We start from the raw sequence: 72,089 nt of genomic DNA, 5'->3' as shown, positions 1-72,089 counted from the left end.
AGCTCCGCCAACCACAGATGACGCGTAGCCTACAAATTTCTTTGCAGACAGTTTTGTGTGTTTTTATCAAATCTCTGTATCCATGTCAGTGAGCTACCTTGTTTGCGAATCTGTCACTATTAAGTTTTCTAGTTCGAAAAGCTGCTGCCTTCCAGGCGTCACGGAGGGAATTAAAGTACCTTGGGCGTGTTTTCGGCCTTTCGTGGTATTTTTATTTATTTTTCCTCTGTTGGCAAAACTTTATTGTTCTTTAGTGAGAACAACAGATTTCAGAGGTTGGGAAAAATCCGCTCTGAAGAGCTCAGGCAATACTTTCATCCTTCAGGATTGAGAATGAATAAACCCAAGCTGGGAATCTTGAGTGAGGGCCCCGATTAGTACAGGCGCAGTACCTACATGTAACAGAAATGCAAAGCAGTCCCGGCTGACTTGTTCTGGAAGCCATCTTTAATTCGTTGAATCTATCAGTAAAGATACACTTAGCAACTGGTCATTGTCCTGTCCTCTGCTCGCTCATGTTTGCTGCAGTGATTGATTAATTGCATGCGGGTGCAGTGTAGGTGTAACTGTGTTGGCGTAGAGTAATTAATGCTGTAGTTGTAATTGTGTTTGTGCTGTGTCATTTATGCTGTAGTTGTAATTGTGTTGGTGCAGTGTAATTAATGCTGTAGTTGAAATTGTGCTGGTGCAGTGTCATTAATGCTGTAGTTGTAATTGTGTTTGTGCAGTGTAATTAATGCTGTAGTTGTAATTGTGTTGGTGCAGTGTAATTAATACTGTGGTTGTAATTGTGTTGGTGCAGTGTAATTAATGCTGTAGTTGAAATTGTGCTGGTGCAGTGTCATTAATGCTGTAGTTGTAATTGTGTTTGTGCAGTGTAATTAATGCTGTAGTTGTAATTGTGTTGGTGCAGTGTAATTAATACTGTGGTTGTAATTGTGTTGGTGCAGTGTAATTAATTGTGCAGTGTTCCTCATGGAACAGCCTCTGCAATCTGGGACATCAGGTCCCTTCCAGGCAACCTTGAGAAGCCGCATCAAGTGGTAATGAACTGGGACCCGGAAGGTTGTTGGTTCAAGCCCGGGTGTTGCCACAATAAGAATCGCTGTGAATCGGTTCAGCCTGCTGTCTCCCCGCTGGGGTCCGCTGGAGGGACACCCACAGGCTGTGTAAAAGGCCAAGTGTGAATTTGGGGGGCGGTAAATTTCACGCAGGTTGACGTTGCGTGCGAGTGGCGCGGGTTCCCCTCTCCGAACAGGAACTCTTGCGCTCACACTGACCGGCCTGAGAGTGTTGACATACTGCGCAGGATGTCCGCCTCCCCTCCCCCGCCTGCTTAAAATGAGGAGCGTCTTGCAGCCTCCGGCGTTCCTGCGAACTGCGGGAGATTTACGTCGCGGGTCACAGGGTGATGCAAACAGACCCTTATTTTTCCACTTTATTTTGCAGATTTTTGCAACCTTTTTGTCAGTCTCTGGTAGAGGGTTCCTGCAACTTGTTGCTCACCTATCTGACAACAGGCCTGAGTCCATCCTCCATCGACACTCCCTGACCACAAACATCCCCTACCCCAAACCCCTGCACCCTAATATAAGCCTTTAACTCTTTACTCACACACTGCTACACTTCTATTACTGTCTCTCAGGTTCTCTTCTGCCCCTTGTCAGGCAGGGGGTGCAGATGGAGGGTACCCACCCCCCCCCCCACACACACACACACACACGAACACACACATACACACTCACACACACTCACTCACATACATACACACACACACACACACACTCACATACATACACACTCACATACACACACACACACACACATACATACATACACACACACACATATATACACACACTCACTCACATACATACACACACACTCACATACATACATACACACACACACACACTCACATACACACTCGCATACATACACACACACTCACATGCATACACACACAGACATACACACTCGCATACATACACACACACATACACACAACGTTTATCTATTTTTCCTGTTTGCTTCAGTTCTTGCCGATGCCTCTTTATTTTTGGCTAAACCTCTCCTGTGGGTTGCAGTAACAGCAGTATCACATCTCTTCCACCCTTCAGGTTATTCTGCGCCCCTCGTAGATGTTTGCTTTGCTTGTGTTTGTATGCTTGAAGTTCTGTAAAAACAGTTTTTATTCTGTTATCTTAGTGGAATAAACTCTGTGCAGATTATTTTAATAACTGGGAGGTACAACTGGGCAGAGGACTGCCAGGTAAACAAATTCTTTCCCCGTGACTATGGAGATTCCCATGGAAGAAGTTACTGCCAAATGCTGAAATTTATGAGAGGGGGGTGTCTCTTTGATTCCCTAGAATAATAATTAAATCTTTCCCGGAATATGAGCTGCTGTGAATAGTGTGGGCATGCCAGCTGAATATTTAACCCCATTAAAAAGTGTGAGGTCACAAATATGTGATTTTGAATGTTACATCAGCATTAGAATGTTGAGTCACGAACAATCACAACTGATAATTGAAAGCAATGGGGTTCTAGAATTTGGGAAAAAAATGAACATTCTAAAAAACCTGCTCTTCAAAAGGTTTAGAGAAGGCCTCCGTTAAGTCCGGAACCTTCCAGGTCTTCGGCTTTGAAGGTGTGGGGGCTCCGATAGGGGAGAGAAAACAGACTGTTGGAGGTATGCTTATGTAAGAAAATCCATTATACTGCATGCTTGCACCTGTCCCTGGTGATTATGTGTGTGTGTGTGTGTGTGTGTGTGTATTTCTGCTTGTGTGTGTCTGTCCATGGTACATGTAGTTCCCCTGACAGCAGACTTTATGTAACAGGCTGGACAGGCATTTGCGCACCTACAGCCAGGTGAGACATGGATACAAACAAACTAAACCATGCAGCAGACACTGCTCTGAACACTGTGTGTGTGTGTTTGAGGCAGAACTCAATAAGGAGCGATGGGCTAAGTCTCGATTCCCCTCTACGGCAGCTGAGACAAGTGTGTTTCCTGTAGATTGGGCCTTTCACAGTGTGCTTCCCTGAGATAGCCCTAACGCTGCTGTCTCAGTCTCATTCAGAGGCAGGCTTTGAGCTATATAAAGTACTATGTGCGTGTGTCTGTCTGTCTGTGTGTGTGCGCATGTGTGTGCATTTGTGTGTGTGTGTCTCACTGAAAGAGGAAATGGTCTGAAGTTTGTTAGTGAGTTATTCAGCCGTTGGTGTTCCTGTTTTGGATGGCTGTCCATCCTTCCTCATCACTTCCAATCACATTTCTGCTTCTCGTCAGACTGCTGCTACTGTTCCTGCTGTTGTTGTACTACTGATTTTATTATTATTGTCTTATTGTATTGCATTCCTACATTTATTTTGGGCTGGATGTTAGAAAAGGCTTCTCGCAGTGCTTGTGATTTTGTGATGCTGTTATTTTGCACATGCCCAGAGAGGAGAGGTCAGGATTAGGTACAGCACTGCACACTCCCAGAGAGGAGAGGTCAGGATTAGGTACAGCACTGCACATGCCCAGAGAGGAGAGGTCAGGATTAGGTACAGCACTGCACATGCCCAGAGAGGAGAGGTCAGGATTAGGTACAGCACTGCACATGCCCAGAGAGGAGAGGTCAGGATTAGGTACAGCACTGCACACTCCCAGAGAGGAGAGGTCAGGATTAGGTACAGTACTGCACATGCTCAGAGTAGAGAGGTCAGGAATAGGTACAGTACTGCACATGCCTGGGGGGGGTTCTTGGATGCCATTGTTATGTCTGCGGGAGGGGGGGGGGGGCGGGGTTGAGTCACAAAATGGCCTCCAGCTCTTTCCTTCCTCTGGCCTCCAAATAGATCAATGCGGGGGGGGGGGGCAGGGCAGGCAGGCCCTTAGTGACTGTCTGTCTCTTATCGACTCATCGCCTCCTATGAAGTCTGATCGCAATCTCTCTGGGGAATTTTGGCTGTTTTTCTTTCTTACCTCTTCGGGAGTGTTTTTTTCTTTCTTCCGTTTTACCTCACCTGCCGGATTTTCAGCGGTTCAGACTTGCGTCAGATTTTATTCTGTGAAGCGCGTTTCCTGACTGTGTCTGCTACGCAAATGGAATGTAATTCATTTGAATTTTGGAGAGCTATTAGCTTTTTTCCTTACCTTTGAAAATGTAATTTATCAAAATTTCGCTGAAATAAAAATCTCCCTCAGTATTTAATGAGGGGTGGGATGTTTCATGGCGTGGAACGCACTGAGCTTACCCAGGGTTTCTTCACATTAGCTTGACAAAACCTAACCAAACATAAGTCAATTTCAACAAGGATTTTATATTTCTTTTACTTTTTTACTAAATTAGACCCAAAACATATGGGCAATGGGGTAAGGCAGTTTGACTCATTTCAAGATTTGCCGATGTTTTACGAAAATGTCACCTTTCAAGCAAACCATAACTTTAAGCTAATGTTCTCTACTTGGGCAAAAAAAAATTGGATCTTAAGTCTTATTACATGACATGTTTCCAGGAAAGCAGCAGTGTTTGCAACAATGACCCTAAAGTGGTGTAGCTTGGACCGTAGCCCACTTCAGCAGCGTATTGCTCTCCTGATACGGAGGGATATAATGGACGGATACAAAAAGAACGTAAAACAATCATAATGGCAAAAAGCAACACCGTTGCTACCAACAAAGCCAAAGCAGAGTATAAAAAAAAAAAAGCTAATCCTGTTCCTTAATGTACCACTCATAACAAATATACACTCTCCCCAATTTTTGTTTTTTCTCCTGTGACAACTGCACAGTCTACAGTTCATAAACTTGAAAAAAAAAAATATATATATATATATATACATGATATTCAAATTATAGCTTGGAGAAATCACAGGAAAGTTTATTCATAAACTCAGTAATTCTGTGACCCAGGCTGATTGCTCTGAGGGATAAGTAGATACGGGCACACAAAGCTTAAGAAGCTTGCATTTCTGCTGCATTTCCCACTGTTGAGAACTTCTATCGGTCGTATGGCGTATTCATGGAGAAAGCCAGCCAGGTTATTCAGTCTCATTTCCCCCTCTAAAGACTCCCAGCCTCTGGGGTCCTCCAGAATGGAGATGCTTTCTTCCGAGGAGATGGGTCGTGTGCTTTGTGGACGACCCAGATCCGGCCCCAGACTTCCTGACCACATTAGGGCCCCCTCCTTTGCCTACTGTCTCTGGCTCCAAGTTGCGCAACATGGTGGCACAAAAACTACTTTTGTAGCTTCAAAACACTTCTCGCAAAAAAAAGTCCACGGAAAGTCAGTGCGTAATGTTACTTTGTCCATATTTGTTTTTACAGTCTATGGTCAGTTGGTTTTGATCAATCTCAACTCGTGTTTTGGTCTTATAATAAAATGGACAAAAATGTTTTAGTCAATTTTGGGCTGGGTTTGGGAGTTTGTTTGCAGTGAAACATTATGCATATGGGCCGTCTGAAGACACGAATGATCGTATGCAGCCAGCGATGTCGAGATTAGTGGATTTGATTTGTGCCATCCTGGTTCTGGGAGTGGTGCATCTGATAGAATTGATTGCTGCAGGAAATATTTTTGCACAAGAAATTCCTAGCGGAAATTACAGGAAAATAACTTCTGAATCTTACCTGGGAACCAGGTGGGCTCCACTCTGGCTCCCTGCCGAGATTCCTGTGGTTTGTATCCGCCGTTCTGACTGAAAACAAAATTAAGAAATACACCCACATACAAAACTTCTGCAGTTCTCTGCAGTTTCATTCGGTTTTTGTTTTTTGTTTTTCTCACAAAAAATTGGTGTGAAGAAGTAAGTCATGTTTGTGATAAGGCTTTAAAGTAGTGAGTTAGATGTTTCCGGGTCAGAAAGAGGAAGTTGTAAAAGGCCAGAACAGCCTCTGTGGACTGCGGTGTGAGAATGTAGGAGAACAAAAGTAAACTCAGAGAAGCCTCTTTTTTTCAGGGTCCTAAAATGGCTGCTTTTCAGATCTGCTACCTGATTGACCAGTCTTATGAAAGAAGAAGGAGACCTCTTGCAACTGGACTTAATCAGGCCAATATACACTTACAGTCAGGTCCATAAATATTGGGACATCGACACAATTCTCCTCTTTTTGGCTCTATACACCACCACAATGGATTTGAAATGAAACGAACAAGATATGCTTTAACTGCAGCTTTAATTTGAGGGTATTTACATCCAAATCAGATGAATGGTGTAGGAATTACAACAGTTTCTATATGTGCCTCCCACTTTTTAAGGGACCAAAAGTAATGGGACAATTGGCTGCTCAGCTGTTCCATGGCCAGGTGTGTGTTATTCCATCATTATCTCATTTACAAGGAGCAGATAAAAGGTCTAGAGTTCATTTCAAGTGTGCTATTTGCATTTGGAATCTGTTGCTGTCAACTCTCAATATGAGATCCAAAGAGCTGTCACTATCAGTGAAGCCAAGCCATCATTAGGCTGAAAAATCAAAACAAACCCATCAGAGAGATAACAAAAACATTAGGTGTGGTCAAATCAACTGTTTGGAACATTCTTAAAACGAAAGAATGCACCGGTGAGCTCAGCAACACCAAAAGACCCGGAAGACCACGGAAAACAACTGTGGTGGATGACAGAAGAATTATTTCCCTGGTGAAGAAGAACCCCTTCACAACAGTTGGCCAGATCAAGAACACTCTCCAGGAGGTAGGTGTATGTGTGTCAAAGTCAACAATCAAGAGCAGACTTCACCAGAGTGAATACAGAGGGTTCACCACAAGATGTAAACCATTGGTGAGCCTCAAAAACAGGAAGACCAGATTAGAGTTTGCCAAACAAACTGAAGCAACAGTTCTAGGGTAAGGGCTTGGGTTCATCGACGCTGACACTGACACATTCCAAAAACATCTAAAAAAGCCTTTACAGTTCTGGAACAACATCCTATGGACAGATGAGACAAAGATCAACTTGTACCAGAATGATGGGAAGAGAAGAGTATGGAGAAGGAAAGGAACTGCTCATGATCCAAAACATACCACCTCTTCAGTGAAGCATGGTGGTGGTAGTGTCATGGCCTGGGCATGTATGGCTGCCAATGGAACTGGTTCCCTTGTATTTATTGATGATGTGACTGCTGACAAAAGCAGCAGGATGAATTCTGAAGTGTTTTGGGCAATATTATCTGCTCATATTCAGCCAAATGCTTCAGAACTCATTGGACGGCGCTTCACAGTGCAGATGGACAATGACCCGAAGCATACTGCGAAAGCAACCAAAGAGTTTTTTAAGGCAAAGAAGTGGAATGTTATGCGGGCGAGTCAATCACCTGACCTGAATCTGATTGGACATGCATTTCACTTGCTGAAGACAAAACTGAAGGGAAAATGCCCCAAGAACAAGCAGGAACTGAAGACAGTTGCAGTAGAGGCCTGGCAGAGCATCACCAGGGATGAAACCCAGTGTCTGGTGATGTCTATGCGTTCCAGACTTCAGGCTGTAATTGACTGCAAAGGATTTGCAACCAAGTATTAAAAAGTGAAAGTTTGATTTATGATTGTTAGTTTGCCCCATTACTTTTGGTCCCTTAAAAAGTGGGAGGCACATATACAAACTGTTGTAATTCCTACACCGTTCACCTGATTTGGATGTAAATGCCCTCAAATTAAAGCTGAAAGTCTGCAGTTAAAGCACATCTTATTCGTTTCATTTCAACCACATCCATTGTGGTGGTGTATAGAGCCAAAAAGATTAGAATTGTGTCGATGTCCAAATATTTATGGACCTGACTGTATTTTCGCATCCTTGCATACACACAGGACCGGAATTGGCCACCAACTGGCCTAAATGGTTTTTTGGTGTATTTAATATTAAGGGATGATCATGGATCGATGCTTTACATTGGCGTTCATGTAGCCCTCACCAGATCGAGTCAGATCCACCCTAAATGAACTGTATGACTTATCTCGGGGCTTCTCTCATTGGTTGTGGCCCGGGGCCCATCTTTTTCCAAGCCAAGCTCTGGCATTTGCTCCACCCTCAAACCGTGTTACCGTGGAAACCCCAAACCACAACACCATCCGTCATTCCGCTTCTCCCGAGGCAGCTTTCTGTCAGAATGCTCAGTATGGTAAAGCAACTTTTGTTTTATTAAAACTCCTGTGTTATAAAATAGGAGTGGAGTAAGCACTGCACCCCTAAAACCAGCACTGTGGTGTTAACTTGGCGTTCATTTCAGACAGTCTTATACATGGTGACTTAGTGACCGAAGTGTGTCCACAGGGCCAGGTTTCTGTAACACTGTTGTTACTTTGAGCATTGTTCTTTCCACTATGATGCACATTACAAAAATAAGCACAAAAAAACGGAATGTTAAGAGAATGACATCAGAGGCCATTCTGATTGGTGTAGAAAGAATCCCTTTGTTTGACAAACTGACCACAAAAAGTAAAATGTTACAACAAAAAAAACCCATGCTGCAACCTCATAACATGATGTTCAACTAGAGTGGCCAATTATTCTGAGGGAATTTCAGAACTTCCAGTATGGACATTAATGAGATAATAGCACACTGTATAAGTAGCAGATGGAATGTATTAGACATTCAAATTCGAGTTTTCCACCTGTGATGAGTTAATTCCACCAGGGGCAGTTCATTGTTTAAATAATGCAGGTGCTTGTTGTGAATGCATTAGGTAGACATCCTGTTATTTGAGGATACTTGAATCCAAACATTCAATCAAAGTTTCTGGGGCGGCCTGTAGCGTAGTGGTTAAGGTAAATGACTGGGACCCGCAAGGTTGGTGGTTTGATCCCCGGTGTAGCCACAATAAGAACTGCACAGCCGTTGGGCCCTTGAGCTAGGCCCTTAACCCTGCATTGCTCCAGGGGAGGATTGTCTCCTGCTTAGTCTAATCAACTGTACGTCTGAGTTTGAGTTCAAAAGAGTTCAGTACAATGTTTCATTATATTACATCACATTAGAAGCATTTGGCAGACACTATCCAGAGCGACATACAACAAAGTGCATACCCATGACCATGGACACGTGCGCTGAAAGACCATAGAGAGAGGCTGTGGTTCCCAACCCTGCACCTGGAGATCTACCGTCCTAAAGGTTTTCACTCCAGCCCTGAGCACAGTGAAGAAGGTAGTAGCTTTACCTTCAGAAGGTGCACAGATCTCTGCGCTCAACCGGTGGAAGACGGAAGGATACATGTGTGTTCACGGTGTGTGATAGTATAGTTCCAACCGTCCAACTTCTCCGAAAACAACGTCTCTATTTTTATTTATTTTTATTTATTTATTTATTTCAAGATCTAGTCATTTTTCTCCCGCTCATTGCATACACATGATAATACATTTCAAATACACATGATAGCTTGTGTAAATAAGACAGCTTTGCAGTTGCTGCAAGGTGTATATCTTCACTTTGAAGGAGGAAATGAAATCTCGTCTAAGTCTGGGTAAGTCAGAAAAAAGGTAATTTCCCAAAATACTGGTGGGATTCCTTTCAGCTGGTATTTTTTGGGGGAGGGTATATTTAATCAGGGGGCAGCATGTAGCTTTGTGGTTAAGGCACATGACTGGGACCTGGATAGTTGGTGGTTCAAGCCCTGGTGTAGCCACAATAAGATCCATGCAGCTATTAGGCCCTTGAGCAAGGCACTTAACTCCATGTTGCTCCAGGGTGGAATGTCCCCTGCTTTGTCTAATCAACTGTAAGTCACTTTTGATAAAACCATTAGCTAAATAACTAATGTAATGTAATCACAGGTGTAGTTAGCCATGGTTCAGGCAATGCCTCTGTTCTTGGCTCCAAATAAGCCCTCAATTACAGTTAATGTGCAATTTATCAGGCCAAATCAATGTAAGCAACCCAGATAAACTATTCAGTGTCTTCCTGTTTAGGGCAGTCAAGCGAATCTCCCGGAGACAGACTGTCCAAGCTGGGCTACAATGCTTTCTTGGAATCACCACAGGGAAGCAGCACTTTCTATCTGTCGCACTCTGTGTTTTTGTGGTTTTTCCTAAAAAGCTTAGTCAGTCAGTTATTCAGTTTCAGTTTTATCAGTTTGTTTTCTATTTTTTAATTTGTTTTTCAGTAGTTTCCACAGGTGCTCTGTCTGTGCTGAGATGTGTAAGTAAATCCATTGTGAATTTCCATCCTTATCTTCCACCTTTCATGGGCTTTTCTCAATAAACAAAATGGCTTCATCGCATGGAAAAGGAGGTCCTTTGAGTAAAATGAAAGCGGTAAATTCTAGGAAATTCCACAAAAGTTCCAGGGAATGGGGGGAAAGCCCTGTTTGGCACTTTAACTCAGTCTGGGAAAGGATGTTCATGTGTTTATGAAACCCTGGTAGTAATGCATTTTATTTTAATATTAAAATACACTCAGTGAGCACTTTTTTTAGGTGGCAATTTAGATCATTTCTGAGGCTGCATTCACGCACTCACACAGACACCACCACATGCACACAGAGAGTGAGAGGGCAACATGGTCTTTGTTCTTTGTAATATTTAATATTGAGAGAATACAAAATGGAAATACAATGAAAATCTAAATTTCAGGAGACAGAGGAAATCATATTATTAGCCACAAAACCTAGTTCCCCTCACGTGTCTGTCTGCCTGCTGTTCCTCAGAGTTCCCTTTTTGCAACAGTCCCAGTGACGACAGATGACCCAATGTTCTGCTGTATAGATGTGCTCATTCTGTTTCTCATGTAACAATCAGCACTGGTAACTGAAGCAACAGTTCTAGGGTAAGGGCTTGGGTTCATGGACGCTGACACTGACACATTCCAAAAAAAACCTATTCTTCAGAGGGTTAAAATGGATTTTGACCCTGCCCCCCTCCCCAAAATGTAACCCTCATCTGGAATCCCAATGTTATTAAAGCTCAGACCTGGGTCAAATTAAATAAAAAACACTTTAGATACTGCGAAGATTTGATAAACCTTCGGATTCCAGAGAATTTTCCTCACAAGCCATGCTACATAACATACTGTAGGGTCACATGGAAGCGTAATTAGATTCTGAATGCTGGTGAGAAGAGATGTCCCTTTTGAAATGGTCAGGAATCAACATGAGTTTTACTAGTGTCTGGAGTGTTGAAGTATCTCAAATATTCATTCAAACCAGGTCTGCAGCAGTTAAGTCTGCTGGTCATAGCATGTCAGAGAGGACATTTCCCAAAAAATGCCTGTATTTCACCAATATATTAACCTGATTTGGCACTTTCTCCGGCTCGTATAATATCAGCTGTATACAAGAGCATTATGATGGATTAGCAACGTGGCCAAATTAGCAACAAGGGCAAATTCCCTCCGATTGCATTGTGCTTTGTCCTGAGACAGAAAGAAAATGCTATTTTATTATTACTTTTTCTTGCTTTGTTCTAGAAGTTAAACTAGCTAATCCCTAACATAAACAGAAAATGGCTGGGATTCAGTCAATATTTGCTCTTAAAATGAACCAATGCTTAAAAAAATATTTTTTGATATATATTAACGATAACCGGCAATGTGGCAAGATTCATGAAGGCCCTGACCCAACAACAAAGGGTCAACCGAGAAGCAGCATACCGATGCTGTCAGATCAAACGAGCCAGTGTACAGCTGAAACGTGCATTTTAGCAGTGCTGTTAACGTGTCCGAGCACGATTTAGAACTTCCTGTTGGCTTGCTCTCCGGCGACCAGCGCTGGATTTCAGCATGACGGGTTTGACGTCTGAGCACGCAGGAGTTACTCTCGCAGGTAAACGCTTTTTGAAAACAAGGCGAAGGATTCCTTTGCGGTGCATTTTCCAATTAACTGAATGGTTTCACATTAAGACACAATAGTAGCGAAATGACTGTGAACCCTCTCCCCTTCCACACCCGCATAACTTTACTCACTTTGTTTTTGTGTTCATACGCGAAACGGATCACTTTTTCGGTTCTCTAAAACTGTACTTCATTCTTCTCGGAAAGACAATATGTTGTGCAATCGTACTTCCTAACGCCAAAAGTAGTCCTTCCCAGGGCGTAGTTTTCCTTGTTATTCACTGCTTGCTTATAATTGTAATTATGCATGTGGATAATACAAAACGATTTGTGCTGGTACGAACATCTTGTAATCCGTTCAGGAGTATACACCTGATAAACAATGTGTTCTCTGTTTGAAGGCCAGCTGAAATGAGTTCGTGTTTTACTGGGTGTTAGCCAAGAAAACAAAACAAAATGGAATAATACCCTGCTGAAAAAAACAGCTGAAGCCAGGTTCTGCTGGTAGCTGGTTGACCAGCTCAGATCAGCTCCTGGCTCAAAATGGTTTGACCAGCTATGTTTTGGAACAGCTGGTAGCTGGTAATTTTGAGCTGATAATAGATGGATTTATAGCAGGGTAGTATTGAATCTGACTTTTATTGTTTTTATATTACATTACATTTGGCTGACGCTTTTATCCAAAGCGACTTACAGTTGATTAGACTAAGCAGGAGACAATCTCCCCTGGAGCAATGCAGGGTTAAGGGCCTTGCTTAAGGGCCCAACGGCTGTGTGGATCTTATTGTGGCTACACCGGGGATCGAACCACCAACCTTGTCATGCATCTTAACCATTACGCTACAGGCCGCCCTACAGATGTGTGACCGAAATCTGACTATGTAATGTATTTATATGACATACAGTATTCAGTACCCATCCGGGATTGCATAAATAAACAAAAATGTATGATTATAGAAAATAAAACTAATCCATTTCGGGATTTCTAAACCCTTACAAAGTCATCGCTCTGTAAACAGACACGCGCTAAGAGCAATTTCCTGCATGATACAAGTTCCGTTCGCGCGGCTAATTTCAGAAGGTTTGATTACTCGATTTCACCCATATCCTTTCAACTTTGCCTCCTGCACAGCGGGAGCCAATTAGCTCTCACTTTGGGTCAGCGGACTCCAGGTCAAAGGTCAGGTGGAGCACTCCAGAATCACGCTACACAAGAGCACACGAGGTCTCCCCGGCATGCAGTGAATCAGTTTAAAATGGAAATCAAGGGGATTCCAGGCTATGCATTTGCAATAGCGCACAGTTACTGATAGCGTTAGCCTTTGATCCAAATCTCCTGGCCGTTGAATTAATTAGCCGAGCTGTCTGATCTCTGTTGTGCACGTTATGATATGCCATCTGCTCGCATTGCGAGATCATGGATGTGTGTGTGTTTGTGCATGAGAAAAAGAGAGGCAGCGAAAAAGGCAGTGAGAGAGAGAGAGAGACAGACTTTCCGGTACACAGAGATTACACATTGACTTCTTTGCGATGAATTGTGATGATATGCAGCGGCTGAAAAAAGCATCAATAAGAGAGAAGAATAAATGGGGAAATACAGACGTTTGCTGATACAAACAAAAGATTTCCCATATGTGTCTCTTGTGAGTGGTGAGTTACAATGCTGGTTTGTTTGGCTGGTGTTGTGTTGTTTAAAAGGTACAATGATAAACCTAGGGGCTGACGAACGTCTCAAACCGTTAGTGCCATTCAATCAACTAACTTTATTGACAGCTGCATGACCGCACATACAGTCGACAGCATGACGTATCACATGTCACGAGCCTATCACTACATCCCCCTTTCCCAGATAAGAACCCTTTCTTATGAGATGCATGAATTACTCATTCAAAACAAAAATATAGCTTTTCTAAACTGCATCACATAGGTCGAACACTTCAGGCATTTCTGGTATAAACATGAATGAAAACATTACTTTCAGAATTAACTCAAAATCTTATAAATGTGTCTCTTTACTTCTTTACTTTTTATGCCATCCTTTATCTTACTGCTATAACTGGTATGAACTGCATCTCTGAACTTATGCTTCCATTAACCTATAATAACCAACAATAAACATTTCCACTACTATCTCTCTCCTCCTATGTGCGTGGCATAAGGGATGGGTAGACTGCCCAACCCCTTAACCTGAGTGAGGGGAATTATTCTGCCCCTGGGGTCACTCAGTGCTCACTAAACATAGTCTTTTAGATATGAGGGAGGCTTGCTCTCTCGGGAAGGATACCGTCTCTGTCGCACTGGAGTCTCTTGACTGGGGTCACTGAGGTCTGTGGCAGGTCTTGCAGGTGTGACAGGTGCACTGGCTGTACCTGGAGCGGCGGTCTCCTGTGATGTCTCAGGTACGTTGGTGGCAGGTTCAGGTGCCACAGGGGTTGACGAGAGGTGAAGTCTGTTTCTGCGCAGGGTGCCCCTGGGCATCTCGATGACATAGGATCTCGGTGTGTTTGATGCAGACACCACTGTGCCTCTCTGGTTCATGTCTTTCACCCACACATGCTCACCTGGTTGCAGGTCTGGCAAGTCACGTGTACGGTGTCTCCGGTTGTAGTTTTGCTGCTGTTTTTGTCTGTATTTCTGTTCCTTCCTTTTCAGGTTCTCCATGTCTGCACATGCTGGGTTGAGCTGTGCTGGGATGATGGGGACAGTTGTACGGATCTTTCTCCCCATAAGTAGCTCAGTGGGGCTGTGTCCATTGGCCAGAGGAGCAGCACGGTAGGCCATGAGGGTCACCTGACTTCTTGAGGAGACTTTTGATTGTCCTCACTGCCCGTTCCGCCTCCCCGTTGCTCTGTGGGAAATGTGGACTGGATGTCACATGACTGAAGCTCCACTCTCATGCAAACTTCCTGAAGGACTCGGATGCAAACTGTGGCCCATTGTCTGAGCGCAGCACCTCTGGTATCCCGTGACGAGCGAAGATGGACTTACAGTGCTCAATCACACCTTCTGATGATGTGGATGTTAGCTTGGCTACCTCAAAGTACCTGGAGAAATAATCTACTATGACTAGGTACTGTTTGCTTTCTATCTGGAACAGGTCTGCTCCTACCGTTGACCATGGCCAAGCTGGAAAGTCTGTTGGCATCATGCTTTCTCTGAGATTTGTTCTGTCACAGGCGCATGTGTCACAGTTCTCAACCATCAGCTCACTGTGGAGGCCTGGCCACCACACAGATTGCTTAGCTCTCTCCCTGCTCTTGGTTATGCCGAGGTGCCCCTCGTGCAGCTTGGAGAGTATGTCGGCCCTGAGTGATGCTGGGATTACGATTCTGCACCCTTTGAGTAGCAGGCCACTCTGAACTGTGAGCTCACCTGAGTGTGGCAGATAGGGCTCGAACACTCTTCTGATCGAGAACCGGTCCGGCCATCCATCTGCACAGTACTGCTTCAGCTGCCGCAGTATGTCGTCGTTGTCGTGATGTCTCTGAATTTCCTTGAGCCTCTCCTCAGTCGCTGGCAGGCTAGCGATGACAGAGTCAGTATACAGGTTAATCTCTTCCTCTCGTAGCCCGTCTGTGGTGCTGTTGTTCACCGGCGCTCTAGACAGCACGTCTGCAGTTGCGACATTTTTGCCAGCCACATGAGAGATGGTGCAGGAGAATCTCATTAGCCGCATGCGTAGGCGCTGTATGCGCGGTGGGAGCTCGTCCAGGTTCCTCGAACCCAGGAGCGGAACCAGGGGTTTGTGGTCCGTCTCGATTTTGAAGCTCTTCCCGATGAGGAACTCTGAGAAACTCTCACAGGCCCATGTGTAGGCCAGCGCCTCCTTTTCAATCTGGGCGTATCGCTGTTCAGTGCTGCTGAGTGCTCTTGAAGCGTACGCCACTGGTCTCCACTCTGCGTTGTCTCGCCGCTGGAGGAGAATGGCGCCCAGCCCATACGACGATGAATCAGCGGAGACGAGTGTTTCAGCGTTCGGGTCATACGGTGCTAACCCTGGGGGAGTAGTCAGTTCTTTCTTTATGCTGTCGAAGGCCTGTTGCTGCTCACACCCCCATGACCATATGTTGGCCTTCCTCAGGAGATCTCGGAGTGGCCGTGTCCTGTCGGCCAGGTGAGGCAGGAACTTCCCCAGGTGATTTGTCATCCCCAGGAAGCGTCTCACCTCGCTGATGTTGCAGGGCTCCTTCATAGCTCGTACAGCGGTCACTTTATCAGGGTCTGCGCTGACCCCCGCTGCATCAATGACCTGCCCCAGGAACTTTATCCTGCTCTTGGAGAACTCACATTTGTCGTTCAGCGTCACTCCAGCTTCCTGTAGTCGTGACAGTGCCCTCCGTAGTCTCTCGCCGTGCTCGCTCTGCGTGGCTCCCCAGATCAACACATCGTCCATCTGGCAGAGAACTCCTTCTAGGCCCTCCAGAATCTGCTGCATGCGTTTCTGAAAGTGTTCTGGTGCGGATGAGATTCCGAAGCACAGACGGTTGTAGCAATACCGTCCGAATGTATTGATAAACGTGGTCAGCAGAGAAGATTCTTTGGTGAGTGGGATCTGCCAAAATCCAGCGTTGGCGTCGAGCTTAGAGAACACCTTGGCTCCTGCTAGCTGTCCCAAGGTGCTTTCAACTGAAGGGAGGGGATGTCTCTCTCTCATCACTGATGTATTCAGTTTGGTGAGGTCAGTACATATTCTAACCCCCCTGCCTGCGCTCTTAGGTACCACCACCATAGGCGCACACCACTCTGTGGGCTCCTTCACCTTTGAGATCACCCCTTACAGCTCCATGCGATGAAGTTCATCTTTGATTTTTGGAAGGAGGGGGAGGGAAATGCGCCTGGGCGTCGAGAGGGAAAATGGCTTTGCCCCCGGTTTGAGTATAATGTTGTACTCACCCTCCATCTTGCCTAGTCCTGTGAAGATTTTTGGGAACTCCTGTTTGATGGGCTCGGTGGACTCCAGGCTAACGGCCCCCAGCCTGGCGACCAGCTGCAATGCTGTGGCTGCTCGGCGGCTAAGCAGCGGTGTGCTCAGCCCCTCCATGACATAAATGTCCTCTTTTGTGCGTCTGTCTCCTTTCTTTAGAGCTGTGAACTTGCCCTCTACCTTGAGAGGTGCTCTTCCTGGCCCCTTCAGGATCAGTGTTGCTCTCTCCAGGCAGCTGAATTGGCCCTGGGTGTAGAGCTTTTTCGGGACTGCTGTCACGTCAGCGCCAGTGTCAATTTTAAACACGGCTTTGTGTTTGTCCATTTTTATTTCAGTCATGCAGGGGCTGTCCCTTGAATCCGCTGTTACTGTGCCCAGGAATCTGACGTCATCATCATCATCAGTGCTATCATCAGTGTCAGCTACGTTCACTTCATGCATTTCTTTTGTTCTACATACCCGAGCATTATGTCCTTTCATCTTGCACTGATTGCAGGTAGCTTCTCTCTCTGGGCACTGTTGTAGGCTGTGCCCCCTCGTGTCCCTGCATCTTTTGCACGGCCAGTCCTGTGCCTTCCTGTGCTCCTTGAATGCGTGTGTCGACTGTTGTTTGGCGGGCTTTGATCTCGCACTCCTGCGCTGCTGCTGCGCATGGAGGCTGTCGAGCTCTGTGTTTGAGACGTCTCCTTTAACATTTCCTGTTGTTATTTCACTTGCTCACTTTGTTTGGCTTTGGTGACTGCTTTTTGGAGTGTTAGATCAGGGTCCATTTGCAATTGCTCGGACAGTCTTTTGTCTCTCAGACCCACGACCAGTCTGTCTCTCACCATCTCGTCATGCAAAGCACCATATCCACAGTACTCTGCCAGGCAATGGAGTGCAGTAATGAAGCTGTCAGCCGACTCGCCCATCTCTTGCTGCCTCTGATTAAACTTGGCCCTTTCAAAAATCACGTTCCTGCAAGCTATGAAGTGAGCCTCTAACTTCTCTTTGACCGTTGAGTACTCACTCGCCTCTCGCGGGCTGAGGTGCAGTGACATCAGTTTGTCTTCCGCCTCCTCGCCCATCGTGTACACCAAGGCATTGACTTGATTTTCGCCCGCCTGTGTCTCTAAACCAGACGCGATGCGAAATCTGTCGAAGCGCTTGATTCACTTCGGCCAGTCGTCTGCCTTGAACGTGAACTTCTCCGGTGGGGCTATTTGGAACTGGTTCATGCTGCTGTTTGGTTAGCTTGTGAGCTAGCTAGCTACCGACGTCACTCGCGGCGCAAACTCCTAGCTAGCTGGCTACAACTGAAGCTATCTAGTTAATTACTAACAACGTAAAATAACGTTGCTAAACACGCAAACTAACACTCACTTTCCGTTGTCACTCAAAATCAAACAGATTAAATTCGGTTTTTAAACTTCTGACACCATGTTGTGTTGTTGAAAAGGTACAATGATAAACCTAGGGGCTGACGAACGTCTTAAACCGTTAGTGCCATTCAATCAACTAACTTTATTGAGAGCTGCATGACCACACATACAGTCAACAGCATGACGTATCACATGTCACAAGCCTATCACTACAGCTGGCACACAGGATAAACATTGAGACATGATGTTTCAACACATAAAGATGGCAACAGGCAATCCAATCACCCCATTAATTAGCACCTCGCTGGGAAAGCAACAGACACAGCAAACAGGAAATTAAATTGAGTGTGTTGTGAAGTGGCAGGGTCACCACACTACTCAGGGAGCTCAGCCCTGCTCTAAAATCCAGCTACAACCAGCTTGAACTTACCAGCTACCAGCTACCCCACCTATGCGGTTTATCGTTATGACGACGCTAACCTCCTCTAAATGTGATTTCCTGGCCCTGTTTAGGGTTAGTGCTGTAGCCTGCATCTGCCTTTGGTATTTGGAGCTTCGGGTGCTATCAGCGTCACCTGATAAGGCTGCAACCCTTCAGCCCACACTGTGAGATAAGGACTTGCTCTGTGCTATTATTAGCGCATTTCTACCGGTGGAACTTTACTCCGGAACTAAGATATTTCGCCGGGAGTCGACGCGTTTTCATACCACGTGCCTGGCAAATCTCATCGTTCCGGGGCCGTTATTCAGCCCTAAAAAAGCCCCTTATGTCTCATATCCTGTGTTCTAGGAAAATCATTCTCATCCTGTTTAAGCTCTAGGTGTCCCATTTCCGGTTCTTTAATAGTAATAATAATTACAATGTGCTACTTAGCTGATGCTTTTATCCAAAGCTACTTACAGTTGATTAGACTAAGCAGGGGAATGTGGGGTAAAGGACCTTGCTCAAGGGCCCAACAGCTGTGCTGATCTTATTGTGGCTACACCGGGAATCGAACCACCAACCTTGTCATGTATCTTAACCACTATGCTACAGGCCGCCTTACAGATGTGTGACCGAAATCTGACCGTGTATGTGAAATATTCATTACCCATCTGGGATTGCATAACTAAACAATAATGTATGATTATAGACAGTAAAATGAATCCATTTCGGGATTTCTAAACCTTTACAAAGTCATCGCTCTGTAAACAGACATGTGCTAAGAGCAATTACCAACCTTCTGGGTCCCATTCATTAGCCTACCTTAGCTGCAGGCTGCCCTTTTAACTCATTGTGTAATTTATCTTTAGGCTGTCACTGTGACATCCCGGTGTGATGGCTGTTCAAAGTTTGGTACATGGATTTTTTTAACCTGCTAAGATTGGAAATTGCAACCATTTGTATGTTTTGAGTGTAAAAAGCTAAATGACTTGCTTTTTATTTACCCATTGAGTATCACTCCTTTTCTTAACAAAAGCTTGAAATTGACATACCATTGCTTGAAATTCCTACTATTATTGAACCCATAGTATACCGTGTAGTGTATGGATGTCCAAAATGCAGAGGTGCCCCCCATGCTTGTTTCGCCACCCACATTTTACAAATAAGGAACTGTTGTTGCTAAAGAGGTGGCATCTTAAAATAGGTCATACAGATAGAACCTCAAGTTTTAACCCTTTCAAGCCATATATCCTGTTACCACAGTGATTGCCGATTGCACTGTTGACTGTTCACCGCTTAGCAGTGTCTGCTTTATCAGGCTTTTGAGTGTGTATTCTGGAAAAGGCAGGTAAATTAAGCAATATGTTCATTCAGGAAAGCGGTTTCCCGGAAGTGCTTTTGAATTTCACAGTGTGGGATCTTGTTGAGCATTGCCTAAATATTTATTAGATTTGATTATTTATTATAAAATCAGAAAAGTCTGATGCATCACACACACCCTGTACCCTTGAGCCCACATCATCATCGTGTTTATATAACACCGGTAATATTTCTACTGCACTTATCCCTCCAAAGCCCTTTTTTTTGGATAAGAGCAGCCAAGATTGAGTTACAATGTTACAGGAAATATGGCTCATTCCCATTGTGAGAACTGCTTGACCACAGTATCGCTTCTCGGCACTAAACACCGTATCATCTTCCATGTTACACTGAACATAAACAGTTCCCGTTATCAAGCCTATTAAATTTAGCTCTCCATCTCTGCCCTCAGACCAGTGTACATGCACAAACCCACTGTCAAGACTATCAATCAAATTGAATCTGTTCTTGGACTCGGCTTAATGTGTGTCTGTGAAACTGGCCCGTAGAGTCTCCAGTTAGCCTCACCAGTGTGTTTTTGGACTGTGGGAGGAAACCGGAGTACCCGGTGGAAACCCACGCAGACACAGGGAGAACATGCAAACTCCACACAGAGAGGCCCCAGTCGGGATTCAGGCCCGGTATCTTCTTGCTGTGAGGCAACAGTGCTACACTCCCCCTATCCAGCAATACATAATGAAGTTGTACCTTTTTTGCTTGTAAAAGCTCATGGAATGAGTGTGTTTCTGGGGTGGGGGGTTAACGCTTGTTGAGGAGTCCACATTCTGTCCAGGTCTGCCTGCGAGTGAGGCTTTTGAGGCCTTCCAGACCGGGACGACGATCTCTGTAAACATCAGCTGTGAACTGTGTGTGACTCCTGATAGGGCACGTCTGCTTATGAGCCTGTGTGTGACGTGGTGTGATTTACGACTCAGCTGGCGTGTTTACGGGAAGAGAGTGGGGGAACGGGGGCATTTTCCGGGGCCTCAGTGTATATACTCGGTTCTGGAGGAGGACATCTTTGTAGGACAGGCCTGTCTCGCGTCTGCTCTTGATCTTCCCAAACATCTGTCCTGACAGGTCAGCTCCACTCCCCCAAACACTTGCCCAGGCTAGTCTCTAAACGGCTGTTTGCCAGTCATTAACGTCCTGCGAGAGTCTCAGACTTGGGAGATGATAATCCCCAAAACCAAGCGCTAAACCGGAATATCCGCTTTTCCCCTCAAGCTCAATTCTTATTTTCATTTTTTTAAACCTGAAATGGTGGTCAAGCCAGCTCGCTGGGCAGTGGTCACGGATGTATTCAGGAGGATTTGGCTTTTGGTTCTGTGGTTTTGCAGACTTCATTTGCAGTCACACTCCAGTGATGTCACATTGAATACTGTCAGCCAGGAGCACAGACATCAGGGGAATGATCTCTTCAACGGCCAGTCAGTCTCTATAAGAGCTTCTGCGACATGTATGTGATATCAAATATAATAATGTAATGTTATATTCAACCTAAACCTTTATTTATTGGGACATCCCACTGAGACCAAAGTTTCTTTTTCAGGCAGTCTTGTTCTCAAACAAAACATTCTTAAAAACATTATAGTGTATTTATAGCATCGAATAGGTTTACAATTTATAGTAAAGAATTAAACACGATAACAAATCATTTAAATTTCAATTTGATTTGTAAAATATGTAAATCAATAAATAAAATTATAAAATGTACTGTTGAATATACTGGACATTTAAAAAAACATTTTAAAATGTTGTAATGCATAGTTTAGTCTTGAACTAAGTGACAGACTGCTTCGAGTCAATCGAAACCCCCTCTGTCTACAATCATATGAAATTTCGAAACGGTAAGATCGATCGCTGAGAATTTCCTAGACTGCGTCACCATGGTAACCTCCACGCCCCTGACACAAGCAGAGACACGTTCAGCGCAAGCCTTTTATCTATCCTCGAATCTCCAACAACGCTTGGAACGTATCGCTGCTATCCTCTTCTTATAGACATAGGCTTTATAAGAACTGTAAAAAACGAGTGCTTAGACGATATTTCTGTGAGTTTCGGATTTAATTTGTTCCTTTCTAGTGCATTTTTAAACAAAGGAAACTTCTGGGTTGAGTGGTCAGAGCAGTAGCCTTATGTTAATCTTGTTCTCATTGGCAACATTCCAGTGTGGGTTGAGCAGGTCATCCAGCTTACATTACAGCTTGCATTACATTACATTACATTATTGGCATTTTGGCAGACACTCTCATCCAGAGCGACGTACAATTGATTAGACTAAGCAGGAGACAATCCTCCCCTGGAACAATGGCCTTGCTCAAGGGCCCAACGGCTGTGCGGATCTTATTGTGGCTACACTGGGGATTGAACCACCGACCTTGCGTGTCCCAGTCATGTACCTTAACCACTACGCTAAAGGCAGCCCTGTAATGTCTACAACAGGCCTCGGTCAAATGCATATTTTATACATATCACATCAAATTCTTGATACTCCTGAATGTGTATTCATTCCATCCATAACAACAGCAAAGTTCTTTCAACGTAAAGAGTTAAGCAACATAATTAATGTTAGTTTGTAGTGAAATTGACCAGTATTCAATGTGACTTTTTGTAGGAGTGGTGATCTAGTATCAGATTTCTTTCAGAAAGCATCAAATGGTTCGCCTCTGGAAATGTCCTGTTTGTTGTAAGTTTCAATTAAAGGTACAATAGGTAAGATATTTGTGTTAAAACATTGTTACAAGACCATTGTGAATCCTTAATACTGGTCAATTTCACTACAAACTAACATTAATTATGTTGCTTACCTTAAGCACTACACTACAGGCCTACCACCTCTTATCAGAGATGCTTTTGCTGTGTGACAGACATGTTCTCACACAAAGGAACGCTTTGTGGTAGCAGACCACCTGTGTCTCTGATCCCTGACCCGGCTGCTGTTCCTGTTTAAACTGGATAACACGGGGAAGCAGGTGCTGCACAAAAACACCCACGTCCTCCATCTTCCTGTCTGCTTCTGTCTTTGTGTGAGTTCCGTCTCTGTCTCTCTCCGCTCCGCTCCGCTTTCATCACCATCCGTCCCGTCGTGCGCAGGCGTCTGTCACGCCCTCTGGGATTAGCGTAGCGTCACGGCGAGCAGTCTGGACCCCCGGCTGGACGGGCATGGCGGTAAACTTTCAATGGACGGCCTTGCTCGGGCACTCTCTAGGTCAGGGGTGTTCAATCTTATCCAAAAAGGGCCGGTGTGGGTGCAGGTTTTTTGTTTTAACCCAGCACTAAGACCCCTGATTCCACTTATCAAGGTTTTGATGGAAGACCCTGATAAGTGAAATAATTCAGGTGCCGTAGTGCTGGGCTAAAACAAAACCCGGCACCCTCACTGGCCATTTTCATACAAGCCTATGCCCAGTGGCTTAGGTGACTGGCACCTGGAAGGTTGTTGGTTCAAGCCCTGGTGAGGCCACAATAAGATCTGCACAGCTGTTTGGCTGGGCTTGACTGGGCTTGTAACCTCAATCATTTAAAACATTGGCTGATTTAAATCTTTGCATTAAGGTCTGCCTAATAGATAGAATAATAGAATGCTCACTGAGTGTATATGCAGCTGTTGAAATGGAGACTGTACTGTGTAAAAGTGATAGTTGTGTAAGTGGAGATGGTTGTATAAGCAGCTCGGGATAAGAACATCTGCTAAAGGCCCATAATGCAGTGCATTGTGCGCAGTTCTCTCTGGAGAAGGCCTGTACTGGTGATGTCTGGAGGAACACCCCCCAACACCCCCCCCCCCCCCCAGGCCCTTGATCCAGCGTTATGAGCGTGCTCATTGAGATCCACAGAGATCCACTGCAGACAGATCCCCCCCCCCGCTTAACAGCTGCACATTTTCCCTGTTCTGGGGGAGAGGGGGCAGGGTTTACGTTGCTTTGGATAAAAGTGTCAGCTAAATTGTTTATTTTTTTCTTTCTTTCTTTCTTTCTTTTTTAACTAGCAAGGGGGTGGAGTTTATGTTGCTTTGGTTAAAAGCTTCAGCTAAATAACAAATTATTATTGTTATATCATTACTGGGGGGGTGGAGGGGGGCGTGGTTTAACACTGTGGAGGGGGTTAGGGTTTAACACACTGTGGAGGGGGTTAGGGTTTAACACACTGTGGAGGGCGCAGGGTTTAACACACTGTGGAGGGGGTTAGGGTTTAACACACTGTGGAGGGGGTTAGGGTTTAACACACTGATAGTTTGTATGTCTGGGCTGACTCCGGCTTCTTACGTAATCAAGATTTCAATCTTTTTTTCTTCATTTTTTGTAAACAAGAAAGCTCTTTACTGATTGAGCTTTTCGCGTATTGCTATATTCCCTCTTCTTTATGTATTAATGCTACATTTTAAAGACATTTAGCAGACTATTTTGCAGAGCCTGCAGGTTTTTACATGCTGCTCGATACTTACCAAAACAATTCAGGTCCGGTACTCTGCTCAAGAGAAGAATGGCAGCACCCCAGGGTGGAATCAAAGCCTAAACGCTGTGCTGCAGCGTCTCTCTCTCATCTTGTTGTTTCCCTGGTTAATTCCTCCATTCCCTGTTGTAATCTCAGGCTCAGCCCTTCATTACATTACAATACGGTTATGTAGCTGACACTTTTATCCAAAGCCACTCACAGTTGATTAGACTAAGCAGGGGAAAATGCCCTCTGCAGCAATGGGGGGGGGGGGGGGGTTAAGGGACTTGCTCAAGGGCCCAACAGCTGTGCGGATCCAGTGCTTGAACCACCAACCTTCTGGGTCCTGTGTCCCAGTCATGTACCTTAGCCGCTAGGCTTCATCACTTGCCAGCATTTGCAGTTAGTGTGATCAGTGTCTTCCGTCTAAGCCTTGCTATGAGAACTAGCCCTCGGTCAAATACATATTTGAAATGCTTTCATTCTTTTGATGCTGCTGATCTCTATGGAATTGTTTTAGCCAAAACAGGCAATCATATGAAAGAGTATTGTGTTTCTTATTTTAAATTTTACTTTGGTTCTCATGGGTTAAAGTGTTTAAATGATTTGACTCAGGTCTGCTGAGAAGTAGGGTTATGAGCTTGGAGTTTGTTCTAATCCTGAAGAGGCAGCTTCAGATTTAAGAGTTTCAGCCTTGAGGCATTTGTTCATTTTAATCTTCAGAAGAGTTCACATAACAGTAAATCTTGAGAAGATGGTTTTAATCTTGAGAAGGGTTAGTTTTAATCTTAAGAAGGAGGGATGTACACCACATCCTGCAAGAGCTTTATTTTCCTGTCACAGGAACTTCCTCGTCGAGGGCGTGTATCTGTACAATGATATTTTTAATCTCAGTAATCATCTCTCAGCATTGACACATTTAATTTAATTTTCTTGGTGGTGTCTGTACAACACATCTGTGAGGTTGAGTCCAGACCAGAGTTTCCCAGTGTGACAGAGACTTTGGCAGGCTGATGGATGTTTAGATACCCTCTGTTTGGGTTTATAGCTATTGTTTTATTTTAAAGACATCTGTTAGACATTATGTTGGTTTGTTAAAGACATCTGCCTTGCAGATCGGAATGAGGATCAGGTTAGACATAGTCTATGAGGCCATTAACAACCACTACAGTTGAACGTTTCAAGAAAAAGAGGTTTTATGAATCAAAGAGAAACAGCTACTCATCCAGCTATACGATTCTAGTACGGTTCAGGATATCGAGTCTGAACTCAAACAAAAGATGTCCGCACATTGTTGTCAAGTGCTGCAGTACTGTGAAGTATTCAGATGCTTTTCTGTGGTGTTGAAGAAAAAGGTTTTATAAAAGCACTCCAGCTCTCTGGTCAAAATCAGATCCTGTAATGTGCCAGTGCACTTGGAGCAACCGTGGCACAAATGGGCACTCAACATCCGCCCCTTAAAAAAAAAAAAACCTAACCTCAATGTTGTCTTTTTAGGGGGGGGGGGGGGTGCGTTGGTCCTTGTTGCCATGACGCTGTGAATTGGCATACCTTAGCAAAAACAGGTTTGAGGTTTGAGGTTTGAGTGAAACGGCACTTGAGTTCCATTAAAAAGTAACAATAACAATTTATTTCAATTTGGTTAGCAAAGCTATTATCAGATGACCTGATTATGCTTTATAAAGCATTTATTTAATATGCCATTGTACCTTTTTAATGTCTGGGATCAGAGTTATAACTGCTCTAATATGAATGCTCTTACCCAAAGGTTGGTGTTTGAAGTGAGTTGAAGCTGTTAGTAATGGAATATGTCTCTTGTGTGGGTGAATATAATCAGAATTATCAGTTGCTGCACGCAAACACTTTCTCTTTCTCTCTCGGTGTGTGAGGGGTCAGGACTGAGAAAATGAACCTTATCCCCATCACAGTTCATGCTAGAATCAGAGTTAAGTGCCAAAGAAAGCAAGAATACTGTGTCGGGTTTTTAGTTAATGTATTCGTTTTAGGTTTTATTATTATTATGATTATGATGATGATGGTAATTACTACTAGGCTACTATTACCACTAATACTAATACTACTAGCCTACTACAAAGTTTATGTTTGCAAAATGTACAAACATCTGTTGCCTAGCCATTAATGGAGTAATTGACATAAATTACGTGATGATGTGACATGCTGTTAACAGATGAATTTATCTCTGGTTGAATACGGCTAATAAATAAAAAATCTCGATGCAAGCGCTTGCTTAGCTGCCTGCGATGCCTGGAGTGTCCGGTTCTCTGAGCCTCTCTCCGTGCAGCTCGGTGAGAGGGGAGTGTGAGCTGATAAGATAAGCGCTTTTGCGGCTGTGTGCATGTGAATAGGGGCCCTCAGATAACCAAAACACAGGAGCAGTCACGAATACACGTCTGGTCATGCGAAAGCGAAACCTATGCGCCAACGTTTTTTTTTTTCTGCCTCTTCCAGCGCATCTGAATGATCTACCCATGGTGCAGTGGCGCCCAGTTTATAGAGTAGCGGCATTTCTGCAGAGTAAAGAACTGTGCTTCCCCCGCGTCTTGCCACACAAGATGCCGGCCACAGGGTGGACGACTCCCGGCATCAGTCCACCTCCCTGGTTCCGTCAGCCCGACCCATTCGCTTTGTTTCCGGTGTCTTGGAAACACGTTGCCGCCCTGTCTAAACGAGCATGTGGAGTTAGCATGTAGCGGGGTCATAGCTTAACTGACAAAAACGGCTGCTGGGAGCCACTTCCTAAAATTCGTCCTGGTTGCCAGCCTGCTTTTGGGGAAGTGGTTACACCTGAAGTATGACAACTAGTTTACATAAAACTGAGATCCTGCTCCTTTCCGAGAAATAAATAAAATGTGGGCAAGTGGCTGCCTCTAAACAGGTTTATCTGCTGTGTTGAAAAAAAAAAAAAGAATGTAGTCATGCAAATGTTATATTGAGACTTTGAGCCCTGGTGCTTCCGCTGTGACCTTGTTTTGTGTAGAGAGGGAGGGCCAAGGCCCACACACCTGTGACATGAGACAGATGAGAGGGACAGCTGTTTATAGAACACAGACCCATATCAACCCTCTGTCTCTCTCACCAGCTATTGTGGGTGAGGTACAAGCACTTTCAAAATGAGTGTTTCACATAACAGGTCATAATTCAGTCCCCCCTATGCAAAGCAAACGCACACACACTCCCGCACACACACGCACACTCCGATACGCACATACACACACACATACAAGCACACACGCACACACACATGCAGATACACACACACAGTTGCACAGACATGCACAGGGATACACACGCGGACACACACACGCACACCCTGGTTTATTGCAGCAGTATTAGCAGTGTTGTGCTATATCAGCCTGTGCTGTATGACGCACATGCGCTGGAAAGGGTGAGTCTGATTCCATGGCGGTTTCCTTTGCTGATATGTTCATTGGCATGGCCGAACGGCATTCAGCTCTGTGTGTCTCTCAGCTCTGCGTGTCTCTCACACCAGACTCAGCTCTGTGTCTCTCTCACACCAGACTCAGCTCTGCCTCTGCTCTGTCTCGCACACACAGTAATCTGTGTCCTTGTGCTCCTATCACTTTCTTTCCCATCAGTACTCACACGCACAGATGAGGCTGTGACCTTCTCTCCAGTTTGTGCCGTATAATCGATAGTATTTCTGGAAACTTATTTTGGCGTAGATCTGTTGTTGGTGTTTTCTCCGTAACAGATTTTAACCCAACTTTCTCTTAGTGTTATTATAGATTTTATATTTTTTTAATGCAAAACACATCCTTTTTTCCAATAGTCAAAATTTACACACAAACAAAATCTGCCCTCATCTAAGCCTTTCATATGTTTTTCTGACATCATGGCAGACATTTTACGAGTCAGCTGGGAGGGGCCCACTGAAACCAAGCTTTCATTCTGGAGCTGTGTGGACCACAAGAAAATAAAACAGAAAATAAAACATGCATGTGTGCGTGTCCTTGGTGTCCTGGTTTTGATGTCGGAAAGAGGCAGGCAATATTAATTTTAATATCAGTCTCATATACCCTAGAGCAGCAGAAGGGTACAGGATTTAATAAGTTCCATAAAAAAGGCAGCATAGGAGGCACTGAAGGGAAATTACATAAAAGCTTTGGACTTGTGTCGTTGTGCAGTTTATATATAAACTGCAAGCAATACTATAACTCTTTGCACTTGAAAGTGCAAAGAGTTATAGTATTGCTTGTAGGACAAGCTGAGAACGAGATATCCAGACTCTGGTGATGTTGATAGGTCACAGACATCAGGAAGTCATGCTATGCAATGGATATTAAACCAAATACAAAACATGACTATTTTATTTGACATTATGTTAAGTTGTCTCAAACATTGAAATGGGGGGCTATGCATAAAACGTGCTGTAATTAGTACATGGTGCAACCAAAATGTATAAAAACATGGCTTAATAAAACATGAGAATCTGCACTTTGACCACATATGAATTGCTTGATTACAAACAGTGGAAATAAAACATTTATTTAAAAAATCCAGAAAAAGGCAAGGTGTTTCCAAACTTTTGACTGGTACTGTATATATTATTATTATTATTATTATTATTATTATTATTATTATTATTATTATTATTTTACACAGGGCTGTGATTTGAGCTGTTTGTCTTCTGAGATTTTCATTTTGTCATTTGGTTTTATCAGGGCTCGACAGTGCTCCCATTCAAAGGAGCGTTTGCTCCTGAATAGATTATGTTCTCACTGGTAAAATAATTTAGAGCTAATTGGGATGCATTAGTGTGATCTTAAATGTGTGCACTTAGGACCAGTGTGCTTCTTGGGGAAAAAATGTTAGTGTGGAGCCCTTTTAATCTTTACTGTGTGTTGTGGTCATTCTACTCTAGAGTAGAGCTTTTATGAAGCGGTTGCGTGCCTCCCATTGCCTGCCCCTCTGTGACGGGTGTATCTGGCTGCTAAGCTAATCGCAGTTGTCTTCAAAAACAAGTCAGTGGAACAAGAACAGATCATTCCCTGGCACCGGCCCTCTCTCAGTTCCAAGCCATGAGGTAGTTTATTGAAATACTGTCAGTTGAGAGGCTTCTTGGGAATGAGCAAAGCAGTTTTGCGGTTTGTGTTTTTCTTGACCGCAATGTCAGTGAACGGTAACATCCAAGCTCAGAAACTATACCATAAGGACTCAGAGGGACTCCCCTGAACCAGGTCCCTGAGGGACCGGTTTGGGTTTGCTTTCACATGAAAATCAGCAGCCAGGCCGCACACCCAGGAACGCAGGCGAGGTGCCTGTGTAATGAGCCTCTTAAGTTCTGAGTGGCATTGAAACCTTCCAGGACCAGAACCAGGGTTAGGGACCAGACTTGGGAGGACGCCCCTGCCCGGAGCATCGCTCTGGGGCACACGGAGCGAAAGTGTGGGGGGAGGAGGTTGAGGCGCACCCCCTCGCTAAAAGCAGAAGAACAACGCAGCAGCAGTGGCGAAATCGAGGCATGTTTAATCTCGCATTGTAACTGCCAAAGCCGCACCCCGGAGTCTGACTCATAAGTAACGAATTGGCCCTAAGCGTGCTCCCCCCCGCTTCGCCCTGCCCCCCCTTCCCTCGCTCTGCCCCACCTCTCTCTGCAGTGTGTCTCTCGGCTCAGAGCGCCAGGAGGTATGTGGTCCGTCCCCTCCTCTGTAGGTGCTTGCCTGATAGGCATGAAAAAAAATACAGAGGCCCTCCCCTGACAGATTTGGGCCCACATCTGCCTCCTGCGCCCCCCCCCCCCCCCCCCCCCCCCCGCTCTATGTTCTCCCAACAGGCGTGACCTGAAGACAAACACACCAGCTATTTCATGCCCCCAGCTATTCGCTATTCTAGATCAGTTGGGTTGCGTCAGTTCTGCTGCAGAGCCCCTGCTGAAGGTAGTCACTCTTCAACACTCTCTGGAAAAGAAAACAAACCGCTATCTCACTCTGGCCTCTAAAAGGACAGGCCAAAGATATTACTGCTTACTGCAGCTTACATGTGACACATGCCGAAACAGGGACAGGGGTTGCAAAGTAGGTTTGGCAAGAACCCTGAATGCAGTGTATCTGTCTCATGTCTTTAACCTGTAACAATGTCTACTTGCATTGTTCCTGTTTGAATTACGTATAACGTATAACAGATATAAGCCATGTGAAACCGGTTTTTCTGTATGTTTTACATGTGCTTTAGTCATGGTTGCAGACACTGATCCTGGTAGGACTGACTGGAGTTTGCTCAAGGCGAATCTACCCTCATTTTCCGTAAGGTGAGGTACGGTGACTGTGGTCTGGTGGCGACTGCTGAGTTTACAAAACACAGCAGCTGTGTGCGCTGACGATGCAGGGATTGCATCGTGCAGAACCAATGAGCCCATGGTTCTGCACCCGTAGCGTTAGCCACCGAGGAAGTGAAGCAAAGCTTGTTGCACATGTTGGGTCTCCAAAGAGGTCTTACTCCTTCAGAATGGTGGGTGGGGAGGAGGCTGCGGATTACTGTTCCAGTCCCAGACCATATGCGGCCAAAAAAATATTCATTGCAAATTGACCTGTGTCAGATATATGTTGGACTCTTTGTATGCTGGTAAAATATGAACACTCAGTTACTTAAAAGAAATTATAAATGAAACTGTACAAATGTACTCTCACATGAAATAAGAAGTTTTGAATATGGCTGAAAATGGATGCATAATAATAATAATAATAATAATAATAATAATAATAATCAACATGTCATTTTGCAACCTTTTCAGTTGGGTAAGGGGATCAATAAAGGAATATCTGTATATCTATCTGTCTATTGATCTGTGAAGGACCAAAGGCTGCGACTGAGTTTTCAGTACATTGCAAAAATCCCTTGCAGAGTAAGTTCCTGATGTTGTCATGAGTCACTCTGTCGTGGTTTCGGTGGTAACATTGCTGTACGAAGCTCCAAACTCAGCAGGCCACCTGGCTCAATGAATGTCCAAAATAAGCCCAGTGATCTGGTGTTAAACATGCAACTGACAGATCACCATGAAAACAATGGCAATCTATTGAATGACAAAAGACAAAATGAGGAAGAAAAAGTAGAAACTCTGAGTAACCAGTGCCTGCACACTTACTTCAGTTGACCCCACAGTTATAGTGTATGAATACAACCAAACGCTTTCAAGATACTTTTACTTTATTTATTTATTTCTTAAAAAGGCCAATAACTTAGAGACAGTGCAAATTAAATTGAAATGGCTGGTCAGTGCATTGTATAGAATGTCATGAAACAAAGTTTTCATAATACGTTTAGTTTTTTTTATTTCGTAATTAATGCTGTTCCTGAGCTTCGATGGCTTGCTGTCCTCTACTTTCGAGCAATAATCTGGACCAGACCAGTGTCCAAAATGGCATCAAATGAAGCATTAAAAGCAGGATATATAGCATATATAGTTTGGCCTCACGTGTTTAAGTCAGAGCTTTCTCTTTAATTGTCAGCGCCATGGGACATTGACTTACCATGGGACACGAATAGGCGAGTTTCAGAAACACACATTACACATGCAGCTCCAGTGTTCAGAAGTCATTCCAGTACATTTGTGTTTGAAGTAAGTAACTTCACAGCTGTTTTGGGGTAGAAACAGATGTATTCCACATGACGATGTAGTAAGGTGGTTGTGACATTTTTCGCAAAACATGAGAACATAAGAAGAATCAGAACCCCCAAAAACAACAGGGTTAATGAAATGGCTGTTTTAAACTGCTAGCTTTGTAAATGGAGGAGAAAAGAACGAAAATCCAGCGTCTTATTTCTTTTCCCTCCTGGGGGGTTGCTGGGTTAAAAATCCTTCCCATGCTGTTTCTTTTTTGAAGATTCAACCCCAACCCCACCCCCTCGTCCCTAAGGCCTCACAGAGGTAAAGTAATATCTGATATGTACACACATCCATGAGTCACGTGACCCTTTCAGCGGCCAATCCCGTGGCAGCGTCACACATTGGACTCGTTACGGAACGGAATCATGGATTTGAGGGTCTGTAAGCTGAGCATCGCCGAGGAGGATTCGGACTGCAGAGCCTCGGAGAAGCGGACGTCGTAGGAACGCCGGGTCGTGGACTTGCGCTTGATGGAGTTCTGGATGGTCTCAGAGGTGAAGTAGTAGACGATGGGGTCGAAGCAGCAGTTGGACACGGCGATGCAGAGGGCCACGGGGTAGATGGTGCGCACCACGTACTCCGCGGTGCAGCTGGCGAGCGTCTTGCTGCGCACCAGGGCGTAGAAGACCAGGTTGACGTTGTAGGGGATGAAGCAGAAGCAGAAGATCAGGAGGTGCACCACGATCATGCGCAGGATCTTGGTCTTGTTCAACTGGCTGCCCTGCGTCAGGGTCTGGGGCCTGCGTAGGGTCTGGAGCACCATGACGGAGCAGAACACGTTGAGCATCAGCGGGATGAGGAAACCCACCGTCTCGATGAACACCACCATCTTGGACAGGTGCGTCTTCCACTGCTTGGAGGAGAAGTTCTCGAAGCAGGAGGTGCGGTTGGTGAGGTCGTCGTTGAAGGACGTGTTCAGGCGGAAGCCCGTGGGCAGGCTGCCCGCCAGCACCAGCACCCAGACGGCGCAGCACACGATTTTGGCGTTGCGCTTGTTGCGCACCACACGCGACTGCAGCGGGTAGACGATGGCAAGGAAGCGGTCGACGCTGATGCAGGTGAGGAACAGCATGCTCCCGTACATGTTGGTGTAGAAGAGCGAGGCGGACAGCTTGCAGGCCAGGGCGCCGAACGGCCAGTGGCGGTTGATGAAGTAGAAGACGCGCAGGGGCAGCGTCAGGACGAAAAGCAGGTCGGACACCATCAGGTTGATCATGTAAGTGGTGGTCTCGTTGCGCAGCTTGAGAGAGCAGGCGAAGATGTACGTGGCGGCCATGTTCGTGATGAGGCCCACCACGAACACGATGCTGAACACGGTGCTGTACAGTGTGTACTTGAACTCGTCGTTCCTGTCGCACTCCTCCGTTGTGTTGTTGCTCATCTTTGCAGCTGGGGGAGGATGGGGGGGGGGGGGGGTGCGGTGGGTGATTTTATTTAAACCACTGAAGTGGAAAGGGGTTTCTGTCCGTCCTGAGACCCAACACGTACCAAAAAAACAAAACAAAAACAAATGGAAGACAAAGAGAGCAGCTGTCGTCTGTTACGTCTGTTAACCAACGATCCCTCACCCCACTGCTGGCTGCTGGGAACAAACAGGAGTGAGATGTAAATGCTGATTGGACCTGGCTCGACTGGTGCTCCTGTCTTTTTGGGATAGCTCTGACGGGGAGAGGCTCTTTCCCTGCAGGATCCCTCTGTCCCTCCCCTACCCCCGTCTCTGTCTCTCTCCCTGCCTGTCTGCCTGGCAGGACAGCAGCCCGACTCATGGACGGACGGACAGACAGAGTGGGAATTGTACTCACTCGGCTTGTCGTTCTTTTCCTGTTTCTGTCCGAGTCTCCCCGTCAGCGAGAGCCGAACCAGAGACACGGTGCCTGTATCCACGAGGAAGGGTAAGTCCAGATACCAGATCTAATTAACCACTGCTCTGCTTTTCCCTCGCTTTGCTGAGACACAAAAAAGTTGCGCCAAGTCCAAGTTTTTGTAAGTCCTCTTTGCTCAATGTCCGTTTCACGGTGGTCCTCTTCAGTTTGAAAAGAAGAAAATATAAAATGCGATGTGCCGTCTGTGTTGTAGCTCCTGGCAGAGTGCTATAGGTGAGGCAGTCTGGAAAGTTTTTGTTGTTTGTCAGCAGTCAGTCACTCCCTTTCGCTCTCTCTCTCTCTCCGCAGTGAGTATGTGCACGTGTGTTTCACTGCTATATGCGCTGCAGCATTAGTGGATGGCTCTATACCTCCCTCCAGGGTCTGTTTCCTGCTCTCTCTCTCTTTCTCCCTCCCTCCGTCTCTCCCCTTTCCCTCTCCCTATCTTCCCCCCTCTCTTTATCTCTGCCTCCCCCCTATCTCCTCTCTCCCCCCCTCTCTCTCTCTCTCTCCCTCCTACCTCTCTCTCTCTCACTTCTTAGGAAGTAGGCTGCAGACCCAGGGAAAGGCTCCGCTGCTCTGACACTGTGTCAGCCATTAGAAGGGAAGACCTGCTGGGTGGGAGAGGTCTTAGCCTGGGCTCCTCCCACTCCTTTTCTCTCTCCTCCCCTCTTTCTCTCTTTGTGTGGTGGCATGCCCTGTGCACTGGGGAAGGAGAGAGTGCAGATTAGTAGGTTTGAACAAGGCACCCCCCCCAATCCTGTGAGTGTGTTTGAAGTTGTTTGGTTGTTTGGCATTCAATCAGCTGCATTGCCCTCCCCCAAACTTTCCTTAGGTCAGTCAGGATGTGTGGTCAGCTGTGGGTCTCCAAGCGTGTAGCAGGAGAGTTTTATAGACCTGGAGGTTAGATATAAAGAGGTGCTAGCCTATCAGTGATTAAATCGGTAAATCTGTGATATCGAAGTCTTCCCTCCTACACTTACCCCCCCCCCCCCCAATATGACTTTTCTATACCCTATGTACTATTAAAAATAAATAAAATTAAATAAAAACCCTGCACTTGCTTACTTACTATTCTTTTTGTTTATAACTGCTCTACATGCCTGTTTTGCTATTTATGGATCTGACGCTTTTCAAGGACCTCATGCACTTGAGTGGCTTTGGACCAGAAGTGTCTTGCATGTTGATGTGAAAGCTGGTGTTTGATCTCTTGTCAGGCCCTTTGTCAGAGGGCAGATTCCCTGTTAATGATGGAGCAGCCTCGGTCCCTAATGGGCTCCTCCTCTCTGCCCTGTGTGAAGACACCGGGTCCTTTGTTATGGATGAGCCAGGCCAGGGAAGAGGAATTTCACCTCGTAAATTATTAGATGCCAAACTGACACCTCTGTAAGTCGCCCATCACTCCCCCATTCACAGCGTCTGCCCTGTTATTTTTATTTTTTATTTTATTCTCCGTTTAGATGACACATCACCGAAAACTTACACTGGGATTTCCTGTTACTTATTTATCTTCATGCTCTTTTTTTACATTACATTTTATTTAGCAGACGCTTTTATCCAAATCCACGTCCAAAATGGTGCGCATCAATGTCACAGAACAAACAACCTAACAGATAAGGTACAATACATTAATGGAATTTGGCAGGCACTCTTATATATGATCGGTTGTAGGGTCATGAACATAAGTCCAGTACATAAGGTAGATGGGCCAAGTCTGTAACTACCATACCAACTTCAGGAACTCCAGTACCGGGATGATTCAAAAGTCAAGGTACAAACACAAGGGGCTAAAGATAGATCATAAAAACATGATGTATATCTGTCCCTCACAGATTAACACCCAGTCAGCATCATCCTTATCATAATAATATTTATGATGATGATGTTGTTGTTGTTATAAATAATAATACATCTCACCTTGACCTTTATAAAATCACAAATGAGAAGAATGATTATAGCACGAAACGAGACATTAAACTAAAAACTGGAGATGCTTAGAAGCTCTGCCCATGACTGATGCACAAAAACACAGTCATGCAAAAACAAAAAAAAAACTGTTTAGAAATGATCCATGTGAGGCTTCAGACAGGGAGACACTGAGCCATGACAACCGGAGACAGGGATGTGGTTTATGGAGGTTTAATGTAATCCACTGACAAACCGCTGCCAACATACACCAGAGACACGGCGAGCAGGGAGAGATGCGGGCTGTCTACAGATGCTGCAGTCATTAATAATGTACTGTGCCTAACCTAATCCACTGCATGTGTAATGTAGTGTGTTGTTGGAGTAACCTCAGGGTTGTGGCTGTGGCTCCAGCTTGTCGACGCACTGCTCTAAGCCTTTAGGGTTCTTACGCACAGAACGGTTTCACGACGCTGTGCCTGCTCCACGTTCTCTGTGCCACTCTGTGTTGGGGCCGGTTTGGGTGAGGTTCATGTGCCCTCAGACGGGTTTAGCTGTGCTTATGTTGGGGGAGATCAGGGATTCTGTTCATGGGTGGGTCCAGTCACAGGAGTGGCGTGTTCAGTAGGCACCCAAAAGGCTCTAGTGTGGATGGAATGGAACATTTCATTACATGACGTAACATTAAATGACATTACATTACATTACATTACAATACAGGCTGCTGGTTTGTGTCAGATGTCAGGCACTGTTTTTGAACTCTGGAGTGATGAATATGCTGCAGTGAATACTCAGCTGTGTGAACAAACTATGATAATTATAGTGATAATAAAAAGAATACTACTAATATAATAATAATAATAATGATTATTATTATTATAATTACATTCAGCTGGTTATCAATAGTGTTAATGCAAGAGTATGGGCAAAGCTCAGGTCGTCTTGAGGGGTTGATGTGCATTGGATCCTGAATTTGATAACAATCAAATTTGATAACAAAGTATTATAATAATTAATGTACTGCTGCTATTGTTCTCCTGTTTACCATAAATCCGAACCGTATCGAGGGCAAAAAAATGTGCAAGAAAAAAAACATGCATCTGCTATTGTGCTCTGCTCACAAAAACACTTCTAAAAGTGTTCCACCGGGCACTTACAAAAACAAGCACTTCGCATGCCGCTAGACCCAAACATGTGCTCGGAATCCCAGGATTGTTAAAACTTTTCACAATGCCAGGAAACCGGGAGAATATCCAAGGCCAAGACAGCCCGGCTAACATGAAACAGGACCGAAATGTGCCTCGCAACAGACGGTCCTGATTCAGGGCCAAGTGCAGAACATGACACGCATCATGAAACGGTAATGTGTGGAAAATGGGACATTTCTTCATTTTTTCTTTATGGGAATACCAGGCCTGGGTCAAATATGCATTAGAAATGTTTTATGTAGTTTATGCCCCTGTCGATCCCTGAAATTGTTCAACAGAATTTAGCCAAAACATCCAACTGTATATATTTTTTGATCTCTTTTTTGTTTTCTTGTTTTGTTAAACATTGTTGTTTTCAACAGGAATCTGTGCATATATATTTCTTACTTACTCATCTTGTTTTTCATCTCTCCTTATAATTACGATTGGACAAATAAATAAAAATCAGAAACCAACGAAACAATATTTCTGATTTTCTTCAAAAAACCGATATTTCACCCAGCAGGAAAACAAACATAACTAAATCCAAGGTCAAACCTGTTTAGGATGTGCTGGCTGTGCGTGTTGGAAGCCACTGATTCAACAGCCCTGTCTTGACCGTGTGATGTGTGGGTGAAAAGTAAATATTGACTGAAGAATGTGTGAGATGCTATCCAGCTGTCCACGGCCTGGGGCCTCTGAGCACCGTGTTTATTTACCCGTCTCCAACATTAACTGCCTGCGCGCACCAACGTACCAAATACACTCCCAGTCAACTTACTTCAATCAAATATTAAAGCTCGAAAGCACTTTTGTACCATAACGCTGAAAAAAATGGTATTGCTTGATTCTGTTTTAGCTAATCACAACAGTCTTCTCGACAAGGCTCCTCCTGTGTTCTTAGTAAACTATTTTGTTGTCTGTAAATTTTGAGCTCTTCAAAAAAGGGTGTGTGTGTATATGTGTGTACTCTGCGTGTGTCTGTGTGTACTCTGTGTGTGTCTGTGTGCTTAGGTGAAGGATAAAATGCGACGTGTACATGTGTGTGCGTAGCTGACATTCCAGCGAGGTTTATTGGCCCATGTTACATGTATTTTGAACTAAATGTTCGAGGCAAAGGCCAATGTCACTCAGCAGCTCCAGCGTGGTAGAGACAGGCGGAGGAAACGCCCTGTCCGATATGTTGGCTGTGTGCGTTGATAAAGACATTTTGACATAATACAAGTGTCTTGGATAACGAAAACACATAATATAGTGAAAATATTTTCAAAGATATGATTCATTTTATTTTTATTGAATGTCCCTTGTAGTGTAGTGGTTTCAGCATAGTAGAATATATGATGCTTGAGATGAAGACCAGACAGCTAAATAACAAATTATTGTATAATTATTATTATTAGTTATGTCCGCTTGAGGGAACAAAAATAAATTCTGGATAAAAAAAAAGTCCTGGAGGGCCGCAGTGTCTGCAGGTTTAACTCCAGTCCTGGAGGGCCGCAGTGTCTGCAGGTTTAACTCCAGTCCTGGAGGGCCGCAGTGTCTGCAGGTTTAACTCCAGTCTTGGAGGGCCGCAGTGTCTGCAGGTTTAACTCCAGTCCTGGAGGGCCGCAGTGTCTGCAGGTTTGACTCCAGTCCTGGAGGGCCACAGATCTGCAGGTTTTTGTGGTGCCCTCTTAGTCAGCAGTTAGTCAGTGTATTCCTTGAAAATAAGGTGTTGATTCTTTTGCCAGTAAGTGTGCTTGATTTAGTGCTGAAACGGAACTGAAAGCAGCAGACATTGCCATGCTTCCACAAGTCTGACACGCCTGGTGGTAAGGTAATTCATATGGCACGCACACACACGCACACACATGCACACACACGCACACACGACTCATTTCACACATGCTTGATTTTGCCAGAGATTAGAGATTAACAGTGCAGAGATTAACGGTCCTTGTTACCTGAAGGTTTCAGATTGCATTCCTGCATAGGAGCTGGAACATCTGAAGTCGACAAGTCGCAGGCTTTATTTTTAAAGTAATATACTTCTTCTTGCTTCTTTTTTTAAAATGGGTTAGTTTCTCTGTAAACATCTCAACTACTTGGGTGGGATAGTATCCCTCCCCCTACACCCGGCCTTCAAGACAGGCACAAAAAAACGCTGGACCTCAGCCAAACGCTTCGTATTTATACTCTTCCTGTGGATTACTGCTGACATGTCTGTCTTCACCAATATTAAAAACAAAGTTGTTCTTCATGTCTCTGAAATTCTCAGCGCTCTACACAATTTCATTTGTATCGCTATCGACATCTAAAGACATCTAAAGTCACATAATATCTTGACCCAGATCCGTCCTCCACACGCAGTTCCTTGCCCCCACAAGAAACTGGGCGACTGACGATTGTGTGGTGACCCCCTCTTCAACTCTGAGCCCCCTGCAGGGCTTCCTCTTCCTCTGAGACCTCTCCATCCTGTCCACACCTCCACCGCAGCTCACCCCCTTCCTCCTTTCATTCTTTCTCTTTCACGCGCTGTCTCTGCAGCTTTCTGTTCAATCTCCCCTCCACACTTTGGGATGCACCATCATATTTCCCGGTCACGCTCTCCCCCGGAATGCGTGATGGGAAGACAGCGCTTCTTTTCATGGTGTGCACAGGTTGAGCTTGAGTTGCAGAAAGGGGCTGCCTGTAGTGCTGAAGGTACATGACTGGGACCTCCAGAAGATTGGTGGCTCAATCGCCGGTGTAGCCATGATACACATAACTGTTGGGCCCTTGAGCAAGGCCCTTAACCCCATATTGCTCCAGGGGGATTGTCCCCTACTTAGTCTAATCAACTTAGTCTTTCACCTCTCTCTCTCTCTCTCTGAATGACTATGGCCGGTTATTTATTGCCCGTTTGATAGCACTCTGTGAGGCCCGTTCACACACTGGAACAAGCCTAGCGCTGACTTCCCTCACCACTGCAGGTCTCTCTCTTCCACCAGGACCGCCTCCTTCTCAGACTGCCGAAGGCCCTTGGTGTGGTGTGACAAAACAAGGTTCACTGGGAATATGTTTAACCCCAGGCCCTGTCCTAGACCGTCATGCTTTCTGACTTCACAAGATTTCACGAAAGCAGGAATCAACGGAGTTGGCAGGATAGAACCCTTCTAAAATCTGGAATGGACCAAAATGAACATGGACTGGAGGAAACAGAGGGGTAAGCAGTCGGTTATTACCAACTGCAGTTATCCAGCGAAACTCAGCATGAAATACCCCCCTGGTGTCCCAGCATGCGTTGCCCGTCCTGTCCAGAGGAAGCAATGCTAACGCTAAACCTGTCAACAACCGGCTAGACTATTTGCACGTTCTTGCTTCCATGCGTATGCTTGCTTGGGCTAGCGCTCATGGCCCGGCTCTCCAACCTCTACAGCCGGGCTGCTACAGAGGTGTTCTCTCTCTTTTCTTCCATGTCTTTCTTTTCCTTTCCTTTCTTTTTCTTTTTTTTTGTGCAGATCGTGACCTCCTAATGCGCGGCAGGCCCTCCCCTCTCCTTGCGGGACACACATTCCGCTCACAGCTGTTCCCCATTCTTCCCACGCAGCGGCGGAACGCAATAGCGCTAGTGGTTCGCCCTATCAGCGCCTGGAACGCTACCTCCGGACCGGGACGCTTTGCTCTCTCTCTGCTCTCTCTCTGCTCTCTCTCCACTGTCTCTCTGCTTTTACATTCAGACAGGCTTCGATTGTGCATGACGTTCTGTTTCCTTTTGCATTGTTTTATAGGCTAGAGGCTTCATGTTCGTCCTCTCTCTTACTCACTCACACTCACACACATTCTCTCAAACACACACACATTCACAATCTTTTACGCACACTTCCACACACACACACACACACACATTCACAATCTCTTACACACAGACACACACACACACACATTCACAATCTCTTACACACAGACACACACACACACACACACACACATTCACAATCTCTTACACACAGACACACACACACACACATTCACAATCTCTTACACACAGACACACACACACACACACATTCACAATCTCTTACACACAGACACACACACACATTCACAATTTCTTACACACAGACATACACACACATTCACAATCTCTTACACACAGACACGCACACACAGACACACACATTCACAATCTCTTACACACACACACACACACACACATTCACAATCTCTTGCACACACACACACACACACACACACACACATACACATACTAACGCCTCTCACTTCCACCCCTTCCTCACACAATTATAGTGGCAGTTTAAATTTACTTCATAAGAAACAATTGTCCTATTAAAATTACTTCAGGGTTGTGCAGAAGGCATGATAAGACTACTGTGCGGTAAAAAAAATATCCCTGAGCTTGTGGGGTTCATGAAATTTGAGTTCTGCTGCAGCGGTGTGTGCACGTGCTTCAGGGGTTAAGGGGTTAACTGGCCAAAGCGATACTGCTCTCTGTAGTGGTGTATGAATGGGTCTCATGGGCTGTAAATTGCACAGGATCTGTAGACTTTTCAAAGGCCAGTGTTTCATGCCCTGATGCCCTGGGAGGGAATAGGAGCTGCAGAAATCAAGAGGTTTGTATTAAAAAATGATTTAAAGTTTGCCTGTCGATCAGTGATGATGCTGTTTGGAGGCTGTGGACTCGGCTGAGTGTCAGGTCTGTTTACCTCGCTCAGAACGAGAGACTACATCACGTCACACCCTCCGTTTTCAGAATGCACGGAATTTGAAACCTGTGTGTCAAAGTTCATCTTCCCTACCCTCATATCTTCCCTGTAACTGCGTGTTTGAAATGCTCAGCGAATACCTACGAGCATAACTGCTTAGCAGAACATAGCGCAGAGATCCAACGATGTCGTGAAGTTTAACAGGCTGGTGAACATTAGTGGAGAGTGAATTTAACTGCCTCGACCCCCCCCCCCCCCCCCCCCCGCTCATTACTGTGGGCTGAATCAGGTCATTGAGTGAGTGGGTGCAATACAGATCTGAACAAGGCTGTCTAGATAGTTGGTAGGTGCATTTTGTAGATCAAAAAGAAGGTTTGTTGGAACATTTTTTCAATATTCTAGTCAGTATCCTACAATTTACTCATCGTGATTGTGAGACTGTTCATGCACGAGCCTTCTAATCACATTATATGTGACTTCGCACCATAAGGTGTCAACACACAGGAAGTTGCACATATAGCAGCTAACCCATCTACAGTTCATGCCTGTGCATTGCGCTTTCCGCTGCCACCACACAGCTCCTGTCATTTTGATAGCTCTGCATCACATTTACTTGGCCATGTAACCCTGCAAAAGTGCTCTTGTGGTTAATAGATTACAGACCAAACTGCAGGTGACTGGATCACGCAATGCAACACGTTTCTGAAATAGTGTAGTGTAGTGATTATCATACCTTCACAGCAAAGGTATTTTGAATCAAATACCAAGTTCATGTAATTTGAATATGTCTCTATATGGTGACTTTTAACTGTGTTGAGTAATGTTTTACAGTTCAGTTTAATTATTAAAATGAATAGCCTTGAAACTGTGAGCAGAATTTCTGTTTTAATTTGGCTGCATACAACAAGATGGTTCAAAATGTTTCAACAACAGGCTATATTCGGCAAGACATGTTTTTTCAGTGTTGAGAATGCCTTCATTCCCCAATGTGAAAAAAAAAATTGTATTATTGCAGAAATATGTAAAATAACTTTGATCAGAAAATCGACTAATATGGTTTCCCTTTGTGCGCTGTATGTCTGCCTCCTGCTAAATAGGTCTTTGAAAGGTAATGTTTTTGTCAGTTTAACACAGTTCCAAAGTACTTCCTCTCCCCCCTCTCTCCTCCTTACCACGAGGAGCTCCTAATCCTCAATTTGCAAATCAAACATTCTGTGCAAACTGCTCTTTTTTTAATGCAAAAGCCCTGTTAAACCTGACGGTCGCTACGTTAATTCAGATCTCAGTGCTAATTTGTTAAGTTTAACAAGTGTGGACAGAAGTATAATGGGTCTGGAGCAAAACAGTTGGTGTGCCCCATTGATAGTCAAAGCCGTCTAATCTGCAAAAGGGATGTGTAGTCTAGCCTACATGACGAAAGCCTTTCCTCGTGTGATTTCATGATGATTGTTTTCACAAGAAGTGAAAAAGAAGGCGTACTGTAATTCTGAAACAACTCGTAAAAGGTTGCGTGCATAAATTCTGAGAGTTCCTTATTTTATTTCAGTTCCATGAACTGCAATTCAGAAGATGTTGTCCGGTTTATTTCCGCGTCTGTTGTCACCCAGCCTGTCTGCTTAGGTCAGGTGTTTTATGATTGAACTTTGTACCATCATATCGCACTCTTAAACACAATATATTGTTTTCAGTGATGCAGCCTCTGGCATTAAACAAGTCAATTTGTCCAATGTGACATTACGAAACAGTCCTAGTTGTAACTGAAACATAATCTCTTAAAATGGCAATTTTACCATTTTAAATAATTAGTTGTACTTTTGAAAAAGCTGATAATGCTTTGTGTTGTTTCGGCATTGGGCCAAAGCAAATCCAAACTTACTACTATCATCAGTCTTGGAAATTAGACATTCAGGCAGTTTATCCAAGTCAGATAAAACGGGATCTCTTGTGAAGAATTTTAAGCCAACCGATAAAAACATGATTAATCTATTTACCTGTGCAGCTTAATCAAAAGTGTGATATGAAATCAGCTAACACTAACACTGTTGCTAAAGCAGTTTGTGACGGTTGGTGTCAGTTGAACTTGGTACAGTCTATGCGTCATTCACTCATTACATCACATTCACTTCGCAGACACACTTTTCCAGAGTAACCTATAAAAGTAGGGAATATGTTGGTCTCAGGGATGAAATAATATCTAAAATCTGTCAACGTAGCCACAAAAGAAAACAATGAGCATTGGAAACGAAAGTAAATAATATTACACAGCTAAGCAATATTTATACATCTATTCCCATAACCTGTGGGGTTTGGGATTAGGACGATCCCAAGAGCCAGAACTGATAGGGGCCCGCAAAACATATTAGAACATTTTCTGTAGTGGTGGGGCCCAATGTGAGATATTTTCATTTGGCCCAAAACTATTATGGTCCCAACAGGAAATGAAAAAGAAAGAAAGAGGATGGCGAAGGAGGGTCAGGGGACCATAGTGTGCTCTGAAGCGGAGGGTCTTCAGTCTGCTATAAAGTGGGCAGGGTTTACACTGTCCGGAGTTATAGTCCAGAAGAGACCAGAAAATATTTCTCTGTGAATCTCAGGCATGTTGTGTTCAATATGTCGGGCTGTAGTAAGGGCCGCACATGCTTTATTCATGACCCTTTCCACAGTGCAGAAATGTGTGGCTGGACAGTGTTTTGTAACGTAATTAAGGGGGTGACATTAGTTCCGGTGGTAAGAGCTGTTGTCTGGGTTGCCGGTTCGATGCCACCCTGGGTCAAAGTGTCAAACCCCCAAATGCTCCTGATGAGCTGGTTGGTGCCTTGCATGGCAGCCATTTGCCATTGGTGTGTGAGTGTGTGTGTGAATGGGTGAAAGAGAAGCATCAATTGTACAGCGCTTTGGATAAAGGCGCTATATAAATGCCAACCATTTACCATTACCATTTACCATTTATTTCAATTCACCTTCAAACAGAATCTACAGTCATCAAACAATGAAGTATTTGATAGAAGTACATACTATGTCTCAGAAAATAAGCCATACTAAGATGAATATGTCCAGTCGAGCTGTGCAGACACTGTATGCACCCTGTGTGCAGTTGCTGGAAGCACCCTGCAGTTTCCCACTCAGCCAGAGGGGGTGATGCCCAGACCAGTCCTGCCTCCATGGGCAGCCATCTTGCAGGCCTTCCAGATACAGTGTGTTCTAACCAGGGCAGGCTTCCAGTTTAAAATGGTGGCGATGTTGAAAAGGCCAGCGTAGCCTGCTGTAAGCTCTGGACGCAGGAAATGGGGTATTTTAAAAAGGCGAATGAGTGAATTCCTCGAATATTTGCTTTCATAACCATCTTCACGGCAGATTAAAAATGTCAGCCAAAATTACATTTTCAAGGTTTTTGTCAAACTAAAAGGGGGCCCCATACAGGCAGAGATTACATTTCTGAAAAATAATGGCTCTGATATTAGTTATGAAAAATAATGGCAGTACTGTACGCATGCCTAAGTAAACTGCACATCTCAGTGTGAAACACAGAAACCCCGTTTAATCATAGAAGATGGAAAAAACCTTTTTCTACTCCTTCCTCCATCTTGACTGTCTGTTGAATATCCAGATGACACCAGGAGGGTGTAGGAAAAACCCTCGGCTTGCCATGTCCTGTGACCTTTACAAATGAGATACTGGATGCTTGTTAAACTCCATTTGTCAACAGCTTTCTGTTGAGTAGGGTCGAGTTAGGAAGAAATATAAATGTATCCACGTTTATCTACACACAGAGCCTGGCAAGGCTATTTATAAACTTTATAGGGTTATATAAGGTTTGTGGGTTCGCCATATGAATTCATAATTACTGGCTCATCTCATGGTGAGCCCCATCCCTTCCACTTTCTCCCCCCTTACAGACTCTGATGTTTCTCAACTTCTGCTCTCCCACCGCCCTACAACCTGTGCCCTTGACCCTATCCCCTCTTCTCTTCTCCAAACTATCAACTATCACCTGACATTCTCCCATTTGTCACCTCCCTTGTCAACTCCTCCCTGTCTTCCGACTGTTTTCCGGCATCCTCCAAGAGGGCCCACATCACTCCACTGCTAAAAAAGCCTACTCTGGATCCCTCCATCATCCAGAACTACCGCCCGGTATCTCTTCTTCCTTTCCTTTCTAAAACTATAGAACGAGCCGCTTCTACTCAACTTTCTTCTTTCTTTTCTAACAACAACCTGCTAGACCCCCATCAGTGTGGCTTCAGATCGGCCCACTCAACAGAGATTGCGCTCCTCTCCGTCAGTGAGTCACTCCATGCCGCACGAGCAGCCTCCCTCTCCTCTGTCCTCATTCTTCTAGATCTCTCTGCTGCCTTCGACACTGGATCACTCCATCCTCCTGTCTGCCTTGTCAGCAACAGGCATCTGTGGCACAGCCCTGGACTGGATTGAGTCCTACCTCTCTGGTCGCTCCTTCCAGGTTGCCTGGGCTGGTTCGGTATCGACACCTCGGCCCCTCGCCACAGGAGTTCCCCCAGGGCTCAGTCCTAGGCCCACTTCTTTTTTCTCTTTACACTCGCTCCCTTGGCCCTGTGATCACTGCACATGGGCTATCCTACCACTGCTACGCGGACGATACCCAACTCTTCGTCTCGTTCCCGCCGTCTGATACGCAGGTTTCAGCCCCTATCTCTGCTTGCCTGAGGGACATCCAGAGCTGGATGGACAACCACCATCTAAAGCTCAACCCAGGCAAGACTGAAATGATATTCATCCCTGCTAATACCTCTGCTCATCTGGATCTCTCCATTTCCCTCGGGGATACCACACTCACGCCATCACCCAGTGCAAGGAACCTCGGCGTGGTGATGGACAGCAGACTGTCCCTTTCCGAGAACATTTCGGCGGTGACCCGGTCTTGCAGGTTCTTCCTATACAACATACGGAGAATCCGCCCCTTTCTCACCCCCTACTCGACCCAGTTCCTGGTCCAAGCGATGGTTCTGTCCCGCCTGGACTACTGCAATTCCCTCTTGGCTGGCCTCCCAGCGTCCGCCATCAGACCCCTCCAACTTATCCAGAATGCAGCAGCTCGTCTGGTCTTCAACCTTCCCAAATACTCGCATGTCACCCCCCTGCTTACTTCCCTCCACTGGCTGCCTGTCATGACTCGCATCAAATTCAAAACATTGGTGCAACTTCCAAGCAGTTAAGGGGTTTTCCCCAGCTTATCTACAGAAAATTATCAGACCCTACACCCCTGCCAGACCTCTTCGTTCAGCCTCCACAGGCCGCTTGGCACCTCCCCCTCTCCGAACCTCCACCCTCACGCTCACGACTACTGTCTGTTCTGGCTCCACGGAGGTGGAACGAACTCCTCGTTGAGGTCAGAACTGTAGAATCTCTCCCCACCTTCAAGCGCAAACTGAAGACACACCTCTTCAAGCAGCACCTCTCCCCATCCCTTCCTACCTCCCTGTGAACCTTAATTGTTGTCTCTGTGACTTGCTTTGTGTATCGGTATTTTTAGTTGGCGAGGTAAGTAGTGTTTGGATAGTTAACTTTGATCACTTTTGCTCTGTTGTTTGTTTGTTTCTTTGTTAAAAAAAAAAAAAAAAAACTATTGGCCCTCCTTATCTTTGTTGTACAGGTAGCAATTGAAATTGTACTTCCCTCTAGGGTCTTTCAGCGAACTTATCCCTGGTTATGGGTATGCACTTTGTTGTACGTCGCTCTGGATAAGAGCGTCTGCCAAATGCCAATAATGTAATGTAATGTGATGAGACGCTGTATAATTCCGTTATTTCCCGAGAAAAGTATAAAAAACTAAAACCTTGTGGGATATTACGCTGAGAAACCCTCCTTTTGTTTTTTATTTGTTAATGTAGCATGCTTAGCTCAGCTAGTTCGCTAGTAAGCATGGTGAAGTGCAGTGAAAGCGATGGCTGGTAGCAGGTTATCGCGACAACACTCCCCGATGACGTAACCCTCAAATTCAAAAGAACGTTGTTGCCCTTGGCTAGAGGCGAGTTTGTCTTTAGCTGACTGGTAACGCGTTTGTTCAACAAATATTTGGACAAGTGAGAGGCCGGGGTTCAAATCCCACCTCGGACTCAGGCAATTTCTCACCTGTTACATTAACGTAACCAAAATCCTAAATACAGACAGGCAGTGGGCCATTTGCATGAAATACAGTCTCAGATATATCAGGTTCTCAGTGAACTGGCTCGAAGTCAGGAAATTTTACGGACAGGCCAAGGTAAATGGTTACGAAATAATGAAGTTCTCTATACACTGCCCCCATCTCCATATTATTTCATTTTGCACCCTGTTTATCGTCAATCCCTGTGTGTTATTGAGGAAACGGCATCAGAACCCTGTGAGAATGAGAACGACGCGCGCCGTCCCTCTGCAGTCGCAGTCTGGAGATCTTAGGCGGGTTTTGCGAGCGTGGGTGCCCACGTGCGTGCAAACAGGTGAGTAATCCCAGGTGTGTAATAGCCTCAGGAATGCGGATCGTGCCGTGTTGAGGAGCCAGACCATTGAGCTGTGCTGTCACCGCAGTGCTCGTGTTGATTGGTGTGTCAGAGGTCACGGCCGTACTGTGGTACACGCCCCCGGGGCGAGAGCCGCTCTGCGGTCGCGAGTGATGCAACGATGCCGACTTCCCAGCTGTGCCTGCAGAGCCTGTTTCTGCTGCTGCACAATGCTGCTAAATAAGTGCTAAAGTTAAGGCTGTGCCACTCAATACTGCTAAATAAGTGCTTAAGTTAATATTGCTAAATAAGTGCTAAAGTTAAGACTGCGACGCACAATAGTGCATTTTCTGTTAAAGGAAAACACAAACATTTCGGGAAATATACCTTTATTCTCGACTTAGATGAGATGTTCGATTTAATTTTCATTTTTGTGCAGTCACAAAATCCATGTTAGCATAACCTGTTAGCTTAGCATAAAGACTTGAAGCCTTGAGGAGTCAATAGCCTACCTCCTTCAAAGTGAAGAAATACACCTTACAGCAAGCTGTCTTATTTACACGAGGTATCGTGTATTTGGGGAAAAAAAAAGATGTTTGCAGAGAAGTTAGATGGTTGGAATTATAACCGCTGAACACACACATATCCTCTTCCATCTTTCGCTGGTTGAGGGCAGTGATCCGCACACCTTCTGAAGGTAGAGCTAGATACATGTATGTTCAGGAAGGATTCATGCGTGTTCAGTGGTTATAGTTCCAACTGTCTAACTTCTCCGAAAACGTCTCCTTTAGATAAAAAAAAGTCCTGCATGTGTATTTCAAATACACATGATACCTTGTGGAAATAAGACCGCTTCGAAGTTGCTGTAAGGTGTATTTCTTCACTTTGAAGGAGCTAGGTTACTGACTCCTATAGGCTTCAAGTCTTTATGCTAAGCTAACACGTCATGCTAACATGGAAACTGAGCCAGTGAATGCACAAACATGAAAATTAGGTGTATTTCCCAAAATGGACAACAGTGCATTTTCAGTGAAGACTAAAACAAACAATAGTACATTTAAAGCACTTGTCTGTGAGCCTGTGGTTCACTAAAGACCTCAGTAGTACAGGACATGGAGAGCTACTGCCTAAAGGTAAGGGGGGTTCTCTGACCAATGCTGCTAATCATTGGATACCGGGTATGTCACTGGGTTACACGTAACAACACTGGATGATTTAGACCAACCCTACACATAGGAAGGTAACTGTCTGGCTGGTCATAGTCACGATGCAAATAACATGTTATTATGTGTGATGGCCTTATGGCCTACGATAAGACATGTCAAACTGAACCTTGAATGTGTCAGAACATATTCACCACAACCAAATTGAGTGTCAGATTTTGCAAGCCAAACATACTGGGGGCGGTCAACAGCCAATAGAAAAAAACTAAAGAAAGAAAAAACCTTCATAAGCAGCTGCTTTCATAAGAGAGGGAAAAAATTGAGAAATCTCCAAGAGAAGGAAGAGATAAGCAAATGCACAGGGGAGAGTGAAGAATCTGACTGAGCTAAGGAGGTAATTGAGCTAAGGCAAGGAAAGTGCAGCTTATTCGGTCTGTCTTCAGAGCAACCGACATGGTTCATGAGAGGCGGCCATTTCATATGACCCAGAATTCTTTGCTTGAAAACCTTAGAGCACGTCAGCCAAAAGGAAAAAAATGATCCACATGAGAACTGCTTCAAAAATTGTTGTGGTTTGTCAAACCTGTCTGTTAAAACTGTCAAAAATCTGACTCATCCTGCATGGGTGCACAGGCTTTACGTTCATCTCGTTATCCAAAATTGTTCTGCGAGTTCTTTCCTGAAGAGATGGTTTACTGTCAAATTACATTTTCCCTGAGATAATTACCTCACTACTAAGCCTGTATACACCCTCATTTGACCTTTGGCCTTGTAGGGTCTTTATGCGAGCTTAACTGAGAGCTCTGTGCCCCTATGCAACAGGCACAAAGCTCAATGTGAGGGGCTCTATGTGAGGTACCTGTTATCAGGAAAGAGCTTCAGCACCATTAGTCTACACCCTCCTAAGTGTCCAGACTTACCTTGGATCTTATTGGTCCTTCAGGTTCCACACATCACTTAAAGAAAAGTCACTCTCTGGTGGACAATTCTACTTTAGCAAATATATTGCAGTGGTCTGCAACCCTGGTCCTGTGGAGGTACAGGGTTGGCTGGTTTTTCATCGTGACTCCACACTTGTTAGATCAGTTGATTTCACAGTTAACTCATCTCACCTGGTTACCTCGGTCTCAACAGGGTGCTGATTTTAAGGTGAAAACAAAAACCAGCTGACCTTGTAGCTCTCCAGAGACCACTGGTCTATACCGTGTGAAGAGGGTTGGGACCAATGAGTAAAAAGCATAATGGACAAAAAAAAGTCCCCTTTTGGACAGGTTCGTGTACCCACACCTGGGAATCCTGTAATTCCCTGTTGATGTTCTAGCAGGAGAAGGAATGCTTGGACACAGTGGAATGCCTTAATAAAGTGAGTACTAAATGCCCCCTTCAGGTTTTAGAGTCAATGCACATAGGACCCGCAAAAATGTGTTACTTTGGTTTGAATCCTGGCATAGCCGCAATAAGATCCGCACAGCTGTTGGGCCCTTGAGCAAGGCCCTTAACCTTGCATTGCTCTAGGGGATGATTGTCTCCTGTTTAGTCTAATCAACTGTACGTCGCTCTGTATAAGAGTGTCTGCCAAATGCCATTAATGTAATGCAAGAACCCCTTAATATTTTAAAAACATTAAACAGGCTGAGGCTGAATCACCATGGGGAAATTCTGCTCTCTAGAGGTAGTAACTTGCATTGCATATACTTAATTAAGTGGGGTCCTTTGAAACCGTAATACAGCAAATACAGGTGCTTTATCCATTGCTTTCATTGACACTGTAAATGTTAATGTTGTGTTAATTCCATGATTTTGCAATGATTGTTTCCTGTATCAGAGAAAACCTGCGTGATCCCTCACAGACAGGCAGTGGGCCATTTGATGAATATACTCTCGATGAATATAGCCTCAGTCTTAATTTGATCCTAAATTGTACTTGTAAGTAAATGCATGTGTTATACTTTTTCTTCATAAACTCTGTTTTGAGAGTTGGCTTTACTGACCACTGAACTCGCAATCCTGTTTTTGAAGAAAGAAAACTCATTTTTTCTTATTAGTCAGCTAAGATCAAAGATCAAAGGTTTTGAGTGACACTGTGCGACACCTTGTAATAATTGGAAATAATATCTAAAGTTGATTTCTTTCTGTATTTATAAGAAAAGTCTGTCCTACTCACGTCTGTGTTGGGTTTTTGATTACGCTTTTAAAAAATGGGCTTTAAAATTGACACTCTGCCTTCATACTTTTTATTGTTTATTCATCATTTCAAAAATGCTTACATGAAACATTGACCTGCATTATTGACACTTGTAGCATATACTCTATTAACTGATGACTAGGCCTGTTGATACAATACTCCCTTATGCTGAATGCATGGTACAGACATACAGTCGAGTTCAGTGGTTTTTCACATGACCAAAATAAGTGCTCAGCTCAGCAGTTTGTCATACAGAAGCAGAGCTGGGGTCAGTTTCACTTAAGTAAGGTAAATGGAACTGGAAGTTCAATAAATTTCCTGAATTGATTTTATTGATTCATTCAAAGGGCTGCAATTCCTACACTGTTTACACTATATGGATGAAATGCCCTCAAATTAAAAGTACAGACTGTGAGCTTTAACTTGAGGGTATTTAGGTCCATATGAAGTGAACCAACCATGTAGGAAATACAGCCCTTTAAAATGGCATTACTGTCCAAATACTTCCGGACCTCACTGTAATCCCAGGTGTGTAATGGCTTCAGAAAAGCGAATAGTGCAGTGTGGATGTCACTACAGCACTTGTGTTGATTGGTAGCTGAGAGACAGGGGTGCGGTGGACAGGCTTCCAGGTAAAGTGTTTACACAGGCACAGATGCCTAGGATGTGTGTTCACCTGCATATACCCTGCAGTAACCCTGGAAATCCAGCTCCGCCCCACAGAGCCAAACGCCGGACAGCTACTGGACACAGATGAATAATTGACAGCAATATGCACCTATCAGATTCATGCTCTCTGCCAACAAGGGCCGTTTTGACGGCTTGACAGTTAACCATTAAGACGCTAATCTGAAAGAGGAAGTTTACAGGGCAGTTATGTCTAAAATATTTTTAAAAAGACAAAATATGACAATAATACAATGTAAAAAGAGACACAGGGCACTATAGAAAGCACGCACTGGACAAAAATCCCTTTGACCTTTTTAAATATACACTCTGTACTGTAAATATCAGTGACAGCTGTATAACGCAACGTCACTCATCAAATACAACTATCATAGCAATAAAAAACAAAAAACAAAAAAATTAGTATTTGCCTTCTATATCTCAAACTCACACTTCAATGTCTTCTCGAATATCGACGCTATATTTTTCTTCCTTAAAACAAAGAAGAAAATGTTTCTTGGTATTTAGTATGTCTCTTAAAGGAGCTAAATGCCAACTAAAAACTACAACTAAAAACTAGTCCTTAAAGAAAGTCTTAAATAAAAAACGATCCTAATTTGCATAATTCACCATGACCCTTTTCTACATAAACCTCGCCGTTTTTATATGTCACACGCATGAATCGAAGAAAAGGCGACGTGTGATCACTGCAACCACCGATTATCGCATTTGATAGCCGGTCGCAACAACTTTCAGTTTATACGTATACATTATACGATTTGATGTCGTCGCTATCGTTGTTGTCTTGAACTTTGACCCCACTGATGGCTCAATTGTCATGACAACCTTCTCATCAGTAGCTAATTATGTTTAGCAAAGTCTCATCTACTAGTTTCCATGTCTTGAGCTCGCAATGACTCAACTGCGGCAATGCTTTCTTAGTTTATACATTTTACGAGCGACAGCGTTCAAAATCAAAGTCGAGCAATAATGGAAAGTTGTTGACAACGTAGCGATATCCATTGTTCGATCAAACTTCACCCAACTATAAACTGGCCTTATCCGTCATATTCGCTGTGATTTCAGATTATACATTCTCAGCCCGTTTCTGAATGAGGCCAGAGAGTTTGTTTTAGACCAATCAGAGAGAAGTAGCCTTGCCTCTGACACTGCCAGGTCAGATGCACTCAATGATTAATTCAATGTGACAGGCTTTTCACACGCTACCCTATCTCTGTCCTCACTGACCTGTGTCTGTGTTTGTATCTTTGTGCTTGTGCGTGTGTGTCTATGTGCTTGTGTGTATGTGTGTGTACAGCATGTGCACCTGTGTCAGGTGGAATTGAATCATTTCCAGTTTGTGGAGACTCTTCTCCTATCAGTCTTTTGGGAACCATTCGTTCTAATGCCCGATCAACTGTTTCTCTGCACATGCCCCCCCATAAGTGTGTCCCAAATGCCCCCTCTCCCCCCTCTCTGGGTCCCAGACAGCTGGCCCCTGCCCCCCTCTCTCTGGGTCCTGGATTCTGGGTTTGGGGTTCGGGTCAGTTCTTGAAGGCACCGAATCGGCTGGCCTTGCTGATGAAGTTCTTGAGCAGGTCGTGGTCCATGTCCGCAAACGCCTGCGATTGGGTCACGGCCGTCAGGTGATTGACGCTGAACTTGAAGCAGAAGTCCTCCAGGTCCTGCAAATGGAGACGCGCGATTGGTCGAGACTTTCCAGCATTGCCAGATTGGAAAATATCCAATTCACCAATCAAGTTGTAAAAATTATCACTGGGGTTGGGATTTAGTGAAAATTTGGTTTGAATTAAAATTATTTGTTTGAATGCACAGAAGGAAAGTCTCCAGGGCAGAAAAGTTTTTAAATAATTAAGTCCATAGTCAGTGCTACTGCTTGACTCAAACCTGCAGCAAATTATTATTTGAAACACATAAACCCAGGTGCCAGTGAAATTCCAATAAATTACTGATGACCAAAACAAAACAAAAAAACTATTTCACCAATATTCTTTGTTCCAAAGATTGTACAATATGATTAGTAACATGTTATTACATTTTCAGGGATCTGCTCCCGCAACTTTTCTGCCAGAATTTAGGGTTAATGTATTACAAATGAGTATTTGCTCGAGGTTCTTTTGGTACTGTATATACAGGATGGAATGGGGCTCCAGTGGTGCTTCACGTAAAGCTGTCTGTCAAGAGACTGCAGGGTGAGTCTAAAGTATGTAGGTCCGCCTGGGGAGGGGTGGGGCATGGTGGGCTGGGGGCTAACAGGGCGGGGCGGGGGAGGCCCACCTGGGCCTCGTATTTGACTGCTGCGGAGAGCAGGGTGATGGCGTTCTCCTCAGAAATCCCCCTCTTTATGGTCTCCTGACACAACCGTTTCAGTCTGTTCTCCCTGTAGAAGGTTGCCAGGTCCAGAAGCCCTGCAAGAACAGGCAACCAAGGGGTTGGGTTCCACACCCAATGAAATCCCCCTCACTTCACACAAAAAAAGACCTGAAACCAAGATCTTACCTACAGTGTCCTCTGGTGGTAGGTCAGGATTGTCACATTTGCATGGGTATCCATCTTGGTGTTCCATGATTCTAGTTTGACGTGACAAACTTACTGACTTGGCCTATTTCCATGTGAACTAGACTTCATGTTCTTGGCGGTAGACTGATATATGATGTGAACTGTACCTTATCCGACCTGTTCTAATGATCTTCGGTGTGCACTTATCGTACGCCACTTTGGATAAAAGTGTCTGCGAAGTTACATTACAGTTATTTAACTGACACTTTTATCCAAAGCAACTTACAGGTGATTCGACTAAGCAGGTGACAACCCCCCCTGGAGCAATGCAGGGTTAAGGGCCTTGCTCAAGGACCCAACAGCAGCACAGATCTTATTGTGGCTACACAGGGGCTTGAACCACCAACCATCTGGGTACCAGTGATGTACCTTAACAACCAGGCTACAGGCTGCCCCATAAATACATGTAATGTAGTGTAATGTAGTGTAATGGAGAGTAATGTAGTGGAGTGTAATGTAGTGTAATGGTGTCAGGGTCCGTACCTACAGCATCCTCTGGGGGCAGGTTGATGGTATCTGTGTACAGGTACTCCAGGAAGGCGCGGTACACCAGGTAGGGGAACTGCTGGATTTCGATGGACTCCTCGTCCGTCTCGTTCAGCAGGGCCCGGAAATACTCACACCTGCAACGCACAGGTACTGTTCTGCTTAGCAACAGGACGTGTTGTCTACAAATGTTGTACCTCTGCGCCGTTTACAAAACAACCACATATTCTCTGTGAACTTGTCCTGGGATGGAACAGACGTCCCCAGACTTTGCGGTCAGCCGAACCTAAACAATGAGATTCCTCTCATGATGAAATGAGCAACTGGTAACGTAATCTGAAACCTTAGACTCGGCCTACACCCATATTCAAAAGCACAATGCAGTGGTATACACTCTTGCACTTGAAGTGCCTTCGGCTTTCCAGGCCTTTGTTGTTACACTTAATAGCTCAGTTAAAGGAGTCAGTTACACTGTTTACATACAGTTCCTCAGCTCAGTTTCTTGGGTCTGGACTGAAGTAAGGAGAACTGAAAACCCAGCAGATCCAGAGTGAATCCTGTAGGAGTAATGGTGTGTGCACGGTCACTACCTGATTTTCAGCAGCGCCTTGTGAACGTGAATGGACTTTCCGTCCACCAGGAACTTCAGGTCGGAGATTTCTGGGCTGTCGAACTCCTTCTTTAGGGACTGCGCCACCGTCAGGTAATCATCTCCGTCTGACGGACAGAGGACAGCGTCTCAAACAGCCGGGCAGGTCAATCTCTGTTACTGTTAAAACTTTTCAATTTAGGACAGACATCCAACTGAAAATGTGTAAATTTCATGCCAAGCATTCAGTTCCATTCCAGGAAAAATGTTAATCAGTCTTTAAAAAGTCAGTCACTTTTTATTTACATCAGGCAGAGAGAAAAAGGGTGAGCAAACGGCACTGAATACACACACACACACACACACACACACACACACACATACATACATACACATACATACACACACACACATAGGTACAGAGCACGCACACACACACACACACACACACAGATGGCTGCTGTCCCATTTAATGAAGTTGGTTAAATGGTTAAAGTCATGTGGCTAAAAGGCAGGGAACATTGACATCAAGTGGAAAGAAGCAGAAACTGGCCTCAGTAAGCGACGCCCCTCCCCCGTTCGTACCCACAGACAGGAGGTGCCAGGTGACGGCCGGCGTGGCGAAGCAGGCGAACACGTCGTCGGTGCAGGAGAAGTGTGTGAGGTGGGGGCTGGCCACCGCCTGCCCCCTGCACTGCCCCCACATCAGCACCTGCCCCGTCTGCGTCTTAGCTGCCGATGTGTGGCTGCTGTGGCAGGCAGCCACCTCCACCAGTCTGAGAGAGAGAGAGAGGGAGAGAGAGGGTAAAACACCACCTCCACCAGCCTGAGAGAGAGACGGTAAAACACCACCTCCACCAGCCCGAGAGAGAGAGAGAGAGAGAGAGAGAGAGAGAGAGAGAGAGAGAGAGAGACTAAAACACCACCTCCACCAGCCTGAGAGAGAGACGGTAAAACACCACCTCCACCAGCCTGAGCGCGAGAGAGAGAGGGAGAGAGAGAGGGTAAAACACCACCTCCACCAGCCTGAGTGCGAGAGAAAGAGAGAGAGAGAGAGAGAGAGAGAGAGAGAGAGGGAGAGAGGGGGTAAAACACCACCTCCACCAGCCTGAGCGCAAGAGAGAGAGAGAGAGAGAGAGAGAGAGAGAGAGAGTAAAACACCACCTCCACCAGTCTGAGCGAGAGAGGGAGAGAGGAGTATTAAAAAGCATAAAACAGCAATATGAGCAAGGAGAAAGAGAGAATCAATAAGGACATAATGCCACTATCATCACCATCATCATAATCATCATCATCCCAGCTTTCAAGGTAATATCCTGCAATTAGGAGCTGTAGGCAACGGAGATGTTATAACCCCAGACCAGGGAAGAATATTGACTTGAAATCATTGAGTACTTTGCTCAAGGGCGAAATTACAGTGCAGTGACATGACATTACTGTTATTTAGCTGAGGTTTTTCTCCAAAGTAACGTACAGTTGATTAGACAAAGCTGGGGACAATTCCCCCTGGGAAAGGGCCTTGCTCAAGGGCCCAACAGCTGTGTGGATCTTGGGGCTACACTAGGGCTTGAACCACCAACCTTCCGGGTCCCAGTCATGCACCTTACCCACTAGGCTACAGGCCTGTTACAATTACAAACCATTTTCCCTAACCACTTCTCTACACTCCCACCCTAACCCCCCAGACCCCAGACCACCGACCCCCCGACCCCAGACCCCACCTCTCCTTCTCCAGGTTCACCAGCACCGGCACGGCCTGGTTGCTCTTGTTGCCCGTGCCCAGCTGCCCGTAGGAGTTGGCTCCCCAGGCGTAGATGAGCCCATCCTCCGTCAGGGCCAGAGTGTGGGCGTAGCCGCAGGCTATCTGTGGAGAGACCACGGAGACTCTTATTTACACACACAGTGAACTGGGACTCTTCCTGCTTTTAGCATCCAAAACGCCCAAAAAGCGCCCACAGAGCAGAGAAAACTCCCTAACTCTGCCCCCAGAGCCCAATTCCCTCTCCGCCTCCTGTGGTCAAGCGCTCGGTGTTAACATTTAGCAACATCATGTGATTATTGTGTCAAAAAAATTGCAGCTAGACCCTAAAATATTCATACTTCTACCAAAATGGTTTTACTTGGAACAGAAATCAAAAGCTCCAGGATGTTCTGAAAAATATGTATTTAACTGCCGTCTTTTTCCACCCCTGGAACAGTGCCTCCCAGTGGCCACAAGCAGCTACTGCATCCCCTGTTGTGTGCACCCCCTCCTCCCCCTACCTGCACTATGCTGATGCCCTGCAGGGCGGCGATGCGGCAGGGGGTGTGCTGGTTCCCGTTGTTTCCCAGGCCGAGCTGGCCGTTGCAGTTGTAGCCCCAGCCGTAGGTCTTGGCAGCAGGAGAGGGACAGAATTAGAGGTCAGTCACGCGGAGACTCCCCCCGTTTAGCGGAGCTCTTTTTACAACGGCGTTCTGCGAAGCTTCATTACCCGCCGCCTCGTTTGCGTTTGCGATAATACGCCAGACAAACGAGACAATAACCAACCAGAATGAGCTGATCCAGATGACTGGCACAGGGTGAGTTCGCTGTGAGCTGAGCTGTACTGAAATGCAGTGTGGTCGGGCTAATCCTTGGCAATGTTAGCCACCCGCTAAATGCCAGGCTGCACAATAAACGTCTGACCGGTACAAGAGCATGGGGATCCAATTATTTGCAGACTGTCAGCTTTTTTTGGGGGGTATTTACCTCCATATTGGGCGATCTGTGTAAGAACTACAGCCCTTTTTATACATAGCCCCCTTCATATATTTGAAATTTTCTTATTTTTGGATTGTGTATTACAGGGCTGCGCAACCCTGTTCCTGGACATTATTTTTCACTCCAACCCTGAAAAGCACAGAGTGAAATGAAATGAAAACCTGCAGGATGGTAGATCTCCAGGAACAGGGTTGGTGTGCATTATGATTGTGAGGGCATGGAAACGGGAATTAAATGCCTTCATCGCAGTCCTCCGTACCTCCCCGCTGTCCAGCACGGCCATGGAGCAGAGCTGTCCACAGGCGATGTTCACCACCACCTTACTCTGCAGGCAGCTGCTCACTCGCCGCGGGGTGGGCTGGTTCGCCGTCGACCCAGAGCCCACCTGCCCCGAGTTATTATACCCCCACGCGTACACCTGCAAGAGAGGCCCGGCCCGGTCATCCAGGCATACGCCCAACGGTTAAGCGGTCAGCTAACTTTACCGTAGGTTTGCCGCCATCTTTTTGGATGTCACGTTTTTGGCGATATGAGCCTTAAACCAAAGAGTACCTACTGTATGGGATTATGACTGATTTAGTACAGAAACAGATGCCAGTTCATTGCAGAATGCAATCATTTTGGATTTAAGCCATTGAGCAGACACATTTCATCCACATTATGTCTTATAAGTGCATCTCAACAAGTGAAAAGCATACAACTGTTTTCAAAAATACCGTTATTTCATACATCCACAAACTGAGTGATTCGGGTCTTTTTTGCATTATTTCCTCTCTGTGTGCCAGGACAGGTGGGGCAGAACAGGCGGGGGCGCACTCCGTACCTCTCCGTCCGTGGAGCGGGCGATGGTGTGATGGGATCCACAGGCCACCTCCACCACCTTCTTGGTGAGCAGGTTGGTGGACACGTGGGCCGGGGCGAGGCCGTGGTTGGTGGTGCCATTCCCCAGTTGGCTGTAGCCGTTGTGGCCCCAGGCGTACACCTCTCCATCTGCAGACCAGAACAACGGCTGTGTTGAGAGCTCAAGAGGAAGAACCCCGAATATATGCATTCCAATTAAACGTTAACAACAAGTAGGGCTATGGTAAAATCATTGTGCTGCTACCTGACCACAAGTTGTTAGTAGATTACAGAGAAGAATTCTAAAATAATGATCTTTTAATTATTTTAGATATTCCAAAGCTGGTGTAACAGTCCAAGAGCAACATAGTTCTAGAACACTTGGTATTTCTCATTTTTAAAAAAACATTCCAAAAAGCCTGCTCTTCAAAGGGTTAAGTACTTTCATCCTTAAAATTCCTGCCGATTACCAGTATTGACCATTCAAAAATCAATTTTCTATTCTTCCCATTTTTCTCCAATTTGGTGGCCAATTGTACCTGGTTGGTCATCAATTCCCGTGCGCAGCTGAGGAAACACCACTACAACCCTGCCCCTCAGCAGCCAGAATGAGAACCATATGGCTTCTTCAAGCCAGGTCCATACATTTTAAGCAGTGTTTGCTGACAGCTCTCAGGGAAATGGAGTTTCCCTGTCCGGGTCAGAAGTATGTGAGGTACGCATTTGACCTAGGAGTGAGGGGATTATAAGTCACCTCTGCAGGAAGAGAGGAGCTCCAGTACTCCAGCCCTGGGGCTTCATCCAGCCGTTTCACGGCACTAAAGGGATATTTCACTCTGCTTTAGTTCATTTCGTGGAGCAACATCAGTTGACCGTTAACATTTTCTCCATTTCACTCCCATTCATTTGTGAGAGCTCACTGAAACGAAGAGTCTTAAAGCACACACTACCTACTGAGAATAATAGATTGATAAATAGTACTCTCTTATCGATCTATTAATTTCGGCAAGGTCTCACAAATGAATGGGAGTGAATTGGGAATTGGATGCAATGGAGAAATATAGCGATGGCGTTAACAGTAGGTAAGGACAGCTGATGTTGCTTGTATTCATTATGTAAATAAAATAGGGTAAGCTCCACAAAATTACCTAGTGTTAAAGCGAAGTGAAATATCTGTGTAATGGAAAACACAAGAATGTCTTTCCCTGTTTTCACACCTGGACTTTCCCCGGTGCTTTCACGCTTTTGCGAGAATAAAACTCTGCCTGCAGCTGTTTCCGAGAAAATGGAATAAGTGATTAAAACAAATTGTGGTTTTCAATTTACTGAAAAGGCACAATAGCAGGAATTACGAGAGCACACAAACATCTGGCATGAGCCCTGAATATTTAATGAATATGAAATGGATATGGCCATTGTCCCAGCACAGTAAACATGAGAATCTGTGGCAATCCTGTGATTACGTGACTAATAAAAAATGTTCAAAATTGATGAAAAACTATTTCGTCATTTCAAACTGGAAAAAATTGCAGTCTGTTTAGCTGTAATTTGATTCGTATGCACTCGCTGGTTAATATTTAATGATAAGAAAAACGTGATGATTCAGCACTTTCATCTACATGCTCCCAAGAGTACATTATAACTGTTTATTTTAATTTTTCTGAACAGAAAAACTTAGAAAGCAGAACATGTCATTTCAAACCAAATTTAGGGAACATCACACATTAGTGTTTCTGCCTGGCAGCCAAAGTCTGTGTATAAAGAGGCTCTCAGGACCATGTCTCTGCTTCCAGCCCAACACACACACTTGTGCTTTGTCACGTGTGTTGCTGGACATTCAGTGTGCCTTAGGCGTGTGCATTTGCCTGTGTTGCTGGACATTCAGTGCGCCTTAGGCGTGTGCATTTGCCTGTGTTGCTGGACATTCAGTGTGCCTTAGGCGTGTGCATTTGCCTGTGTTGCTGGACATTCAGTGTGCCTTAGGCGTGTGCATTTGCCTGTGTTGCTGGACATTCAGTGTGCCTTAGGCGTGTGCATTAGCCTGTGTTGCTGGACACTCAGTGTGTGCCTTTTGCGTGTGTTTTTGGAGAGTCAGTGTGTGCTTTTTGTGTGTTTGCGTGTGTGCTTTGCATGTGTTGCTAGGTTACGCCGCACTCACTCACCAGCGGTGGCGATGACCACGTGTGGCCCTGTGCCGTAGCTCAGCGACACAATCTTCTTCCCGCAGAGCAGGTCCACTCGGCGTGGCTCTATGGTGCTCTGAACATCGCCCAGGCCCAGACACCCACTGCAGTTGGTGCCCAGAGCAAAGACCTGCGGCACAACACAGAGCACTTACGGCTGAGCAACACTGAGAGCACCAAGAACACAGCACACAGCACAGAGCACTCAGCACAGAGAACAGAGAACACAGCACAGAGAGCACAGCAGAGAACAGCGCAGAGCACAGAGAACACAGAACAGCAGTCACCACAGAGAACACAGAACAGCAGTCACCACAGAGAACACAGCACAGAGCACTCATCATGGAGAACACAGCACAGAGCACTCATCATGGAGAACACAGCACAGAGCACTCGGCACAGAGAACACAGCATGGATAACACAGCACAGAGCACTCAGCACTTACTACTGGACAACACTGAGAACTTAGCACCAAGAATACAGTACACAGCACAGAGCACACAGCACTGTGAATATAGAACTGTGCACTTAGCACTGGGAACTTTAACATCTGCTAGTCCCTCATGCTCAGGACTTCAGGGTTAAAACTGTCAAAGTGCCGCAAATGGCAAACCTAGCCAAAGATCTCCATCTCAGCTCAAACCCAGCAGCTGGTTACAGACAGTGTGTATGAGCGATTCTCCATGAGGAACTAAAGTCAAAGACCAGCGATTCTGCGGGTGGAACGGTGGAGAGAAGAGCTCAGTGTAATTCCACAGCGGGGCGAATCATTCAGAAACGGCACATAAAGACATCCCTGGCAGCCTGTATCACTGTGGTGGGTTACTAGAATTACAGCAAGAAAATGTTAACGTTTCTGAAACGATTTCCCTTGGGAAAGTCCGACCGAGTGAATAGTGCATCTTGTGATCGGTTTGATCTAGGCCTAACAAGCCAGCGCAGGGAAAAAATAACTGAGCAGCATTCCAGTCACACAGTTTGTCGCACAGAGACAAACAAATAGGTAATCCAGCGAACACAAGAGCCTGAGAAGGGCCGCTGCCCTGTGGATAAAACAGGGCTTGTGGTGGAATTACAGGCCTAAATTTAGCTCCTCGATCTGCTTAGCCCCACGTCTGGAACACGTTGTCCCTCTGTCAGAGCGTCTCCTAGCCGGTCCCGTTCCCATGTCTCCCTTTAGCATCCGTCTTTCTGTCAGTCTGTCCAAATGACTCCTCATTCACAATACAAATTATGTCACATCCTACGGTAGTACTCTGCAGCCTGTGTGTCTAAGCTCCCCTTTCATCAGTTTACAGAGCCTTGAGCCAAAGTAAATTAAATGAGTTACGTGGCGAATTTCAAACAGGCATTGTCAGTTGTCATTGGTCCTGGTAAGCTACCTGACCAATCATATTCCCTTATCCCTCCACTTCCGTCAGCGTGGGGAATGGCACTGAACTTCCAGCAGGCAGTATATACACACACACACACACACAATGACGAGAACAGGCCATTCAGCCCAGCAATGCTTGCCTTTTCCGCCCACTAAAGTGTACCAACTGCTTAGTTTACCTAAAATCTAGATGTCTTGCAAGGTATCAAGCCTGGTGTTAAAAACACCCAGTGTTCCTGCCTCCACTACATGGCTCAGCAAGCTATTCCTATTGCTATTGCTATTCCACACTCACACACTCACACTCTGCCCTATTCTCCATCTTCCCCAGTGCCATCCCTCTCAGTGAAGGCTTCCCAGTCCCTCTCTCCCCCCCGATGTTTACCTCATCGTTGACCGTGACGTAAATGGCCTCATTCCCCGAGCTGCCGAAGACACAGGCCTGGCGAATCAGCCTCAGTTCGTCCGGAGGCAGGAGCGCAAACACTGGCCACTTCCCCACATCCAGCATGCTCCTACCTGCAAGGCACGGAGGAGACCACCAATCAGCTCTCTCACCAGGGCACCTGACCCCACAAAACACCACCACCAGTCAAACCGAGAACAGCGGGTCCCATTAAGGCCGTAATCCCTCATAATTTGGTGGTTATAAACTTGGACTAGGTACCTGTGCTCGTGATATGTGTCTGGCCAAATGCCACCCTGTTTTCTTGGCTTTTAAACAGTACTTTTGTCGAGGGTAATGCTCACTCCTCTCTGTAATGGAGGCTTGTCAGGCCTTGCTGTCCGCCATTACGAATCTACTCCACAACAGGTGTGGTCTCCAGCTTTTCTTTTATGCTCATTGTCCATTTTCCTTTATGCATACTATCGACGGGTAACATAGGCTTGTACCATTTTTAATTCACCAAACTTCCCACTTAAAGCACTGGCATTTACTGTAAAATGAAAAATAATACAAATGAATAATAATTCACATCCAGCGCACAATACATTCCCAAAACAGATGTGTGAACATACACTGTGTATTTTTGGTCTGTGTCTAGTTAAGGACAACACATTTTTCAGCACAGTCTTTGTTAAATTGTCCTCCCTGTATAACACAAATTATACTTTTATAACACAAAATTAGTAACCATTAGAAACAACAAGTGTTGAAAGTAACACAAAAGTAGTGCCACAAAAAGTGGGCTGGGATATCAACGCATCCTTCTTGAGAATGTGTGCCTCATCTTTGTTGACATAGGCATGATCTAATCTACTAGTACCACCAGGAGTAGCCATCCTTTGAGAGACGTCTTGTCCAAGTGTCCTTATGTATAGCCAGGCCTGTTTCGGGTTTGGACGTGTCCTGGGTGAAGCGGGTTACCTTGTCTGTCATGGTGTCATGGTGTCACGATGTGTCGACTTTAATTCTTTCCTCTTCTCTATCAACGGAATCGCAAGCTTTTTCAGAGTCAATGAATGCAGCAAAATGCGTGCTTGCAAAACTGTCCACTCTCGACCACAATCTGGGGTCAGGCAAGGCTATTTCTGAACGGATGTCAGTCTGCATTTGATCTTTCAAGCGCGATAGTCTTCTGAATTCATTTTCAGCAAAAACTTATTTTAGTATTTCAAGTGTCGCTTGGGTGTTTGCATGCCGATGGTATTTGTTATGTTCTTGGTTGATATCCCCGGTTTCAAAGTCTGAATCGGCTACGGCAACAGCATGCTCAAGTTAGCAACAGACACTAGTAAAGCACCGAGTATTTAAGTAGCTAGTAATCTACACATTAATAGCAAGTTGGCAACGCCTTACGACATTTAAATACATGGCATAAACTGACCCTTGATGTAGAACAAGCCATTCGTAAACACATCCTATTCTACTACCGGTGTATAGTGTATGTGGAGTTAGCAATTGTGTGCCCATTGAAATGACAGCAAAAACTCAAATACGAAGCCCAATAGACGCCAACCATTGGTGACATATAATTCTATTTAATACCTTTAGGTCCACTATTGCAACAACATAGCGGATCGTAACTTCTCAGATCGTTATTTCTTCTTGTAAACTACAGCTGCTTGGCTACTAAAACTCATCATCGGGCAAAATGGCTAACCAACATACGGCACAGCCCTTTAACAGGAATGTTGGGATGCCAAGGGACAAAGCAATTGTCTGTGATCCATACGCAACTGTAACAAGGCGCATCACGTAATAAAAGTAGTTTCTAAAGCTTTTTTAGCGAACTGGAAAGGCAAATAGTGAATCGTAGTGATACTATAGAGAAGACAGGAAAACATATTTTACCATGTGCAGTTATGGTTGCTAGTCGTCAACTTCCCGGCATTGACGGAGCTTTACGTCTTGCATTGTTTACTGAAATTATACCCGTAATCTCTGAAACGCTGATTGCTGGCTGCAATTACGACACAAATGTTTTCATACGAGCCCCCGATGGCTTTTCATTTCAACCGTGTTCCTGACTGTCCAGGCATCAGAGGAGATAGTCGAGTCAATGGATTCAGCTGTACGATAATGCCATTTTCGTTTTCGTTCCGTTAAGCCTGTGTGTGTGAGATAGTGGTCGACAGATTGTAGAGGCCAAACTATCATGTTAGCTAAGCGGTTTAAAGTGCGCCCACGGCTAGTCATGTAGCCTACCTTCTTGGTTTGATGTAATTAACAGACTTGAATTCCTAATATATCAATAAGATTTTAAAAAATGCTACTTTCCTGATGTATGTTTGGCTAATTTTATGCTAGGCGCTAAAATAACATAAAATAACATTCAAATATAATATCAGTTATTGTCTTATGCCCTCGGCAACAGTGCACCTTTCAACAGTGAAGGTACTGCAGAAGTCAGTTGATGACTATAGATTTGCTGAAATATAAAACCTATTTTTAAATGTAACCCTTTTAACTTATGGTGGGTGTCCCCTAGTTACCTTTGAGCCTGGTTCAGAAAAGTTTGAAAACCCCTGCAATAAATGCATTTTGGTCAAATGTAGATGATTCTTTAAACAATATTAGCAGTGTCTGAAGGGTTAAAGTATTTTAAATAGGTGGACCTGGGTCCAAAACTTTATCTAGACTCACCTCGTCAGTTCAGCATGTCAGCATATCTCCTTTTGGCAGGAGTTAAGATGAACCTTTCCTGGCTGTGGCAGGTATCACGCGAACGTTATGTGCAACTGTTCTTTCGACAGGGTCAAGATTAGGGTCTTTATCCAGCTGCGACCTGGTCATTTACACCCCCTGGCCTGGTAGGGGGTGCTGTGTCCTTGCATTGCCTCTTCAGGGCCTCCTGTCAGCTTCTGCAAGGTCTTCTCACTGTCTTCTCGGCCTGCTGGGGCTTTGTGAGGTGAAGGAGGACAAAAGGACCCGCTACAGGAAGTCCTGGGCCCGGGTGGGTCATGCTCCTCAGCCATTTCCCCCCTCTACTTCCTGCCCCACCAAATGATCCACTTCCTGGAGGCTGAGAGGCAGGCCAGTGTGAGCAGCTGTGCAGGCCCCTGTCACCGAGCACAGACCATGGGCAAGGCCACCGAAGACGCATGGTGCCTGGCTGTGTTGCCTCAACCCCTCTTCTCTTTCCAGCTGGGGGAGGGGGGAGAACTTTTGGAAGTTCTTCCACACAAAGAGGAAAGCTGTGCCTCAACTCTGGGATAAGACCATATGTATGGGGAATGTTGCCACCTCAGAGCTTCAGAAACTAAAGATCCAAATGCCTCATTCGACCACTTACTGAACACTGCATGCAGGCCATGCAGAAGTCAAAGACAACCCATGTCAGATGCACAAGATAACATTTGTTGAGACACCTTCTCCTTTTCATGTCCCACATTCACCTCTGTCAGAGTTTGAACAGAAAAACCACTACGATCTAAAGGCTGAGTGTCTGCGGATGTAGAATGTACTCAGTCTCTGCTTTTTTTCCCCAGGCTTATGGATGCTCAGGAAGGGAGACTAGGCATAGTTAAGTTTGATCTTCTTCAGGGTAGAGGGTCAATTGTTTGAATGCCAAAGGCACTCTCCATGTATAGAGTTTCAAAGACATAACTCCAGTAAAGACTATGGTAAAAGGCCTGTTTTGACAATATATTCACAATCTCATCCATTGCATTCTGAATATACTAATCAACTGATCCATATCCTTAATACTTCCTGAAATAAATTAATTGCTTCCATGAATCCATTACCTTGCACAAATTAGAATGTCAGTTTACGTTTTGCCATGGACTTCATTTATTGGTGTGACCTACTGCTTCCTGTTATGGGAAACAAGCACAGTGAATACAGATCATGTGTATATGTATATTGATTGGCAATGCAGGGTAATATTATTTTTTTAATCAATCATGTTTTAGGTGACTTACAGGCAGTTTTGATAATATTAAGTTCCTTTTTTTATTTTATTTATACATTTTATACATTTAGTTTTTTTGGTTCAATGTTGGTTCAATGTTGTCTATTTCAATAGGGTCTATTTGGCAATAGAGGAGTCCACCTTAAGACTGCCCTGACTTAAAATCCAGCTGCATATGTATATAAAAGCATAACAATAGAATATAGCTCTTTGTAAAACAAATATATATATATATATATATATATATATATATATATATATATATATATATATATATATATATATATATATATATATATATTAACAAAGGAATAACACTGCAAATGTAGGACCTACATTGGCTGTTTCCTCTCCATTGAGCACAATATTGACTGCACTTTGTTGTAGCTGGCATAGTGAATTGAAATGAGGAAATACAATTTCACTATAATGGCATAATTTCATATGCTTTACAAACTGGCTAAACATTACCAACATGTTCATAGATTTCAAGTAATACATTGTATCATTCAGATACAATAATCTGAGTGATACAAGACATGAATCTAGTAGTCCTTGAACATCCATCCATCCATCCATTATCTGAACCCGCTTATCCTGATCAGGGTCGCTGGAGCCTATCCCAGCATACATTGGGCGAAAGGCAGGAATACACCCTGGACAGGTCGCCAGTCTATCGCAGGACACACACACCATTCACTCACACACTCATACCTACGGGAAATTTAGACTCTCCAATCAGCCTAACGTGCATGTCTTTGCACTGTGGGAGGAAACCAGAGTACCCGGAGGAAACCCACACAGACACGGGGAGAACATGCAAACTCCGCACAGAGAGGCCCCGCCCGACGGGGATTCAAACCCAGGACCTCCTTGCTGTGAGGCGGCAGTGCTACCCACTGCACCATCCGTGCCGCCACAGTCCTTGAACAGTGATGGGAAAACATTCATCAGAATGGATTATAAATAACTCATAATTATAACTAACCCCAGAAAATCTCTAATAATGCTCTAATAGTTTTTGTGGGCCAGTCAGACAGTCAGGGCCCTTAGAATTGTCCTAACCCCCTACCCCACCACCATTACACCACCCCTGTGTACAGTATGTATAGTCAACAGTTTATGGGTGCTATTTCCTCATGTAGTTTCCAGTTGATTTTTGAATAAATACTGCTTTGTCGATTTTCTGGAAACTGAGTAAATTATTAACATGTTTGGTAAACAGTGTTTAGCTTGAACAAGGCTAGTCAGCATTGTGCAAACAGAAAAGGAAACTTGTGGTGCACATTCTTTTCCTGTGTGTGTGTTTGTGTGTTCCTGTCCAGTCACTAAATTGTACAGCATATACAGTATGTATTAAAAAAACTAGAATACCTGATTTTACAAAAGGGAAGCCAAATTTGAGTAAAATTGTCAGCACAGACTACATATTATGATTCAAATTAGACTTATACCTTGTGGACTGGATGATCTAGCAAAATGAGCTTCAGACCAGGAAGGGATGCACAGGGATATCTTTCCACCCCCCAAATGTGTGACTGCCCCTTTTATCATCCCCCTTTCAGACAGGACCAGGAAACACAGCTTGGTTGCCCTGGGCAGGAGTCTTACATCTCAGGCCCTTCACATGGGATCTGTGAACTGTCTGCTGTTGAGCAATAGAGGAGTCCGCCCTAAGCCTGCCCTGGCGTAAAATCCAGCTGCGGCCAGCTTGAAATCACCAGCTACCAGCTGTTTCAAAACATAGCATGGTTCAGCCTCAGAGTTATTACACTTATCCACCGCTAGGTGTCGCTACTGCCCACCTCAAATCCACTGCACGACTGAATTAGCAGGTTTTTAAACTAGCCTAATGACTTAAATCCACGGGCTCGCTGATAAGCCTCAGTGCTCAGTGAAGCATACATCTTAATGTTACATTTTGTAGTGAAATCAGTTGTAGGGAAAAAACATTTGTGGGATCCCATTTTGCAAATGAAAGAATGGCAGTCAGTTTTTGAGTAGTGGAAACCCTTTTAACATCAGCCGCTTGTTTGCATCATTCATGCAAAATATAAAATACACCAACCATTGATTCGATGATGACGCCATCTCCTGGGAGAGATTCTGCAAAGCACACTACGCTGTCCTAATACGTCTCGCTTAAAATTCTGAACTCGACCCAACTAACACTTAATTTACCGCATTAAATGTATAGATACGGGCAAGGTGATCTTCTATAAATGATTAAAATAGTGTGTTAAACCGTTTCTAACTTTTAGATAGCCTCTTTACACATGCGCATAGGGCATTGTGTACACACGGAAGATGATGGCAGATTTCCGTACTGTTAAAGGGACCACAGTCATACGTGGATAGAGTGGGGTTGCGGGAGACAGCGACAGCGGTAGCTAAGAGCAGCCAGCAACGTTGTGCATTTTCCTCGTCGTTTTTACATAACGATAACAGCGAGTTAGCAAAACATATTGACATCAGCATAAGTCAGGCGCTAGTCTCGCCTTTTATAAAGTTGAGACTGAGTCTGGTTGACCAACACAATTGCAAGTGAAGATATCTTCCCGCAGAATTTACCCAGCTAACCTTAGCCTCAAGCTAGCAACACCGTCTTGGAGAAAAGAGCATAGCAGCGGGTCTACGAACCGGCCGCAACCGTGGTGAGTAGACATACAATTGCTGTCAATACAGCAAAAAGCTAGAGGTGGCCTATATTATTGGCATGTAGGCTAGCGCTTGGTAAACCAATCGTGTTCTCTTTCGAAACCCTATACTAGCTAGCTAGCCAGCTAGTGTGCACGTAAACTTGATCCCCTGCTTGTGGCTATCTTCATTGCTCTGTTCTTGTTTCATAACGGGCCTAGTTTTAAAGCCGTTGAGTACCTACTAAGCAAACATTGGCTACTGTGTAAATAACATGCCCGCTATCATCTGTTGTAGTCAGCAATCTAGCTAAGGAGCGACCTCGTTATGCACATAAACTGCTGTTTAGACAGTGATGTCCATGTAAGCTAGCGCTAGTTAGCTAGCTAGCAACGTTAACTACCCTCTACTGAATATGATCTAGCTAGCTGGCTAATAAGCCACAGTCGGATTAGGTAAAGATAGCTACCCTGCAATCTTATTGAAATGTCTGTTGTTCACAGTGGTGTAACGTTAGCCAACAGTGTTTTCTCAATACACATATGCCATTGGCTAGTAACCTTTATAAAGTAGAACGCAAACGAATTTATCAAGCTTGCATTACGTTACCACATCTCGAAACGTATTGGCTACTTTGCTAATATCAGGTAGATTAACGTGGACAAGGTGGCTGGTTGGCTAAATGCATTTGCAACTGTTAAATCAAGTAGGTGTGTAGTATAGCTAATTGTGTGCCACAAAATTGTATTTTAAATAGATACTGGACCAGTGGATACATTGTTTAAGAAAACAAATGAAACTACATGCTATTTGCACATTTGCATTACAGCACAAGTGGCAAACAGAAATGTCATGGGACTAAGCAGACAGAACTAATGCATGCATACATCCTTTTTTACGCATGTCGATTTGTGTAGTCGTGCAACCTTTCAACTTTTTATACCTCACGAAAGCGCAAAATGCAAGATACCAGTCCTCATCATCCTGACGTGTCCCCAAAACATTACACTCCCTTGTGGGCGATTCATGAAACTCCCCTTTCGAACGAAATTCGTCTCTTCCTCCCCACATTAGTGACACGTCTCTTATCCTGATTTAACATTTCGGTGTTTCACCCTGGGTTGAAAAGATGATATAGGGACAGTTATCTTTTGGATCGTATGCATGTTGACCGTTACATTTTCTCTGTTGTACACGGGCTACATTTAACTTGGTTAATTTCTCCCATTTTAGAAGTACAAAGGTATTTGTCGTTCTTTCACATCAACCCTGGGGGCCCCACATCAGGGAATCACTGATCTGTATGTTTGGCACTTCAAAAATGTTTCAAAAAAGATTCAAAGGTCATAATTGGTACGTTTGTTTGAATATACTGTGGGGTTTTGTTGCGGATTATGACACCCTTGATCAAAACTATGCAAGAGTGCCAGATTGTGCGTGTGGTTTGGATTAGTTTACTTTGCTTTTAAACAACATAGAGCACTGATTATTCTTTAATTTGCCATTCGCTTTGTACACGTTATCACCAGGCCACCTTACCGTGAAAACGGTAATTACGCATTCTGTAATTATGCACTCCAGGTTTCTAGCAGCAGACGTTGTGCTAATTTATCTCCCCATACTGTATTTAAATCGGCGAACACCTGGACGAAAGTGCAGCGTTTCGTTTTCTATTTATTATGCTTGTGTAGCGTAAGCTCTCCCCTAATTTGAGGCAGGAGTTAGTTGTGGCGCAAGCGTCCGTTATGGTCGGATGTGCAGCCACTGTTTTGCAGCGCGCATCGACTCATGCCATCTGGACCGGTGCCAGGCTCAGATCAAATTTTGAGCCGAGTTTCCATCGCGGTGTAAGCAAGATAAGGGAGGTTTGGCCTTCTGCGACTGTGACGGAGAAAAAATGTACTGCAGGTGGCCATTTCCCAACCACCTTATCTCTGCCAGCGGATGACCGTTGAACCCCAGAAAGGATGATGTTCGCCCCTCTAATTTCTGCACTCTTATTACTGTCAAGAACCCTCAATTTGATAACTCATAGCCTCCATTCACTAATTGGAAGCCCTAATTTCAAAATGTGTGCCTTCAATTTATTAACTCTAAGCCTTAATTAATTGCACCCTATTACTCATTCAAATGACTTGCGCTAATCGCTAATTATGCCGCCGGATCAGGCCTACTGCAGTTGCCTTGTCTGACCGGGGTTCTTTGGGGAAATAAGGTTTCCAGCATGCCTTAGATCCTGGGTGTAACTGTGGTCAATTATTCACTGCCCCCCCCCCCCCCCCCCCCCCCCCCCCAAGCA

At 44.8% G+C, this 72,089-nt stretch overlaps 3 protein-coding genes across 6 annotated transcripts in view; 1 reads left to right on the top strand and 2 right to left on the bottom strand.

The window, feature by feature from the left end:
• Positions 1 to 31,415: 31,415 nt before the first annotated feature.
• lpar6a (lysophosphatidic acid receptor 6a) lies at positions 31,416 to 34,185 on the bottom strand. Its single transcript, XM_061217217.1, has one exon. It carries the CDS (start codon positions 33,272 to 33,274, stop codon positions 32,228 to 32,230), a length of 1,047 nt encoding a protein of 348 aa, XP_061073201.1. The 5' UTR covers positions 33,275 to 34,185; the 3' UTR covers positions 31,416 to 32,227.
• A 17,185-nt stretch (positions 34,186 to 51,370) lies between these two features.
• On the bottom strand, positions 51,371 to 66,124 carry rcbtb2 (regulator of chromosome condensation (RCC1) and BTB (POZ) domain containing protein 2). Of its 4 annotated transcripts, none has more exons than XM_061218178.1 (12): positions 65,884 to 66,124; positions 63,181 to 63,314; positions 61,399 to 61,549; positions 59,220 to 59,386; positions 58,656 to 58,814; positions 57,919 to 58,026; positions 57,378 to 57,520; positions 56,242 to 56,432; positions 55,658 to 55,784; positions 55,065 to 55,204; positions 54,300 to 54,430; positions 51,371 to 53,686 (listed from the first exon to the last, which is right to left on the bottom strand). In XM_061218178.1, exons 2-12 carry the CDS (start codon positions 63,304 to 63,306, stop codon positions 53,546 to 53,548), a joined length of 1,584 nt encoding a protein of 527 aa, XP_061074162.1. In that variant the 5' UTR covers positions 63,307 to 63,314; positions 65,884 to 66,124; the 3' UTR covers positions 51,371 to 53,545. The 4 variants fall into 4 exon arrangements, with proteins under 4 accessions (XP_061074162.1, XP_061074161.1, XP_061074163.1 ...); XM_061218177.1 differs by lacking the exon at positions 65,884 to 66,124 and adding an exon at positions 65,092 to 65,293; XM_061218179.1 differs by lacking the exon at positions 65,884 to 66,124 and adding an exon at positions 64,786 to 64,952.
• A 3,318-nt stretch (positions 66,125 to 69,442) lies between these two features.
• The window catches only part of fndc3a (fibronectin type III domain containing 3A), a 75,491-nt gene continuing 72,844 nt past the window's right edge, over positions 69,443 to 72,089 (top strand). Inside the window, 1 exon segment of the mRNA XM_061216843.1 lies at positions 69,443 to 69,807. The gene's annotated coding sequence lies outside the window, so the exon portion shown is untranslated.

The sequence above is a fragment of the Conger conger genome, chromosome 13 (assembly GCF_963514075.1).
Source record: "Conger conger chromosome 13, fConCon1.1, whole genome shotgun sequence".
NCBI lineage: Eukaryota > Metazoa > Chordata > Actinopteri > Anguilliformes > Congridae > Conger > Conger conger.
The sequence above is the reverse complement of the archived record's forward strand: the minus strand, read 5'-3'. Positions and strand labels throughout refer to the sequence as shown.

Coding starts and splice junctions, on each gene's coding strand:
- rcbtb2 (XM_061218178.1), bottom strand. CDS start 63,306: ATGCTGGATGTGGGGAAGTGGCCAGTGTTTGCGCTCCTGCCTCCGGAC. Junction 58,027..58,655: donor CCGTGCTGGACAGCGGGGAG/GTACGGAGGACT, acceptor CCTGCTGCCAAG/ACCTACGGCTGGGGCTACAA. Junction 55,205..55,657: donor AAGGCGCTGCTGAAAATCAG/GTAGTGACCGTG, acceptor TGTGCGTTGCAG/GTGTGAGTATTTCCGGGCCC.
- lpar6a (XM_061217217.1), bottom strand. CDS start 33,274: ATGAGCAACAACACAACGGAGGAGTGCGACAGGAACGACGAGTTCAAG.